Source organism: Vitis riparia, chromosome 7 (assembly GCF_004353265.1).
Source record: "Vitis riparia cultivar Riparia Gloire de Montpellier isolate 1030 chromosome 7, EGFV_Vit.rip_1.0, whole genome shotgun sequence".
Lineage (NCBI taxonomy): Eukaryota > Viridiplantae > Streptophyta > Magnoliopsida > Vitales > Vitaceae > Vitis > Vitis riparia.
The window spans coordinates 18,952,915-19,025,003 of record NC_048437.1 but is presented as its reverse complement, the minus strand read 5'-3'; the positions used below and the strand labels follow the sequence as shown (position 1 = coordinate 19,025,003).

General features: G+C 33.8%; 1 protein-coding gene and 1 long non-coding RNA gene across 3 annotated transcripts; both read left to right on the top strand.

The window, feature by feature from the left end:
* The first annotated feature begins 34,245 nt into the window (after nt 1–34,245).
* LOC117917991 lies at nt 34,246–34,600 on the top strand. The gene is made up of 3 exons (XR_004651818.1): nt 34,246–34,320; nt 34,416–34,491; nt 34,575–34,600. It is a non-coding gene; the product is annotated as an uncharacterized LOC117917991 (long non-coding RNA).
* A 10,535-nt stretch (nt 34,601–45,135) lies between these two features.
* On the top strand, nt 45,136–59,747 carry LOC117917768 (protein SULFUR DEFICIENCY-INDUCED 1-like). 2 transcript variants are annotated; one of them, XM_034834154.1, is made up of 4 exons: nt 45,136–45,307; nt 57,798–57,965; nt 58,058–58,213; nt 59,158–59,747. In XM_034834154.1, the coding sequence occupies exons 1-4, from the start codon at nt 45,194–45,196 to the stop codon at nt 59,566–59,568; spliced, it is 849 nt and encodes a 282-aa protein (XP_034690045.1). In that variant the 5' UTR covers nt 45,136–45,193; the 3' UTR covers nt 59,569–59,747. The 2 variants fall into 2 exon arrangements, with proteins under 2 accessions (XP_034690045.1, XP_034690044.1); XM_034834153.1 differs by having other exon boundaries at nt 57,753–57,965; nt 59,158–59,745.
* Nucleotides 59,748–72,089: the final 12,342 nt, after the last annotated feature.

The following is a 72,089-nucleotide window of genomic DNA, read 5'->3' as shown; positions in this document are numbered from 1 at the left end:
GTTTGAGGTGGAACATGAGAATTTGCAAACTGAAAAGTTTAAAGAGACTTCATCAAAGACAGTTTGAGAAGAAATTGTACATGAAAGACAAGATGAACCAACTCAAGGGTTGGAATCCTATAGTTTGGTAAGAGACAGGTAGAAAAGACAAGTCAAACCTTCCAAGAGATATGTCCAAGCTGAGATGACAACATTTGCATTGAGTATAGCTAAAGAAATAGTGGATATGGAGCCAAAAACATACCAAGAAGCTATCAATAGCAATGAGGCTGATCAGTGGGTAAAAGCTATACAAGAGGAGATAGATTCCTTAAGGAAAAATGAGACTTGGGAATTGGTCACTAAACCAAGGACAAAAAAGTAGTAGGCTCTAAGTGGGTTTTCAAAAGAAAGCAAGAGACACTAGGGAATGAGGCTCCAAGGTACAAGGCAAGGCTGGTGGCTAAGGGGTTTTCACAAAAGGAGGGTGTTGATTAAAATGAGATATTCTCTCATGTAGTCAAACACAGTTCAATCTGATTGTTGTTGGCATTTGTAGCTCATGAAGACTTGGAGTTGGATCAACTGGATGTAAAGATAGCATTCTTGCATGGAGAACTTGATGAGCTGATTTATATGCAACCACCCGAAGGCTTTGGGGAAGGAATCAAGGATGGTCAGGTATGTTTACTTAAGAAATCCCTTTATGGCCTAAAGCAATCACCTAGGCTATGGTATAAGAGATTTGATAAGTACATGCTAGATATTGGTTTCAATCAGAGCAACCATGATGGATGTGTATATTTTAAGCTAACTAAAGACAACATGGTATATCTTTTACTATATGCGGATGACATGCTAGTGGCATGTAAGGAGAAAAGACACTTGGAGCAGGTTAAAGAGATGCTTAAGGCTGAATTTGAAAAGAAAGATCTTGGTTCAGCCAAGAGGATTTTGGGAATGGAGATAGAAAGAGACAGGAGCAAGAGGGTACTTAGGCTTTCTCAAAAGTCATACATCTCAAAGGTACTAAGCAGATTTGAGATGAATAATGTAAAGACAATGAGTACTCCTCTAGGACAACATTTTAGACTTTCCATAACACAAGCACCTGAGACTCATGAAGAGAAAAGGTTTATGGAAAGGATACCTTATGCTAGCATGGTGGGTAGTGTGATGTACACTATGGTGTGTTCTCGGCCTGATCTTGCATATGCAGTTAGCATGATAAGAAGATATATGAGCTGGCCTGGAAAGCCACATTGGTAAGCAGTAAATTGGCTTTTTCAATACTTAGCTGGTACTAGAAGCTTGGGGTTGGTTTATGGAGGTAATAGTCAGTTGGGAACTCAGTTACAAGGGTTTGTAGATGCTAATTATGCTGGGAACATTGACAACAGAAAGTCTCTTACTGGATATGTATTCACAGTGTTTGGAGGAGCAGTGAGCTGGAAGGCCAACCTTCAGTCAGTGGTAACTCTCTCAGCCACTGAAGCTGAATACATGGCAATGATAGAGGTTGTGAAGGAGGCAATTTGGCTGAAGGGTATTATAGAAGAATTGGCTATGTACAAAGGTAAAGTTGTTGTATATTGTGATAACCAAAGTGCAATCCATTTAGCCAAGAATCAGTCATTCCACGAAAGGTCCAAACATATTGATGTAAGACTGCACTTTGTGAGAGATATCATTGCTGTAGGAGAGATTGGAGTTGGAAAAGTTCCTACTAAAGACAATCCATCCGACATGTTGACTAAGTCTCTAAATGTGACTAAGTTCAAATACTGTTTGAATTTGATCAACATGGGAGACTGTTGAAGACTTCCTATTAGGGAAGGTATTGAGACCTGAAGGTAGTTCAGACACTTGTCAACTTAATAGGTTGTCAAGGTGAAGGTTTGTAAAGTTTACCAACTATCAAGTGACAAGTGGCAAGGCTGTTGACTAAGCTCAACTAGCAAACAATAAAGCTGGCTGACCTGAGTAGAAAATAACGGTTGAAAGTATTATTAGTTAGTTAGAGGTTTGTGACTGATATAAAAGGTGTAGTCTCAGGAAAACAGAACAAGGGCATTCAGTTGTATAGAACAGAGAGCAAGAAATCAAGAGAGCTTTGCAAATCCATAACCATAGGTCTGTTTAGGTTATCTTGTATAGAAAGAAATAGAGGTGAGGAGGATTCTTGGGGAAAAACTGTAATTTCTTTGTTTTTTATTCTTGTGTAATCTCTGGTTGACACAATTGAATAAAGGCTTCAGGAAATCAGTGTGGATATAGATCAAGTTGATCGGACCACGATAATTCTCTTGTGTTCTTGATCTTGGTTGATTGCGTACCATTTGTTTGATTTTATTCCTACAAGAAGTTCTTGCAAACTGGTTGTTTTTTCTTTTAGTTTCTACTCTAACAGTCCCTAGTTCAAGGTTGGTTCTTATTCAACACTGATAATGAAGGAACAGAAGGAAATTAAAAGCTGAGCTTCAGTTTCTAACATCGGGTTCACACGACGGTCATGTATCTTGTTCTGGGTTGGTTGTTAAGAAAAATCACAACCAAAGCCATTTTCAGTTAGTGCCAAAAGTAGATTCCAAAGTCCTAAGGATTGAGCCAGTTTTCAAAGATAGACATATATGGAATATGATTTGTGTACAACGGAAAATAAGTTAGTGAGAAGATGATAAATGATATTTGGTATGGGTATTGCTAGCTTTGGAAGTTGTTTGTTGGATAAGCATAGAATTACCTTATATTTTGTCCTAAAGGATGAACACGCAGTCCAGATACAGTTTGCAATGGAGAGAGTTCTTACTATTTTTGTAGTCATTGAAACCCAGAAACTACTATAACCAAATGATGTATATGATTTTGTTCACTATGCCCGCTTCAGGATCCATTGAGATGCAAATGGTGGGGGACCTTAATTTACTAAAACCCAATAAGACCTTTAGAATTGGAGGGTATTTTGTATGGTCTACTCTACTTGCTTATCATAAGGATGAAAAAAAGATCAGTATGCCTGGAATGTCGTGTTTGATGTGACAAAATCTATGAGCTAGAAGAGATGGCTCTGTTCTTCGTCACTCTTCTGAATACCAGAGGCTTGGAGACCATATTAGCTAATGCTCATTTGGTCAAAGATTTGCAGTCGAAACCTATTTACTTGGCCCAAAGAGCATTGTACCCAGATGTGATTGAGTCTTGCCCACCACTTGGAAGCTGCAGGAGCTTTTCTAGCATGGAGATGGAATTGAAGCTACACCAAATCTTTTAGTAAGGGGTTTCTCATTATGAAAGAAATGATATGGACATTGAAACCTAAAGTTTATTTAAAAGGGCCTCAACTTGAGAAATTTGATATGAGTGGCTTATCCTTCCCATAGAAATTGTGAGAGTCATAACTCAAAATCAAGAACTGCCAGTCGCAAATCATAATCACAACCAAGCTGACAAGTTAAGCCCAAGGCTGGATTGTTTTGGCAGCCAATGAAAAAAGAGCTGACAAGCCATGGGGCTCATGCAGACATGACTCATTTCCTTTCAACTGGTTCCAGAATGATCCAAAACTAAATAAAATGGAAAGAAGCAATAAAGTTTTATGAATTTGTAAGAGTAGATAAATTGAGAAAGGAGCAGGCAAACAATGAAAAAGTTTTAGTGATCTTGAGGAAGCTAGAATTGAAAATTATGATATGGTTGGAAGTAGACATCTCAGAGGAAATTCCCCACCGATCAGTTGACCCAAATGATCCTGAACTCGAAGAAAAAATAATTCAGCACATGGCTACATCCCTAGTAAATGCACCACCTGATCAGAAGAGGGCATTACTGTTTCAATTGATGAAACTGAATTCAGGAGAGAGAAGCTCCTTGTTGCTGCTACCACTTTTGTGTCTACCTCCGGCATTGATATCTGCCACTTTTCCTTACCATGTCTCATGATCTGGACAACCCTTTACAAACTCAAATGGAAAATGCAACGAGCAAAGGAACCAATCACTATTACTCTAAAAAATAAGAGAATGGAAAGAGAACCTTATACAAGAAGATTTGTCTTGTTCAAATTAAAACTGGCAATATATTGGACATGGAGTTAGCCAAGAGTGACAAGGCACATACAATGAAGAAGAGATTGCAGCTTGCCCTCGATATCCTAACTGGGGAAAGCTCATTAACACATTAAGGATCTGCACTTGTTTTGGTTGCTTAACTTAGTGATCAATTTTATGATGATATTGTGAAGAACCTAACTCAAATAGGGAGGCTCTTATTGAGCTGATAACAACAGCTAAGTTCTATTTAATCCATTGTAATCTTTTGGCATGTAGCAGCTCAAGAGGTTCTATTCAGCTATTTGATTTGCGACAATAAGCAGTATGTGATCACAAAGCAAGGATATTACAATATGGAGAGTCCAATGGGCTTAAATTTGTTTGAAAAAAATTCTCATCTATCTTAGCCTTTAAGCTAGCATCTAATGAAAAGCATTGGAATTTTCACCATATTCTACGACGAATGCATGCATGGTAGTATGCTTGAGATCATTGTAGGCCTTTATCCGAGAAGATACTGATGAAGGCAACAACTCTGAAGGGAGGGAATTCTGCAAGCTCCTGAAAATGAGAAAAGCTGATTTTTATGATGATAAAGCAGCAGAGGAGTCTAGTATGGAATCATCATTTGAGGGGGAATCCTAGGTTGAGTCTTGACAAGCTTCTTAATTGTAGGAATGAAGCGTGATTGTTGGGAGAACATGGGTGCGATATTCAGCAGTGAGGGTGAATGAGTAACTTGAGAAGGAGATGTATGAAGAGAATTGAAATATTATAGGATCACATGTTAACATTTAAGCATGCATTTAATAGCAAAAATTCAACCGGTTACCTTGGTTCATGCCATGGGAAGCCATTTCTTCTCCCTCTGATATCCAATAAGCTGCTTTCTAGGTGCGTGATGGTTCGAGAATGAGGGATCAATGAGCTCTTCCCTTGCCTCCCAAAATCCAGTCCAAAGTGTAAGTGTGTGTGTGTGTGTTTGCCGGGAGTGCTCTCCAAGAGAAGAAAAGAGGATGCTCTCAAAAAATGCACACACATCTCTCTCTCTCTCTCTCTCTCTCTCTATATATAAATAAATTCATATATATATATATATATATTACACATTACACACTTTATTTGGACGACTTGACTTAATGGGCCAGTCAAGTGAATTAGGGTGAGCCCATAAAAAATCAAGCAACAATATGTGTCCAGTCTCATTATGGACCACAATGCAAAAAATAAATTAACACTGATTTATGATATTATCAAATTGATTATGTAAGTCCACACATAAAAATTCCAACAATTCTCCCACTTGGACTACATAATCAAACATCACAACATATACATAATCATAAATCAATGTCCCATAGAATCTCATAAAAAACAAATAATCAAAAGCAATCATATATGCTTCATTGCTTGATTCATAGGGAAATGTACAATAATAGCAATCCTTCCAACAATAACATAGTATTACAATACTAAAAAGGGGCTCCCACTAACTTAATATAACCTAGGCTTCCAACAACCCCATTTTAGATACATGTTCCTGAAACGCAGTTATGGGTAAGCCTTTTGTTAATGGATCCGCCAACATACTTTTTGTGGACATGTGTTCAATATCAATAAGAGACTCTGCAACTTTCTCCTTAACAAAATAGAACTTTACATCAATATGTTTGGAGCGAGAAATACTCCTAGTGTTCTTGGAGAAAGCAACAGCTGCGGAATTATCACAAAATAATTTCAGCGGTCTAGAAATGGAGTCAACAACTCCCAAAGCTGAAATAAAATTCCGCATCCACATAGCATGACAACAAGCCTCATAACATGCCACATACTCTACCTCCATAGTTGAGGATGCTGTAAGTGTCTGCTTGACACTTTTCCAAGATACAATTCCTCCTACCATCATAAAAATATAGCCCGTAGTGGATTTCTTATCATCTATGCAGCCAGCAAAATCAGCATCACAAAACCCAACTACATCAAGTAAGCTGGTGCGCTGATATGTCAACATTAAGTCCTTAGTTCCTTGCAAATACCTAAGGACCTTCTTAGCTGCTTTCCAATGTTGACTCCCAGGACTGCTTAAGTACCTTCCCAACATGCCCACAACAAAAGTAATATCAGGGCGTGTACATACTTGAGCATACATAAGGGTGCCAACCACATATGAATAAGGAATGGTCCTCATTTCCTCTCTCTCATCATCATTTTGAGGACATTGAACCTTTGAAAACTTATCACCCTTCACAATTGGCGCTTTAGTAGATTTACAGTTGTGCATATTGAACCTCTTCAATATCTTTTCAATATAGGCTCTTTGAGACAATTTAAGCACTCCATTAGCCCTATCACGAAGAATATTTATGCCTAAAACATAAGAAGCCTCACTAAGATCCTTCATGTCAAAATGGGTTGACAACATGTGCTTTGACTCAATCAACAAGTCAGGATCATTTGATGCAAGTAGTATATCATCAACATATAAAACAAGAAATATGTAACTACTCCCACTGACCCTCAAATATATGCATCTGTCAACTATACTCTCTTTAAAGCCATTTTGGGTGATAATCCTATCAAACTTCAGATACCACTGCCTCGAAGCCTGTTTAAGACCATAAATGGACTTATTGAGCTTGCAAACTAAATCTTCCTTTCCAACTTCTACAAAACCAGTAGGTTGCTCCATATACACCTCCTCATCCAAATCACCATTCAAGAAAGCTGTCTTGACATCCATATGATGTAGCTCCAAATCAAAATGAGCTACTATGGCCATAATCACTCTAAAAGAGTCCTTGGTCGACACAGGTGAGAAGGTTTCTTTGAAGTTAATTCCTTCTCTTTGACTATAACCTTTAACCACAAGTCTAGCTTTATATCTCTCTATTTTCCCGCTAGAATCATGTTTGGTCTTAAAGACCCACTTACACCCAACTTGTTTACAACCATGTGGCAATTCAACCAAGTCCCAAACACCATTCATATACATAGAATTCATTTCATCATCCATGGCTTCTTTCCAAGAAATGAATTGAGGACAATGAATTGCTTCTTGGTAAGTGACTGGATCAAAAGCATCATAACCATCATACTCATGCTCCTGCAAATAAACCATATAATCATCTGAAATAGCCAGCCTACGAACCCTCTGTGATCTTCTCAAAGGAACCTCATTAACAATAGTATCTTCTACAAGAAGGCTAGATTCCACTTGATCACCATGCTCTCCTTGATTAGTGGCTGGCTGTTGGACAATAGGAACATCCACATTTGGAACATGAGATGTAGGAAAAGGAATCACAACATGTTCTTCTCCAAAAGGTATCTCACGAGGCACAAAATTTAGATCAACATTAACTTCATCCTTAAAATATACAACCCTGTTTGACTTACTGATCCTGGTGGTATGAGATGGACAATAAAATCTGGAACCCCTCGATCCAATGCAATAGCCAACAAAGGAACCACTAATGGTTTTAGGATCAAGTTTCTTTGACTGTGGGTTATAGGGCCTAACCTCAGCCTTACATCCCCAAACATGGAAATGGTGAAGGCTGGGTTTCTTTCCTGACCATAGCTCATAAGGTGTCTTAGGCACAGACTTACTAGGCACTTGATTCAAAATATATGTCGTAGTCCTTAAGGCTTCACCCCATAGAAATTCTGGTAAAGAGGAATTGGACAACATGCACCTCACCATATCTAACAATGTGGGATTCCTCCTTTCTGCAACCCCATTTTGTTGAGGAGTGCCTGGCATTGTATATCTCGCATCAATGCCGTATTCCAACAGAAACTTAGCAAATGGTCTAGGATTCCTTCCAGTCTCATCATATCTCCCATAATACTCACCACTTCTATTAGACTTCATAGCTTTAATGGGCTTTCCTAACTGCAACTCCACCTTAGCCTTAAAGGCTTGAAACATATTCAAGGAGTAAGATTTCTCATGGATTAGTTCAACATAACCAAATCTAGAGAAATCATCAATAAAAGTGATGAAATATTTATAACCCCTTAAAGCAGTTGGTGTCAAAGGACCACATATATCTGTGTGGATCAAGTCTAAAGTACTTCCACACCTATCAATCTTCTCCTTTCTGGTCTTTGCTGTCATCTTCCCCTTTAAGCAAACAACACAAGTTTTGAAGTCTGAGAAATCAAGATTAGAAAGCACAATTCTCACTCTTTGCAGCATTAGAAGAAACAGATGCATTGGAGGTTCCTTGATTTGAATTTTCTTTCCTCTTGAATTGCTTAAAGCCTCCAAAATTCTTGTGTGGAGGTTTTTTCTTCATATTACTGACTTGATCAGTTACAAGAGCAAGGGAGTGAGTCTCATTTTTCTTCAGTGAGACTTCATGTTGCACTACAATGGACATCAACTCCTCCAGAGTCCATTCTTCCTTCAAGGCATTGTAAGTCAACTTCATTGCATCAAAGGAAACAGGAAGAGACTCAAGTATCAACCATTTCAGAAAATTTTCACCCAACTCCACTTTCATCTCATTTGCCTTGTTGAAGTAGTGCCTTAGCTTGATGATATGATCTTTAACCCCACTGACTCCATCATATACGGTAGTTGTGAGAAGCTTCAAATGAGTTGCCATTTCTACCTTATCAACCTTGGTATAATTGGTCTTCACATATTCCAAGAAGTCTTTGGCCCTTTCCGTCTTTGGCACGCATTCTTTGATAAATTTATCCATAGTGAATTTCATCACCATCAAACAACTCCTGTTGGAGTGCTCCCATCTTTCATAAAATGATCTTTCATCTGCAGAGCTCACATCAGTGGGCTTACTTGGCTCATCAACCCTCAAAGCCAAGTCCAGATTTTGCAGAGTCATGCACGTTAAAGAACTCAAACCATTCTTCAAAATTATTTCCAGTTAGAGGTTTGATGGCAGACAATTGCAGAGAAATACCAAGATTGCTGGTAGCTAGAAAATAGCAAAATTCAACAATATGCATGTTATTACAATATCATACATTTGCTAGTTTCCATAATTTCTCAATTTAGCAATAGCTTGGAATTTTGAAAATTCCACAGCGGTAAGGACAACTAATTAAATATTACAACCAAGATGTATGATTACTACTCAAAAAGTGCTATTTGATAGCCTCTAATTAATCCTTTTAAACACTTTTGAGTAGTAGTTATTGCCTTTTAGCCCAATTAGCATGTTAAGGCCCCTTTCAATCAATTCTAATCAAAATGTGTAAGTTTTGGTGTTATTGTTAGAATTTTGATCACCAAAGCATTAGGAGATTGAGGAGAGTTATATGGAATCCTTGGCAAGCAATGGGAAGCTTAGAGGAATGAAGAATCGAAGCCTTGAAGCACTTTTGCCATAAGCAAAGTCTGGAATGCAAAGGGGAAGCAAAGAGAAATCAGCCATGGAGCATTCTTGATGACAGTCACTGCAGCTACTTTTGGAGCACTTCCTGATGTCCAATTCATGCATACAATATGTCATTTGAAAGCTTAGGAAGTCAACAATCCAATGCCTCAAACCGTATGCAATTTGGATTTGAAATGAGGAAGTTACAGCCTTTGGAAGACAACTGCTCCAAGCTGAAGGAAGACTTCACAAAAGTGCTGCGAAATTAGCCCTTTGTTGCAAGATATTTCGCAACACTTTTGCACAGTGCTATGGAACTCCCCTGAAGCTTCACGCCGCGATGGAAGCCAAACACCACAAGATGGAAGTCCACTTTGCAAAGGTGTTGAATCAGCAGGATGCTATGAAGAAATTTCGCAGCTCTTCTTGTGCACCTGCGAAATTTCGCAGACCTCACTTTTCTCCTGCGAAGTGGTCCTGAGTGCTTCCCGATATTTGTAACCGACACTTGGAGATATTTTTCATTAGATTTTTGTTGCCTAAATGCCCAAATTCTCCTTGTAAGTCACCAATGATAGGATTCCTTAGTTTTTAAGTTATGAATTTGGCTAAAATATCAATGTAATAGTTGATTATGTGATTTTGGTATAAAAGGGAGCCCGAGGAGCCTGTTCTGAGGTGTGAGGGTGATGAACCTTTTGTAAAGTTTCAAAGAAAGAAATACACAGAGCTTTAGCTCTTTTCTACCTTACCTTTTCTCTTTGATTGTATTTTTACTTATTTTACTAAGTTATGCACTCTCTGAGGAGCTTTCCCCAGAGAATGAGTAACTAAACTTTTTAGTTCCTTGGAGTTAAGGTTGCCGGGAAAGGTTCCAAGTGCATCAATCAGAAGCTTTGTGGTTTCAGCTATGAATGAAGAGTAAGTGTGTCCCGTGAATGGTTTCTAATGTTTTTAGTTAACTTAAAACGTCTTGGAGTCACCTGGGCCAACACTTGGTAAGGCAAGTGATCTCTAACCATGGAGATGCACTAGTTTACCCCTTGCGAGCCTTTGGTAGGTGACTTGAAGGTAGGATTTTCTAGAATAGCCAACACTTGGTAAGCTTTTGGACTCTTAGGAGACATCCATTAGTTACCTCTTGCGAGCTTTTGACGGGTAATCCAAGGTTAAAGATCACCTTGAATGGTAAAGGCTAAGTGAGAGGCTCAAACCATTGCAAGTTGCATCAGTGAGAGAATTAAAGCTGAAATCCAATTGAGGGACGCATTTATGCTGCACCTGTTAGAGAATTGACTTTATGTTAATTCTCTAATGTGAGGAATTGAACCAAGTGACCGGAGCTATGCTTTTGCATGAGGAACCTCCCCTGTATACCTGAATCTCCAAGGAATGCTTTTCTTCTTAAGTTATTTTCATCACTCGTTGTGTTGTTAATCTAAGTCCATACCTTTTTCAACCAAAGTTTGTGTTTATTTCTTAAGCTAATCTTGAAATGAAACAACACCAATTCACTTTGAATTGGTATCATTTTCAACTTGAGTATCCTTCCCAGTGGAACGATCCTAGAGCCACTATGCTATAGTAGCTTTGTATTTGCTACCCTAGTTCATGGTGTTATAGGTTAAAAATTTTGTTGATTAATCCCTCAATCAAGGAGCACCACCTGGACACGAATCAGCTGAGACACCAATTAGGCATGAATCAATGTACTAATTTTATTACCGAAATGGCAAAGAAAATTAGTACGGTTCATAATATACAATTAATTTCCTTCACCAATCTAAGCATCCTACCAAGTATTATTATCATCGATAGGACAATTACAATACCCATATGGATCTTAGTAATCACAATAATAAAGCAACTAAATGTGGGAGTTAAATTATCTCAACAAAGACAATTTGACACATATAGGGTCACGATAGGCAACCACATATATGTTCACTATTGTCATGATAAACTGAAATATTTAATTTGCACAATTTGACACACTTGGAATTGCGATAGGCAATCACACAAGTGTTATTTATTGCCACAATAAATTTAAATAGTTAACAAAATTGACCTTGGACAACATTATTGGTATAAAATAAAAAATTATACCATAAACAATAATTATAATAATCGTCCCAATAAAGTCAATTTTAACAAATGCATAATAATTCTAATATATGCATAATCAATCCAAGAATACCAAGGCAAAAAAAAAAAAAATCGTTTTTTTTATGACGTCATGATGACGTTAGCATGGTACTGTTCATCTTCTCCTCCAGCTGAACACGGCCTGGTTCTGGAGAAAGAAAAAAAAAAAAATTATGCCGAAAATCTTGCCCATTTTTAGACTAAAACACTTAGATTTCCATCCTCAAACATCAATCCTTCAATCCAAACCAAAAAAATGCACAAAAAACGCATAATAGCAAGAACCAAACAAACCCTAATTTTCGAAATATCATCAAATGAGCTCCAAAAATCACAAAAATTGATGGGTTTTGCTCAAAACAATATTCTCTACAAGTCTCCAACCTCAATCGGGCTTGAAAACCAAGAATTAACACAAAACGAAAAAAAAACCCAAAAAAAAAAATGTCTTCCATAACCAGAAAACGAGAAATAAAAAATTAACCCAAAATTGCAGCTCAAATGTCAACCATGATGAGCTCTGGTACCAATTGAAGAGAATTGAAATATTATAGGATCACATGTTAACATTTAAACATGCATTTAATAGCAAAAATTCAACCGGTTACCTTAGTTCATGTCATGGGAAGCCATTTCTTCTCCCTCTGATATCCAATAAGCTGCTTTCCGGGTGCGTGATGGTTCGAGAATGAGGAATCAATGAGCTCTTCCCTTGCCTCCCAAAATCCAGTCCAAAGTGTAAGTGTCTGTGTGTGTTTGCCGGGAATGCTCTCCAAGAGAAGAAAAGAGGATGCTCTCCAAAAATGCACACACATCTCTCTCTCTCTCTCTCTCTCTCTCTCTATATATATATATATATATATATATATATAAATTCATATATATATATATTACACATTACACATTTTATTTGGATGACTTGACTTAATGGGCTAGTCAAGTGAATTAGGGTGAGCCTATAAAAAATCAAGCAACAATATGTGTCCAGTCCTATTATGGACCACAATGCAAAAATAAATTAACACTGATTTATGATATTATCAAATTGATTATGTAAGTCCACACATAAAAATTCCAACAATGTAATCATATAGACATTCAGTTGATGCTTTTAGTTGACTATTATAATCTTATAACCTGGAAAACCGATGCTTGCAAGGGAGGTAAGATTCCAGCTTCTTTCTGGTGGCTTCAATGATAAAGTAGCTAATGTATCAACGTCATAAGCTGAACTTCAATTTGATCAAGTTTCGACAGAACTATCTGTGGAAGGCCTTGTAAAAAATAGTGTTGATTTGAACAAGGTTTAGTCACTATGTACTTCAGGTAAATCTGCTACCCATCGGGCAGGTGATAATAAGGACACTTAGGAAAGTTGGGATACAATGGGTAAACTGGTTACTGAAATCAGAGACAACATAATACTCTATTTTTGTTTTCAGGAAAACTTTACTTACTCTGGTGAAATTGAATGCTCGTGGATATGATGCCATCCACATCACAAGAATTGAGAAAAGTTTTGAATGTGACAGTTTCATTCCCATCTTTGGCACTTCTACATTTCATCCATGTAGAAGAGGTGGGGATCCTATAGAGAGGGATGACGATCACGGGAACCCAGAAGGTGATGTGGTGAATTTACCAGAGATAGCTCTTGTGAAAGTGAGTTCCCATTGGTGGATATACATACCTCATTATGGAGGTCACCTCCAACGAAGTTTGTTCTAATTTTGAGGCAACAATATCAGCAACTTCGTCATTCCCTATATCGAACTCACCAACCTGTTTGATATCATATACACTATACCCTCTCCAAGCTACCTGTTTCCATAATGGATCTATGGGTCTTTGCCCTCTCGAAGTTATTGGCCTCGACTGTCTTTCCATTTGAAGCTATGACAGTTTTTCCAGGCCTTAAGCTTGTTCTACTTATCATATTCTCATAAGCTACGACAATGCAATGAACTTCCACTCCAGAAGGTTTAATTTGAACAATGGCTTTTGCTGCACCTAATACTGTAGCTGAACCCCCATATCAAACTTCATGAGTTCAATATGATAGCGAGTCCAATCTATTTAGTTTGAGCCACTTACCACGGCTCAAGGTGCTGAAATGTCCTTAAATCAAGCACTTCAAGCTTAGTGTTCTCAACCTTTCTCCCCTAGTGGAATGCTAGATGAAATCACCATAGTTGGAAGAAAACAGAACGCTCTAAATTTAAATATCGAAGTATTTACAGGGGGTTCACCCAATTGGATTACAAATATCCCATTCGTATATAAGAGAGGTTTTCTTTGGACATCCATCTGGAGATTCTGATTCTATTTGCCTTGTCCAGATCCAAATAGAAGAGTAGGGACAGTCATACCCAGAAAATCCTGATATTCACTTTGAACAAGTTGTTGATGTCCAACTTGAATCACATGGAACTAATAAAATGCAGGAAGAGAATTTTGTGGAATATTAAAAAACCTCTCAACATTTGTTCATATGCTGTTGGGTGTCGACCATCATTTCAGGGTGGGGACTTCATTGTTCTCAATGGACTTGGCTACTCCAAAACAATGAAAGGAACTAGTTCAGTCTAGCCATGGGATAATGCTTACTGTGCTCTGGGAAAAGATAAAAAACCTATGGGCTTTGCTTTAGGTAATGCTGGTGCAGTTGCAAACGATAAGGTCTTCATGATGGTTTTTTTTTTCCTGCTCATTCAATCTGTGAATTCTCCAAGGATCCCTGGTCAGATCAGTCCGAAATTAGTACTAATCAGGGGAACAGTCAAGAAACCCCACTTAGGGAGGAACATTAAAGCATTTGGGATTCAAGGAAACTCAGCCAACCACCAAAGCAATGGACTTAGGATATATGATGAAGATCATGGTTATCTAATCTGAATATGGTTCAGACTCATCATATGGAAGAGCCCAAGGTATGGAAAGGGCAAATGAATATCAAACACAACTCATAGACCAATATGAGGCAGAGAAAGAAAACACAAGGAGAACGGGAAGTGAAATTTAGAGAGAATAATGACAACACCAACACCATCAGTAATGTAGTCTCAACCACACTCATAGACCCCTCTCCATGTTGGCCACTTTGCTGCACACTTCTCCTTTATTTGTTTCTTTGATTGGGAATTTATTGCTTTACACTTCAAGCTTAGTGTTCTCAATCTTTCTCCCCCAATGGAATGCCAGATGAAATCACCATAATTGGAAGAAAGCAGGACACTCTAACTTTAAATATCGAATTATTTCCAGGGGGTTCGCCCAATTGGATTACAAATATCCCATTCGTATATAAGAGAGTTTTTCTTTGGTAATCCATATGGGTATTCTAATTCTGTTTGCCTTGCCCAGATCCAAATAGAAGAGCAGAGACTGTCATACCCAGAAAATCCTGATATTCACTTTGAGCAAGTTGTCAATGTCTAGCTTGAATCGCAGGAAACTAATAAAATGCAGGAATGGAATTTTGTGGAATATTAAAAAACCTCTCAACGTTTGTTCATATGCTACTGGGTGCTGACCATCATTTCAGGTTGGGGATTTCATTGTTTTCAATGGACTTGGCTACTCCAAAACAATGAAAGAAACTAGTTTAGTCTAGCCATGGGATAATGCTTACTATGCTTTGGGAAAAGATCAACAGCCTGTGGGCTTTGCTTTAGATAATGCTGGTGTAGTTGCAAACGACAAGGTCTTATGATGATTTTTTTTTTTCTGCTCCTTCAATATGTGAATTATCCAAGGATCCCTGGTCAGATCAGTCCAAAAATCAGTACTAATCAAGGGAGCAGTAAAAAAACTGCACTTAGGGAGGAACATTGAAGCATTTGAGATTCAAGGAAACTCAGCCAACCAGCAAACCAATGGACTTAGGATATATGATGAAGATCATGGTTATCTAATTTGAAGATGGTTCAGACTCATCATATGGAAGAGCCTAGGGTATGGAAAGGACAAATGAATATCAAGCACAACTCACAGACCAATATGGGGCAGGGAAAGAAAACACAAGGAGAGTGGGAAGAGAAATTCATAGAGAATAACGACAGCACCAACACCATTAGTAATGCAATCTCAGTCACACTCATAGGTCTCTCTCCATTTTGGCCACTTTGTTGCACACTTCCTCCTTTGTTTGTTTCTTTGATTGGGAATTTATTGCTTTAAATCGAATTGTCGAATCATTTTTCAACTAAACAATTCCAGCTTCTAAAAACCCATCTTTAGATCTCTTCTAGATACTAAAATCCAAATTTTAATAAATTTGCTATCATTTTCCTTCTGGTATGTATTTTCACTATTTTCCCTTGATTTTCAACTAATTTTCTTGATTTTCTCGATTTTCAAAAAAACATGAACAGACTTCATGATTCCAAACAATGGAATTCACTGAACCAATTCATGCAAAAACAATTAGGGCTTTGGTGGGGGCCCAACATCCATGATATTCTCTTCAATATTTTTTTGTTTGATATTTGATTGATTGTACTTCCTCTTTGTGGTACGTGAGATTATTTTGCACCTATTATTAAGCAATTTTGTTTTCCATAGAGGAGTATTAGCTTGCTATCCAAGTATGCTCCTCCACACCTACCCTTGAGAATTCTATGGACACGTATGCTATTAATAACTATATCCATACTTGATGTGATTATTGGGTGCTTAGGTGTATCTCTTGGATAAAACACATGTTGTGTGCTATATTTCTATACTAACTTTTATGTTTCATGATAGCGCTTGAGAAGTCGTTCAGGTATGCACTTTGACTCTCTTTTATGATCATGATTTGACTTTCTGGCTTGACATGTTAATTCTGAAATCACCTTAGCCCACCTAGGTATCTATAATTAATCAATTAATTATCCTATTTCCCTCAACTTAGTTAGTAGAGACCTTTATAGGGCTTAGAGGGGTGCTACCTTTTAGAGGTACCTTCCTAATAGGTAACCTGATCCGTGGACCTAGACTCGGGTTTTTCAAAGACACACTTTTCCAAAAACTATAGAATCACTTCTTTAGGGTTTTATTTCTTGTTTTATTTTTCCTTTAAAATAAAAATTAAATAAATGGCAACTCTGACTTTTCCCAAATTAATTTTTCACTAATAAAAACGAGTCTCGCCCATTGAGTGGGAACGCACGTGAAAAGTGCAGGTCCACAGTAACATTGATGTCAAAGATCTTGGTTACACACTTAACTTAGACATGAAGTGATAGAATCACCTACAGTGGTCCCACTTGCATGGGCTAAGGGCTAAACATAAAGTTATGTTGATCAATGCCTTAGGATAACCTTAGGAGTTTTAAGGTAGGTTGATTAATTAAAGAGGGTATTTACCTAGTAATAAGAGTTGTGACCTGGTTAAAGTAGGCTTGATACTTATGATACTAGGATACCTTGCAAGGATATATATAGTTTGACAGCACTATATTTTTGCTAAAGTAATTACCAACTTGCCTTGAATGCTCAGTTCCTTTTTATTAATGCATGAAATTATTATATTTGTTACAAATATCATGTCTTTAACCTGTCACCTATTATTTTTTGTTTAAATTGGACCTAATTATATACTGAAAATAATCTAGATATAGTATTAATTGCATAGAAGTTGATTTTGGTAGAGTTTGTTATTTTCTTTTAATAATCCTATCACAAAGCAAGAGAAACATATCAAATGTGACATAAGATGGATCAAAAGACTAAGTCTCTCATACTTGGATCTTTAGATAATGTGTTGCAAAAGCAACACATGTCTATTGTCATAGTCTATAATATTTTCTTTAAAGTTGCAAGGGTCATTTCATGATAAGGGCAAGTCAACTAGACAAGTTTCCCTTAAGATTATTATGAACACCAGGATTCAAGTTATTGTAGAAATCTTACTAGATTCTTTTGGGATGGGTAAGAAGATTCTCAAAGAATAAAAGTGTGTACACATAGAAGTCAAGGTTCTTCAGGCTTTTCTACCAAGAAGAAGAACAACAACACCAAATAAGGAAAATTCAAGAAAAGAAATGAGAGAACAAACTCATGAGCATTGATTCCTTTGTGACCTTTTAGGACACTAGAAAAGGAATGCTCAGAGTGCCTAAGGATAGGCAAGTACACATCATATTCTCATTGTTAAATAAACAGTGGTGGATTTCACCAATTGTGGTGGATAGATTCCAGCCCCACTATTTGTAGTTCTTTATAGGGTTTTCAACAAATGAGAAGGTCACATGATGAGATTGTACTTACCTTAACTTCAGTTACAAGATTAGTTGTGCAAGTTAGTGGAAGGTATTACCTTTTTTATGTGAGACTCCATTATCATTTTGCCAAGTAATGAGAATAGTCAAATCTCGTTAAAAGAAAGAACCTAGCACTAATCAAACATTTGGATTCTAAAGCCTATTTCATATTAATCTATATAGGATCCAAACACTAATTAATTTTGGACTTTCTTAATTTGGAAGATCTTTCAGTCTATAAATCTTATATAGATGGTAAAATGACCAAGAGACCCCTTTATTTTTAAAGGACTTGGAACCAAAGGTTGTTGGAGTTAGTGCATACTCATGTATATGAATGTTTTTGTGTTTATATATGGAAAATATGGGTATTTGATCATTTTATTGATAAATACTCTAGTTTTGGATATATAGATAGGAAATTTGATGCATTTGACAAATTCATTGAATTTAAGGCAGAATCATATTACCTATTGGGTAAACATATCAAGACACTTCGATTAGATCGAGGTAACGTGTCTAGTAGGTTTGATCCTTTCCATATGGAGTATGAGATGATATCCTAGATGTGTGCATGAAGGACTCCATTGCAAAATGGAGTAATGAAAAATAATATATTGAACTTTGAAAGACATAGTGAGATCGATAATTGGTTTCTCATTACTTCCCATATTCTTTGGGGATATATTTAAAAAGTACCTCTTTTTCTAAAGATGTGTATCACTTTATAAGATGTCCAAGAGGATTTAGGGATTATTACTTTATAGTTAGGATTATCAAAAGGTGTTTATTGTAACAAATACCAAATTTTTGATGAAGACTATATGATATGTAATAAGGCAAACAATGATATAGATTGGAGAATATTAGAAGATAGTCTCACTATACACAAGATACTATGGATCCAGTACTAACCATTCCCATTTCTAGTACACTGATGCCTTGTCGTAGTGGGAGGGTTGTTAAAGAATCATACCAATTCATGTATTTGGGAAAGTCTTTTCAGGCCATTCTACAGGAACATGAGATTGATCCCATAGATTACGATAAAACAATGAGCGATGTGGATGCACATCTTTAGCAAAAAGCTATGGAGACAAAGTTGGAATCCTTGTGATTCTAATGTAGTCTGGGTTCCTGTAGAAGCACTTGAAGGGATAAAATCCATAGGTGTAAGTTAGTATACAAGAGGAATAAAAGAGTAGATGGAAAAAATTGAGATTTGTGTGGCTAGGTTGTAGTTAAAGGTTATAGTTCGAAACATTGTTTCAAATATAGGAAACCTTTTCACCAGTAGCCATATTAAGATCCATCAGAGTACTCCTACCTATTGTGGTGTATCTTATTTATGAGATATTGTAATAAAATGTCAAGATAGTGTTCTTAAATGACTATCTTGATATTAACATCTATATGATGCAACTGGATATTTTCATAGCAAAGGGCCTTGTGTGTACAATAAAGTGTAGGGAAGCATGGTGGTCTTTATGATCTTGTATACTGATGACATTCTACTCATTGGTAATGATGTAAGGCTATTATCATTAGTCAAGATCGGTTTGTCTACTCAATTTTAGATGAAGGATCTGGGAGAAGCGTAGTGTATTTTTAGGATTAAGGTCTTTAGGGACTATAAGAATAAGAAACTAGCGCTATCTCAAGCTACCTACATAGATACGCTTTTAGTCAAGTATGTGATGCAGGATTCCAAGAAAGGTTTATTACCTTTTAGGCATGGAATTCTTTTTTCTCAAGATTAGTGTCCTAAAACACCTGAGGAGAAAGAACGTATGCAGTCAGTACCCTATGCCTCTATAGTGGGTAGTCTTATGTATGCGATTCTATGTACTAGGCCAGATATTTGCTTTAAAGTGGGTAAGGTGAGTAGATATCAGTTTAATCTAGGTCCAAAACATTGGACAACTGTCAAACATATACTCAAGTATCTTAGGAGAATGAGGGATTATGTGTTTGTGCTCCAAAGTGTTGAGATTGTGTAGAGGGTGACATGATGGTTGACAAGATACCTTCCATGGAGAATTGGTGGATCTCTTCACGAAGACATTGATAGGGAGTGTTTTTGTTGGTCATAGGAATAACATGGGTTTCAGATGAGTATCTATCATGCTTTATAGGCATGATGCTTTGAGGGCTTGTAGGAGAATGTTAAGACAAAGCCCTTAAAAGTATGACATGATGTAATAAATTTGAAATTCATTATTTATTTAATGATGTTCCAATTTCACTTTTCTCTATCTTTATTCCATGTATTATACTTTATGAGCATTCTTGCTGGCATCTTTTGCATTGTACGTGATTTAGGTACATTAGGAGTTGCATAAAAAATCTAAGTCATGGGTTCTTTGCAAATAGATGACTTGTTCACAACCGGTTCATGGGTTTAGGCAACCCATTAGAGGTTGTAGTGCACTACCTCTTAATTGGAGGGATGGTTGGTCTTAGCTATCAAGACGGGCTTCCTATGGTGAGTGCACTAGTGTGTATGGTTACACATTGGGCAAGACCTATGGTGAGTCATGATTTAAGGCTATCAAGTAGTTATGACCTCATCAAACTGCTTCATTGTGTTGTCTCTCAACCTTGAGAGAATATTGAGTTTGTGCTAAAGTTAGCAATGACTTTGACCTACGGGTGAGATCGTAAGCTGATCATATATTCCCTATGAATTGGGTCATTGTTGATAGAAGCCAATAGTAATAGGTATTCTCAATAAAGGCACCATGATATCTCTTGGGATTGAGGCAATGTGTCCCCTTGGGTGATCCTAAGGAGGTGTGTTCATGGAAACTATAGCCATAGTAATTCCTTAAGTGGAACTTGATATAGGCTCTTTGAGAGCTAAGAAATGTTAATTAAACACACAATAGGAGGATCTGTAACTCAAGGATAGTATAGGTAGTCTTGAAAAGCTGATAACTTTCACCTTATTAGATTACGAACACCAATTCATGGGGAGACTAAACACAATGGATAGCAGGTCACGGACCCGAACACTTGGTGTCTCATTGTTATTTACTTAGGATACTAGAGTTCAGTTGATTATCTGTAGTGAGATGTTGAATCAACTTTAGAATTGGATTATAAGGGAGCCAATATTCTTATGAGTCTCATTGGTCCTCACTCTAAGCTCATATATCTTATTGGCATGGGTTATGAGGGTCGGATTGCTTTTGTGCATATGGGCGTTTTGGTAATTACGTAAGGTTGCATAGGAGTAAGTGAACAAGGTATTTGGATTGGGTTAATTGATTAATTAGTAAACCCTATTGGGTTAATTGATTAATTAGTAAACCCTATTGGGTTAATTAATGAATTAGAACCCATTTTGGGCTAGATTAAGTGACCCAAGCCCATGTGGGCTCAAGTCACTTAAGCCCACTTAGGGTAACCCCATAAATACCTTGTAGGAGTAAGGGTTTCCATAACTTTTGTTTTTCACCATCTAGAAAGATTGAGAACTATAACCTCCACCATCTTTTCCTCCACATTGGAAATGTGCTAAGATCAAGGTTCGAGTCATCGGGCGGAAGACTTCGGGTTTACGAGACTTTTGCTATGTTGATCTTCATCTTCATTATGTAGATTTGATTTGGGAACATCCGAATCTTAGTATGGTTTTCGTTAGCACTTTCTGAATCCTTTTAAAGTATAAATATGCTATTTTTCTATTGTGCATAGAAAAAAAAAACTAGGGTAGTTATGGATGTTCCTAACCTGATCCGAACTTGGGAAATGAAGAGATTCGTTTTTTTTTTCCCATCACAACACCTATAGGAATTAATTAGGGAACAACTAGATCTTAGGTATGACACTAATATATAGATTTTTGATATTTTTAATGGTTTTGAATGTTGTATGCTTTCCCTGTAATAGATCTAGAAAAGCCTAGGATAGGATTTATACACCTTAATAATCTATGGTCTAGGAATAGAGTAATCTAGGATTTTCAACAATTCTCTTTCTATCGGGATGAAGGCTAAGACTCTATCTTTTTGGAAGATGGAATGGCTAAAGTGTCTAACCCTAAACCCTTAAGGGGTTTATACATAGATATGCTTGTGGCTGAAGTGACTTAAGCCCATTTTGGGCTTGGGTCACTTAATTTAGTTCGTTGGGTCTTAATTAATTAATTAACTGTATTAGACTTTGTTAGCCCAAGGGTTCTCCTAATCGAGTTTTGATGATAACAAACCATGGTTAAGTGACTAATTGATTTGAATGGTAAAGAATCTCAGGTATAAATTTAGAAATTCATCAAAGGACCAAATGGATACAAGATCGAGACTTTTGGAAGACTTTTGATGATAGGAAATGAATGTAAGATGAACGCATGGGTGCACTTAGGATTTTCATACCATTTCATGCATCTTTGAAAACTCGGTTTATCCTTTAAATTTTCGATTTCATTAAAACCCAAGTTTTATCAAATGTACCTTAGGAAAAATATTTTAAAATTGGCATATTAATTCACTTAAAGACCTTGCCTAAGTGTTAGAAAAGAAAGGAATTGAAAAAGATAGGTTTTCGGGGCCAAAAGGCTGAATTGATCGAGGCTATGGCCAATCGGCTCAACAGGTTGGGGAACCAATCGACCGGTTACCCTTGTCCAGTCGAGGTCCGATCGAGGAGTGTCAAAACACTTTCCCTCACCCAGTAGCTTCTTCTTGTCGGTTGAGGTTCACCCTTTCCCGGTCATGGTCCGATCGACCTCCGATCGAGGCAACAGTAACCTGCCAAAGCATTAAATGCTCTAACGGCTAGTGAACCGGTCGACCCCTAGCTCGAACAGTCAAGGCTCCCTTTTGCTGTTTTTGGCTCTCGAGCTTAGAAACCTATAAATAGAGAGCTCCACTTCATTTATGACATAGAGAACACTTGTAATCAATTGTCTACCTACCTGTTCTTGGCTTAAGAGCTCTCATTTATTTCTTAGTGCATTAAATCATCACTTGCATATCCTTTAGTGCACCCTTGTGAGTCATCCTAGCTTTGTTTTGTATTTGAGCTATCTTTGAGCTAGGTTGAGGGATTCATTCTTGTAAAAACTGAGTGTTCAAGCCTTCAAGAGGTTTGAATCTTGAAAAGATAGTGCAAGAGCCCATTGGAGCCGAAATCTAAGTGTAAGAAGATTGGAAGCTTAGTTGAAGCTTCAAGTTATTGGAATCCTCACTCGGTTAGGAGATTGAGGAGAGTAGATGTAGGCAAGAAAGTGTCGAACCACTATAAAACCTGAGTTTGAATTCTCTAACTCTATCTTTTTATTTTTTAATTATATTGTGCTTGAACTTATTGTGTTGAAAAAGAATTTTAAAAACCCAATTCATCCATTCTTTTGGGTGTTTTTCTTAATCAAGCATAACCTTTATTTTCTCAATTGGTATCAGAGCTAGACCTCTTGGTTAAGACTTAATTGTCTAAGAGGAAATGGCTATTCCATCAAGCTCATCTCAAATTGAAAATTTTACAAAACATAGAGCTCCATTTTTTTACGGGAATCGACTATCCTTATTGGAAAACTAGAATGACTTGGTATTTACAATCAATTGATTTAGACGTATGGGACATCTTGGTTCCAAAACCTAAACAAGAATGGAATGAGCTTGATAGAAGAAATTTTCAATTAAATTATAAGGCTATTTTTACTTTGCAATGTGCTATGGATAGAAATAAATATAATAGAATATGTCAATGCAAATTGGCTAAAGAAATTTGAAGATTACTTGAGATAACTCATGAAGGAACAAATCAAGTGAAAGAGTCAAAAATTAATTTACTTGTTCATAACTATGAATTGTTTTCAATGAAAGAAAATGAGACTATTTTTGAGATGATCACTAGGTTCACCGACATTGTCTATGGTCTTGAAGCTTTGGGAAAAACCTACAAGGAATTTGAGAAGGTGATGAAGATATTGAGGTCACTCCCATCAAAGTGGCATACTAAGGTCACTGCAATTCAAGAAGCAAAAGACTTGACTAAGCTACCTATGGAAGAGCTCATAGGGTCATTGATGACATATGAGATTAACTTGGCAAAGAAGCTATAAGAGGGTGAAGACAAAAAAAAGAAGAGCATAACTCTTAAAGCTACAACCAATGAAGAAGAAGATGTTGAAGAAGAAAAACCAAGTGAGGAAGATGATGATTTAGCCCTCATCATAAGAAAGCTTAACAAATACATGAGGAGTGAAAGGTTTAAAGGAAGAAAGTTCACCTCTAGAAGAGACCTTTCCAAAAAGGAATCCTCATCTCATGGTGACAAGGGGAAATGAGAAGAGAAAAGAGATTTGGTGTGTTTCAAATGCAAAAAATCGGGACACATTAAATATGATTGTCCTCTCTACAAAAGTGAAGCCAATAGAAGAATAAAAAAGGCAATGATGGCCACTTGGAGTGAAGTGAAGAATCCTCCGAAGAAGAAAAGGAGAAAGAAGTGGCAAATATGTGCTTCATGGCAATAGATGATATGCATGATGTTTTTGAAGAATTATATGAGGATTTTGAAAAACTTAGTTTGAAAAATAATTCTCTTAAAAAGAAAATTCAAGAACTTGAAGAAGTAAAAGAAAATTTTCAATTGTTGAAATCTCTAAAACTCATCTTGAAAAGGAAAATGAGATTTTGAGGAGTGAAGATGAGATTTTAAAAAAGAAAAATGAATGGTTGACCTCATCTCTTTCAATTTTTTCTTGTGGACAAAAATATTTTGAAATGATCTTAGCTAACCAAAAATGTGTTTTTGACAAAGGGCTAGGATTCAAATCCTAAAAAAATTAAAAGTATTTTAAAAACTATTTTGTAAAAGAATCCTCAAGTGCAAGTCCTTCTACTATTTGCAACTTTTGTGGAAGAGGAGGGCACATTAGTAGCACATGTCCCTTGAGAAATGGTTCTCAAAAGAATTCAAATGCTAAAGTTAAAAAAGTTTGGATTGAGAAATCCAAGGTCACTAACCCTCAAGGATCCAAAAAGATATGGGTACCTAAATCAACTTGAATTTTATTTAGTAGGGTTCAAATAAGGATAAGTGGTTATTGGATAGTGGATGCTTAAGACACATGACCGGGGATGAATCCAAGTTTGCTTTCCTTACAAAGAGAAATGGAGGATACGTTACCTTTGGAGACAATGCAAAAGGAAGGATCATTGGTCAAGGCAACATTGGTAATGACACATCCTCTCTTATTGAAAGTGTTTTATTAGTGGATAGTTCAAAACACAATCTTTTAAGCATTAGTCAACTTTGTGACAAAGGTTTTAAAGTGATTTTTGAAGCATCTCATTGCATCATCAAAGATATTCAAAATGATAAAACCATCTTCATGGGCCATAGATGTGATAATGTTTATGCCATAAATATTTCAAAATATGATGGCCATGATAGATGATTTTCAAGCATGCATGATCAAAGTTGGTTGTGACATGCTAACATAGACCTTATTTCCCAACTCAACAAAGATGAACTTGTTAGAGGCCTTTCCAAAATAAATTTTCAAAAAGACAAAGTTTGTGAAGCTTGTCAAATGGGAAAGCAAATAAAAAACTCTTTTAATTTTTTTTTTTTTCATTTCAACAACTAGGCCTCTTGAGTTGTTGCATATGGATTTATTTGGTTCCTCTAAGACTCCAAGCCTTGAAGGAAAATCTTATGCATATGTTATTATGAATGACTTCTGTAGATACACTTGGGTCTTGTTTTTAAGTCAAAAGAATGAAGCCTTTTATGAGTTTTCAAAGTTTTGTAACAAGGTTCAAAATGAAAAAGGTTTTACAATTACTTGTATAAGAAGTGATCATGGGAGAGAATTTGAAAATATTGATTTTGAAGACTATTGCAATGAGCATGGTATTAACCACAATTTTCCAGCTCCTAGAACTCCTTAACAAAATGGGGTAGTTGAAAGGAAAAATAGAACTCTTCAAGAAATGGCTAGAACCATACAAATGAAAATAATTTACCAAAATATTTTTGGGCTGAAGCAGTTAACACTTCTTGTTATGTTTTAAATAGAATATTATTGAGGCCCATTCTTAAGAAAACTCCCTATAAGCTTTGGAAAAACAAGAAACCCAACATTAGCTATTTCAAAGTCTTTGCGTGCAAATGCTTTATATTAAACACCAAAGACAATCTTGGAAAATTTGATGCAAAATCGGATGTTGAAATTTTTCTTGGTTACTCAACTTCAAGTAAAGCCTTTAGAGTTTTTAACAAAAGAACCATGGTTGTAGAAGAGTCCATCCATATTATTTTTGATGAATCTAACAATTCTCTCTAAGAAAGAAAGAGTTTTGATGATGATTTAGGTTTGGAGACCTCCATGGGAAAATTACCAATTTAAGATAGAAGGCAACAAGAAGAAATTGGAGAGGATCCCAAGAAAGAAGAATCACCATTGGCACTACCCCCTCCTCAACAAGTGCAAGGTGAATCAAGCCAAGACCTGCCTAAAGATTGGAAGTTTGTCATCAACCACCTACAAGATCAAATTATAGGTAATCCATCTAGTGGGGTAAGAACTAGATCATCTCTAAGAAATATTTGCAATAATTTGCTTTTATCTCTCAAATTGAACCTAAAAATATAAATGATGCTCTAGTTGATGAAAATTGGATGATTGCTATGCAAGAAGAGTTAAATCAATTTGAAAGAAATGAAGTATGAATTAGTGCCAAGACCTTCAAATCAAAGTGTTATTGGAACTAGATGGGTCTTTAGAAATAAAATGAATGAAAATGGCATAATTCTTAGAAATAAAGCAAGATTGGTAGCCCAAGGTTTTAATCAAGAAGAAGGGATAGATTATGAAGAAACCTTTGCTCCTGTAGCTAGATTGGAAGCCATTAGGATGCTACTTGCCTTTGCTTATTTTAAAGACTTTGTTTTATATCAAATGGATGTGAAAAGTGCTTTCTTAAATGACTTTATAAATGAAGAAGTATATGTTGAACAACCACCCAGTTTTCAAAGTGTTAACTTTCCTAATCATGTTTTTAAACTTAAAAAGACACTTTATGGTTTGAAAGAAGCACCTAGAGCATGGAATGAAAGATTGAGTAAATTTCTTTTGAAAAAGGGTTTTAAAATGGGAAAAATTAACACAACTCTTTTCTTAAAGACCAAAGAAAATGACATGCTCTTAGTGCAAATATATGTTGATGATATCATTTTTGGAGCTACTAATGTCTCTCTTTGTGAATAATTTTCTAAATGCATGCATAGTGAGTTCGAAATGAGCATGATGGAAGAACTCAACTTCTTCCTTGGACTTCAAATCAAGCAACTAAAGGAAGGAACCTTCATCAATCAAGTAAAGTATATAAGAGATCTTCTCAAAAGGTTCAACATGGAAGAAGCCAAAACAATGAAGAATCCAATGAGCTCATCCATCAAGCTTGATAAGGATGAGAAAGGTAAATCCATTGACTCAACTATGTATAGAGGCATGATAGGTTCCTTGCTATATTTGACTGCTAGTAGACCCGACATCATGTATAGTGTATGCTTGTGTGCTAGATTTCAATCATGTCCTAAAGAATCTCACATAAGTGTCGTAATACGAATTCTTAGATATTTGAAAGGGACAATGGACATAGGCCTATGGTATCCTAAGGGTGATAACTTTGAATTAATTGGATTCTCGGATGTCGACTTTGCCGGTTGTAAAGTTGAAAGACAAAGCACTAGTGGCACTTGTCATTTCCTAGGACACTCACTTGTTTCATGGCATAGTAAGAAGCAAAATACGGTAGCTTTATCAATGGCGGAAGCCGAATACATAGCAACCGGTTTGTGTTGTGCACAAATTCTATGGATGAAACAAACACTTAGTGATTTTAATTTGTCTTTTGAGCATGTTCCTATTAAATGTGATAACACTAGTGCCATAAACATTTCAAAAAATCCCGTGCAACACTCTAAGACTAAGCATATAGAGATTAGACACCATTTTCTTAGAGACCATGCACAAAAGGGTGACATTACACTTGAATTTATAAGCACAAAAGATCAACTTGTCGATATTTTTACAAAACCTCTAAGTGAAGAATAATTTGTTGATATTAGAAGACAATTAGGGGTGATTTCTTTATGATCAAATGATTGCTTGATGAATTCTTGTTGAATATACCTTATGATTGCATGAATTTCATGTCATATGCATCATATAGAAATACACTTGGGAAAATGGTCAAATTTTGACCAAAAATCAAAATTCCCTTGGCATTGGACATAAAAAATTGGGGATTTCAACTGAAAAGAGCAGGAGTAGGATCACAAGACGAGAAAATGCACAAAAATCAAAGCGTTGACCGCATTGACCATTGACCAGGCGGTCGACCGGATAGTGAACCGGTTGACCGGTTCGTCAGGGTGTCATTTTAAAAACCCCTCCCACACCTCATTTTTTCACCTGCTTCATCTATTTCTTTAAGGGTTGTACCGTTTCAGCTACCCAAAAATGATTTTTGATGCCATTGCAGCATTTTGAGGGGTTTAGATTGATTTTTGAAGGCTAAGGTTTTGGATTTAGGACCTAGGGATTTGGATTTGGCACGGGTTCTTCTCTGTCTGTGCGCCTCAGCCAACTTTAGCTTCATTTCCGCGCGCTTAGGGCTTTTGATTGGGTTCGTTTTCTCTTTCTACCAGCCTCGTCTCCTTCTTTTCTGTTATTTTGATGACCCTTAGGAGGGAGACGACAATCTCTAGGGCTCAGGGCAAGCTCCCTGCTGAGCCATCTCAGCCTGATCAGAAAGAGGCTTGCCGAAAGGTAAGGTACGACATGACCCTCTTCAGTTCAGTAGAGGACTATCAAAGATACAAACAGAAGTTCACTCAAAGGAAAGTAATTATAGGGAGAAGTATCAATTTCTTCCAACTTCAGTATTTCGGGTTTGAGGGACTTTTTAGACGGATGGGATGGCTGCCAGTAGTGACGATTTCCTAGCCGATTTTCCCAACTTTGGTGTGTGCATTATATTCATAGTGTCCTATGGACTTGGTGGACCGATCACTTCCACCGTTAGAGGTGTTGAGATCAGGCTGAGCTTGGAGAACATTTGCCGCATTTTCAACATCCCTTCAGTTGGACTCAAGGTGTATGAGTCTAAGGCTTGGCCCATCGTGCTGAGTTTTGAGCCTAGAGAGGTTATTCAGAGGATGTGCAGCCTTGTAGAAGCCCAGAGGATGGGTAAACCATTGGCACATAGCCTGACAGTGATCAGCCGAGTCCTTCATCACATGATCTGCTCCATCCTATTGCCATGAGGCAGACACCGAGATGAGGTCTCTTACCTTGAGGCATTCCTCATAGACTCGATTTTGACGGGGAGACGGATTCACGTGGGGTATCTGATGATGATGCACATGATATCGTGCTGCGAGAGCAATACTCGAGTACTCCCCTACGACCGCTTCCTTACTAGAGTATTTAAGGATGCTGGGGTTGATTTGAGCAGAGAGACAGACTTCAAGGCCCCTACTATTTATGGCACTTATGATGAGTAGTCCTTGGGGCGGATGAAGTTTCAAAAGGCCCTCGATGGCTCCTATATTAGGAGAGCTGAGCGACCACTAGCATAGGCTTGAGGATAGGGACAGATGCATCCCGGAGTAGAGGAGAAGGCTGAGATCTGAAAGATGGAGGGTGGGTTAGACCCTCAGAGAGACTTTGAGCAGAGAGGGCCCGAGCTTGAAATTTCTCCTCCACCCTAGTCATAGGGTATTTAGTTTGAGGCCACATTCTCTGAGCCTATGATGTCCGAGCTAACTTACATAGTGGGACCATCCTCTCAGCCATCATTCACCGAGCTTCCTCACATAGAGATACCATCTCAGGCAACTCACGCTCTTGATTATGCGTCTTGGATGGATTTATCTGCTCAGATCAGTTCACTTGACACTCGTATGGAGGAGCTCGCAGTAGTCAATGATACTCGATTCTATTCTATGGAGGATCACATGGATTAGTATCAGACTGGCTTCATTTCTCAGTTTGAGCATTTGCAGCCAAGAAGGAAAAAATCGGGGAAATATCGCCAATATATCGCGTGTCGGCGGGGGGCGAAACGACAAATGGAGAAGATAAGTCGGCAGGGCGATTTTTCGCCAAAAATCGCCAAAAAATCGGCGATATATCGCTGATATATCGGCGACATAGGATAAATCGGCGATTTTATCAATAAATCGCCTGAGAATCCCGTGTGTTGCCGATTTATCGGCGATATATCGCTGATTTTTTGGCCATTTTTGGTGAAAAATCGCCCCTCTCTCTCTAGCGTGATCTGACGGCCCAGATCACGCCCGTGTTGATCCAATGCCCAGATTTGAATCCCAACGTTAACAAAGAGATCCAACGGCCAAATTGCTTCCAAATTGTGATTCAACGACCAAAATTAATTTTAAACAGTAACTTAAGGTTCCAACGGCTATTTTGGCCCAAATTTCATCTATAAATAGCCAATTTTGCATCAATTTCATCCATTTTTACTTTGATTCTTCATTTGCTCTCTTGTTACTCCAATTTTTTCCAAGATTGGTCAATTATTCAATCATTTTAAGGTATGTTTGTTTGAAATTATAATTAATTTTGTTTGCGATAATTAATTCATGTATTTTTAATTAATTAGTATGTTTACATTCAATTGTAATTATTTTGTATATTTTTATTGAATTAATTTAAGTTATGATATATTTATTTTAGATGATTATTTGTGATTTAAATTCGCATTTAGAATTACATTAAACTAATTAACTTAGCTAAATTATTTAATTAATTTAATTAACATTGTAAATTATGTAATTAATTTAATTAACATGAACTACTATATATGGAATATTAAATATGCTCAATTTTTTATATTATCGCGATTTATTTTCATATTCAATTATGATTAATTTCAATATTTAGTAAATTTGTCATAAAATTACATTTAGATTTTAAAAATTAACTTAGGTAATTTATTTAATTATTTAAATTAACATGAACTACTGTATATGGAATATTAAATATGCTCAATTTTTTATATTATCGCGATTTATTTTCATATTCAATTATGATTAATTTCAATATTTAGTAAATTTGTCATAAAATTACATTTAGATTTTAAAAATTAACTTAGGTAATTTATTTAATTAGTTAAATTAACATGAACTACTATATATAGAATATTAAATATGCTCAATTTTTTATATTATCGCGATTTATTTTCATATTCAATTATGATTAATTTCAATATTTAGTAAATTTGTCATAAAATTACATTTAGATTTTAAAAATTAACTTAGGTAATTTATTTAATTAGTTCAATTAACATGAACTACTGTATATGGAATATTAAATATGCTCAATTTTTTATATTATCGCGATTTATTTTCATATTCAATTATGATTAATTTCAATATTTAGTAAATTTGTCATAAAATTACATTTAGATTTTAAAAATTAACTTAGGTAATTTATTTAATTAGTTCAATTAACATGAACTACTGTATATGGAATATTAAATATGCTCAATTTTTTATATTATCGCGATTTATTTTCATATTCAATTATGATTAATTTCAATATTTAGTCAATTTGTCATAAAATTACATTTAGATTTTAAAAATTAACTTAGCTAATTTATTTAATTAGTTAAATTAACATGAACTACTATATATGGAATATTAAATATGCTCAATTTTTTATATTATCGCGATTTATTTTCATATTCAATTATGATTAATTTCAATATTTAGTCAATTTGTCATAAAATTACATTTAGATTTTAAAAATTAACTTAGCTAAATTATTTAATTAGTTAAATTAACATGAATTACTATATATGGAATATTAAATATGCTCAATTTTTTATATTATCGCGATTTATTTTCATATTCAATTATGATTAATTTCAATATTTAGTAAATTTGTCATAAAATTACATTTAGATTTTAAAAATTAACTTAGGTAATTTATTTAATTAGTTAAATTAACATGAACTACTATATATGGAATATTAAATATGCTCAATTTTTTATATTATCGCGATTTATTTTCATATTCAATTATGATTAATTTCAATATTTAGTAAATTTGTCATAAAATTACATTTAGATTTTAAAAATTAACTTAGGTAATTTATTTAATTAATTAAATTAACATGAACTACTATATATGGAATATTAAATATGCTCAATTTTTTATATTATCGCGATTTATTTTCATATTCAATTATGATTAATTTCAATATTTAGTAAAATTGTCATAAAATTACATTTAGATTTTAAAAATTGACTTAGGTAATTTATTTAATTAGTTAAATTAACATGAACTACTATATATGGAATATTAAATATGCTCAATTTTTTATATTATCGTGATTTATTTTCATATTCAATTATGATTAATTTCAATATTTAGTAAATTTGTCATAAAATTACATTTAGATTTTAAAAATTAACTTAGCTAATTTATTTAATTAGTTAAATTAACATGAACTACTATATATGGAATATTAAATATGCTCAATTTTTTATATTATCGTGATTTATTTTCATATTCAATTATGATTAATTTCAATATTTAGTCAATTTGTCATAAAATTACATTTAGATTTTAAAAATTAACTTAGGTAATTTATTTAATTAGTTTAATTAACATAGATTTAAATTTAAGTGTATTTTTCTTGCAATAGATTCAAGTCTCATTTAATGCATAAGGACCCGCATAACAACACCAAAAAGTGTCCAAGAGTGCCGCCCGAAGTGAAAGAAGAGATACGATTGTTGGTGCATGACAAACAAAAAGCAAAAGCAAAGAAAAATGCTGATATTGAAGAAATTTGTAGTCAATTACGTGGCACAATGGGGACGCATCATACACATTTGGTAAATGAAGATGATGATGATGAAGATGCTGAGGATGAAGATGTGTATATGTATCCGACAGAAATGCACCCAGATGAGCGAGATGCATATCGATCTGCAGTTCGTGCCTCGAAAGCATCTAATTGGGAACGTGAACAACATGAGAATATTGTAGGAAGCAAACACAAATCGGGAGAGTCTTCTACTGGTATACCGTCGATGATGCGAAAATCACAGTGTATGCGACATTCGCATCATTCACCTCCTATTGCCCCTTTGCTTTACAAGTCTTCTGCAGCAAAACAAAAAAATATCAAAGATATATTCAAGGGTGGTGCAATTAAAGAAACGATGGGACGCTTAATCAGCAAATTCTTCATTTATGAGAGTGTCGCACCCGCAAAAGCAAAGTCTCATCACTTCAAGAATATGATTATTGGTGCACAACAAGTAGGTAATTACTAATTTATCAAATGTTATATTGTGTTATACTTTTAGTAAGTATAGCATTTTGTGACATGTTTTACATATGAAGTGCAGGAATGGGAATCGAACCTCCATCTCCATATGAAATAAAGAACAAATACTTGGAAATGGAGTACAAAGAAATGGAAGCTTATGTGAACCAACAAAGGGAAAAATGGAAGACATATGGGTGCACAATAATGTTAGATGGATGGACAGGGCCCACAAAATTAAGTATTATTAATTTCATGGTTTATTCTAAAGGGACCACAGTGTTCCTAAAGTCAGTCGATGCATCGAACCATATCAAAGACCATAAGTATATATATGAGCTTTTGAAGACTATTATCAAAGAAGTCGGTAAGGAAAATGTGGTCCAAATTGTCACAGATAATGGGTCGACATTCATGAAAGCAGGGAAACAATTGATGAAGAAGTATAACTTATATTGGACTCTGTGTGCGGCACACTGCATCGACTTAATCTTTGAAGACATCGGTAAAAGACCCAATGTTATCGAGGTGATAAACAATGCTCGCAAGATAACTAACTTCATTTACACTCATGGTTGGTTACTAGCACAAATGAGAAAGTATTGTGGTGGAGACATTGTTCGACCAGGAGCTACAAGGTTTGCTACCAATTATATTGCTCTTGACAGTCTTCTAAAAAAAGGGTTGATTTGAAAAAATTGTTTATGAGTGATGAATGGGCACAACACAAACTCAGTCGAACAAAACTTGGACGAGAATTGGAGCAATTATTGTTTGACCATACGTATTGGGACAGATTGACAAATATAGTTTCATTATATGAGCCATTATACGTGGTGCTTCGACTTGTGGATTCTGAAGTTGTTCCCACAATGCCATTTGTGTACGAGCTTATGCACGTGATGAAAGAGAACCTTATTCGTCAAGGAGCTGGAGATTGGATGTTCAAAATAATACAAGATCGTTGGCAGAAAACACTAAAACATCCACTTCATGCAGCAGGTACTTAAATACTATATATCTTTATAAGTTTTTACTTTGCATTTAAGTTTTTTTTTTTTTTTAAAAAATACTAACTCTACTAAATTTTATTATAGCATACTTCTTGAATCCAAGATTTCAATATAGGCATGGAGTTGGTAGTGATCCGGAACTACTTCAAGCTGTCCATGATGTTTTTGCAAAATTATATCCAACTACTGAATCGCTTGGTCAATTTGGAAATGAGGTGAATAAAAAATTGTTATTTTTGTCAATAAAACAATAATTTCATTCATCAATTTATTTGAACGTTTACTAACAAATTAAATGTTGAATACATAGCTTGTACTTTTTCGAGATGCAAAAAGAGGATTCGGTGATCGAGCGGCAATTGCATCAAGGTCAACCATGGTGCCCGGTGAGTCTTTATAGGAAAAAATTGATTATTATTATTGTAAATTCACCACATAAGTATTTATATGATTTTCAAATTCGTTGTAGCTGAATGGTGGTTTATGTATGGGAATCAAACACCTACATGAGAAAGTTAGCCATCAAAGTTCTCTCACAAACTGCGTCATCTTCTGCATGTGAGAGAAATTGGAGCATGTTTGCTCTCATCCACACAAAGCAACGAAATCGTTTGGCTTACCCTCGATTGGAGCAATTAGTGTTTTGTTACTATAATATGAGGCTAAAGTTACGTGATATGGAGGCAGAAAATGATCGAGTTGCTGAAGAAGTTTACCTTGATCTTCTTGACATTTCAGCCGAGGTGGGTGAAGAAGAAGATAATTAGTTGTTCCAGTGGGTTAGGCCTATACACTTGGATGACGAAGTTGGAAATCCTGATCCACTAATTGCCGCTCATGCTCGAGAATTTGGAGTTAATGTTGAACGTGTGTTGTCCGAAGAAGTTCACTCTAAAAGTTTTGGCAAAGATACTGATGATTCACTTCATGCGACATTGCATTCCCACCAAGAGATTGACTCCACAAGTGTTGGCCACAGTAGTAGACCTAGTGCTGCAGGTACTTTTGCTTCTGGTTACGATGGTTCAAGAGGTGGAACTGATGATGGAGGTGATAATGGGGGAGGAGATATTGATGAACGTCGACATAGTCAATATCCAATAAGCCAATTTACTTGTGAAAATGATTTCACACACTGCACACAGGATGAAGACCATGGCTCTAGAAGAGCTGGTCCAGGCATAGGAGCTATTGGGAGGCCTTATAGAGGAAGAGAACGAATGATGGAACCATATAACGAGGAGTTACTTTCAGGGAGTTTTGAATCTATGAGTATAGGGACTCAATTTAGTGACTCCTCGAATGAGGCTAACGTCTACCCTCCTCATGTGATGAGTTATGGTCAACCTTCAAGTTCAACAGATGAAGAGTATGGTATGTCGCATTATTCCCCTTCTAGAAAAATTCCATATCAGATGGAAGAAGGATTTGGCGTTAACACATGGGTGAACTTTGAGTATCCTATCCATGTAGAGGCAATAGGTAGGACTCAAGAGATATATGCATGGCATGTTAGAATTTATAACCAATATTATCGAGGCTCATTGACTTGGTACCAATATTGTCTCCAACAGCAAGTCGGGGTTCCTTCATCTATCAATCCCATTGAACCACATCGATCCTCATTTTGGTACTAAAGGGACATTGCAATGTAATGTGTACAAATTATTGTTATTTAATGAAATGAAGTATTTGATGTGACTCTATAATGAGAACAATTACGAAATTAACATTTTTTATAGATCGATATGATATAATTACATCTAATATCGCAAATTATATCATATATATATATCAAAATTTTCAATAAAACAACTTTAAAATGTCTATTATACTTCTAATTATATTATTATGAGGTTTTTCTTGCATTTCCATGAGTTTTTAACAATTTTAAGCCTACCAATAATATCCGTCGATATATCTCCGATATATCCAAAAATATCTCCGATATATCCGATATATCCGTAAAATCGAATTACCGATATATCCGTGATTACCGATATTTTCATCCTTGTTTGCAGCAGAGATTTGAGCGTATAGAGGAGCGTATGGATCAGCAGCAGGCTACATTTGAGCATTTCCAGTAGAGGATTGAACGCATTAAGAGTAGCCAGGAGAGTCAATATGAGGAGATGATGGCTTACCTCCGCTCTGTGTTTCCACCTCCTCAGCCTTGATTTCATCGAGACCCCCTTCGTTTCTTTTTTATGTTGCCAAAGGGGGAGAGATATTTAGGATCTAGGAGACCTATACATGCATATCATTATCATATCATCTGTTTGGATTAGCTTTGTTTTGTGTACATTTGACTTTACTATATATGATATGCTATTTTTCATGATTTACATTGTTTCCCATTGAAAATTCTCATGTCCTGATTATCTCGGTTTTAAATTTATAAATTTCGGATTGATTGATCCATGATTGGTTTGAGGGGGAGATTTCTTTTTCTCCTAGATAACCGAGGTTTGTCATCATCAAAAGTGGGGAGATTGTTAGCCTAAGGGTTCTCTTAATCGGGTTTTGATGATAACAAACCATGGTTAAGTGACTAATTGATTTGAATGGTAAAGAATCTCAGGTATAAATTTGGAAATTCATCAAAGGACTAAATGGATACAAGATCGAGACTTTTGGAAGACTTTTGATCATAGGAAACAAATGTAAGATGAATGCATGGGTGCACTTAGGATTTTCATATCGTTTCATGCATCTATGAAAACTCAGTTTATCCTTTAAATTTTTTATTTCATTAAAACCCAAGTTTTATCAATTGTACCTTAGGTAAAACATTTTAAAATTGGCATATTAATTCACCTACAGACCTTGCCTAAGTGTTAGAAAAGAAAGGAATTGAAAAAGATAGGTTTTCGGGGTCAAAAGGCTGAACCGGTAGAGACTCTGGCCAATCAACTCAACCGGTTGGTGAGCCGATTGATCAGTTGCCCTTCTTCGGTCAAGGTTCGATCGAGGAGTGTCAAAACACTCTCTCTCATCTAGTAGCTTCCTCTTCCGGTTGAGGTTCACTCCTTTCTAGTCGAGGTCCGGTTGGCCTCCCATCGAGGCAACGGTAACCTGCTAAAGCATTAAATGCTCTAACGGCTACTGAACCGGTCAACCCCTAGCTCGACCAGTCAAGGCTCCCTTTTGCTGTTTTTGGCTCCTGAGCTTAGAAACCAATAAATAGAGAGCTCTACTTCATTTATGACATAGAGAACACTTGCAATCAATTGTCTACCTAACTGTTCTTGGCCTAAAAGCTCTCATTTCTTTCTTAGTGCATTAAATCATCACTTGCATATCCTTTAGTGCACCCTTGTGAGTCATCCTAGCTTTGTTTTGTATTTAAGCTATCTTTGAGCTAGGTTGAGGGATTCATTCTTGTAAAAATTGAGTGTTAAAGCCTTCAAGAGGTTTGGATCTTGAAAAGATTGTGCAAGAGCCCATTGGAGTCGGAATCCAAGTGTAAGAAGATTGGAAGCTTGGTTGAAGCTTCAAGTTAGTGGAACCCTCACTCGGTTAGGAGATTGAGGAGAATGGACGTAGGCAAGGAAGTGTCGAACCACTATAAAACACAAGTTTGAATTCTCTAACTCTATCTCTTTATTTATTTTTATTATATTGTGCTTGAACTTGTTGTGTTGAAAAAGAATTTAAAAAACCCAATTCACCACCCCCCCTTCCCATTTTTTGGGTGTTTTTCTTAATTAAGCATAACCTTTATTTTCTCATACTCCAATTAATTAATTAACCTTATTATAGTCTAATTAATTAATCAGCTTAACCTAGAAAGACCATTCATGAATAAAGAACCCAAATATACCTAAAATAATGTGTGATTGAGAAATATGAGCTTGAGTGAGGGTAATTGGAACCTATAAGAAAGTATTGGTTCATTCAAAATCTAATTTTAAATTTGACTCAACATTCCACTAAAGAAAGTCAACTGCACTCCGGTATCTTATATCATTACATTAAAATAAGAATTGATTAAATCTAATTTAATCAATTCTTTCGGTTCATGGCATACTATCCACTATTTGTAGATTCCCTATGAAGTGATGTTTGTAATCTAATGAGATAGATGCTATCACCCTTTTAAGAAAAGAAATCCAAACTTGATGATAAGGCAGTCCCACATGTCTTTGTTGGTTATGGTGGGAAGAAGAGTTTAAATTGAGGTTGTGTGTTCTAATAATAAAGAAATTTATGAGAAGTAGAGATGTGATCTTCCAAGAGGATCAAACTTTGGAAGATTTTGATAAAATTAAGTGGTTCAAAGGTACAAAAGTGATGACCTTATTGAGTTGGTACCAATACCTTCCTTATTAACCAAGAAAATAAGGAAGAAGAGGTTGATGAGTCAACTAGAGATATTAGTGAAAATGAAATACCTACATGGGAGCTAGTTGAGGAGGGGGAGCAATCACCTTATCAAGAGGATTTGGTACCCCAAGTTAAGAGTTCTATCATAGAGCACTATTCATCTACCATATATTGGTCCATACAATATGTATTGGTTACAGATGAGAGGAAGTCGATGAGTATTGAAGAAGCCAAATCTCATGAAGATAATAGCTACATAAGATGAGATGGATTCCTTGTAGAATAATAAAACCTATGGGTTGATAAAACTTCTTATAGGAAGAAAAGCATTGCAAAACAATTGAGTGTTGAAGTTGAAAAGGCATAATAATGGAAAGCTAGTGAAATATAAAGCTCAATTAGTTGTCAAGGACTTTGGGTGGAAGAAAAGATGTCTTCCATCAAAGTTGTTTTAGGGTTAGTAGCTAGCTTGGACCTTGAGTTTGAGTAAATGGATGTAAAGACAACTTCTCTTCATGACAATTTAGAGGAAGAGATCTACATGGAATAACTAGAAGGATTTTCATTGAAAAAGAAAGAGCTAGCACTTGGTTTCAAAATTGAAAAAAAAAAAAAAAGCCTTTATGGGATGAAACAAACACCAAGATAGTGGTATCAGAAGTTTGATTGATTCATGATGAGTCATGGTTTAGGAGGGCATTAGCATATCCATGTGTTTATTTCAGGCAGTATTCTTATGATTATTTTATGATGTTGTTACATGTGGGTGATGTTCTCATCATTAGACAAGATGCTGAATTCATCTGCAAGTTGAAGAGAGATTCATCCAATGCCTTTAATACAAAGGACTTAGGGCCGGATAAGTAGATTTTCGGTATGGAAATAAAGCTTGACATAGAGTTTAAAAAGTTGTAATTGTCTAAAAAATGTTACACTGAGAAGTTGCTTGAGAGGTTTAACATAAAAGGAGCTAAATCAGTTAACTAATCCTCTCAGTGGTCACTTTAAGCTTAGCAAGAAGTCTTATCTTAATTCAAATGACGAGAGGAAGAAAATGGAGAGTATTTCCTATTTTTAAGTTATAAGGAGCTTGATGTATGCAATGGAATGCACAAGGCCAAATATTGCTAATACAGTTGAGGTTGTGGGTAGGTGTTTATCCAACCCAAGGAAGGAGCATTGGAAGGTAGTGAAATGGATCTTCAAGTACTTGAGAGGTAATTTCTTGAAAGGGTTTATAGATGCATATGATTGATGACATTGATAGCAGAAGGTCTATAGCTAGTTATTTGATGATTTTTACAAGGAAAGTTGTGTCATGGCAGTCTAAGTTGCAGAAGTGTGTTATCCTATCCACAATAAAGGCTGAGTATATAAATTGTTGTTAAGACAATGAAGGAGTTGTGTGGTTGCAAGGCTTTCTCCAAGAGCTGGGTTTTAAGTAGGATGAGTATGGTGTATTGTGATAGTCAAAGTGCTATCGATCTCAGCAGAAGCACCATGTGTCAGTCTCATACTAAGCACATTGATGTGAGATACATTGGTTGAAAGAAGTGGTTGAAGATTAAGTCATTCAGCTGAACAAAATTCATATTGAAAAGAATGCCTTTGTTCTCAAGTAGAAACTAGAGTTGCGTGTTAGCATGGGGAGAATGAACTCCATGAGATGAAGTTGTAGATTCGCTTCCCTAATGTGCTAGAGAGGAGTATTGTTGGGTTGACCAACATGGGTTCCAAACTCTAAAGAAACATTATTTAAGCCTACAACTTGGGGTGTCCTTCATGTTGGAATTTTTATGTGTGGACTTACATAATCAATTTGATAATATCATAATCAGTGTTAATTTATTTTTTGCATTGTGGTCCATAATGGGACTGGACACATATTGTTGCTTGATTTTTTTATGGGCTCACCTTAATTCACTTAACTGGCCCATTAAGTCAAGTCGTCCAAATAAAGTGTGTAATGTGTAATATATATATGAATTTATATATATATATATATATATATATATATATATATATATATATATATATATATATATATATATATAGAGAGAGAGAGAGAGAGATGTGTGTGCATTTTGGAGATCATCCTCTTTCTTCTCTTGGAGAGCACTCCCGGAAAACACACACACACTTGCACTTTGGACTGAATTTTGGGAGGCAAGGGAAGAGCTCATTGATCCCTGATTCTCGGACCATCACGCATCCGAAAAGCAGCTTATTGGATATCAGAGGAAGAAGAAATGGCTTCACATGGCATAAACCAAGGTAACCGGTTGAATTTTTGCTATTAAATGCATGCTTAAATGTTAACATGTGAAGGGGTAGAAAGCAGTTTGTGAAAAACATAAAAAAAAGAAAAGAAAAGTAAGGTAGAAAAGGAGGAGAAAAAGAAAGAGAAAGGAAGGGAGAAATCCAAGGGGGTTATTTTCTATCCATTTTAATTGGCTAAAAGGAGTTGATCAAAGCTTGAAGGTGGACTTTGTGGGTGGTCCCTTCAAGATCAACTATGGTAAAATCCCTTGTCGGTAAAATTTCTCCACTCTATTCTCTTTCTTTGCATTTATGAGGTAAGGGTTTTTCCATTTCAAGGAGTTATGCCTTTCCACTAGTCTCTTATGTTATTTAAACCAGTGAAAACTTTTGTATTCCCAGTTAGCTCTAGGAATGGAAGAAAGCTTCATAATGGCTTTTTACCTCCTATAGAAGGGTTTTTCCACTCTAAAAATTTTAGTGTTCCTTGTGTTGATTGATTTTACCTACTCATATACCCATATTGTTATATTAGGATATTACCTCTTGTTGATATTATTGGCTTCTTGGTTTCTTTCTTGGTTCTCTTGGTTTAGGCCATTCTTACTTTGGGTTGCTGTCATCCCTACATAATGTTGATCGTGGTTGGTTTAATGGATCCCTCCTCAATGGTCAAGTTAACACTTTGATTGTTAAAAAAAGAAAAAGAAAAGAAGAGGAAGAAAAAAAAAAGAGACGATATTATTACTCACTTGCTTTCAATGGTTCCCCATTTTGCATAAGGACAAACAAAAGGTAATAGTAAAAATACCTGCTCGAACAGAAACGGAGGGGCCCTGTGATTTTGCCTTAACCATCCACTAAGATGTGAGTTAAATAAGAGAAAATATGGATAAGATCCCGCCCTTGATGATGCACGGAGGAACCATCCACAGTTTATGAAACGTTGAGACGAGTGGTGAAGAGTAGTTGGTCCCCCACATGCCATGCAAACAACTAGGCAACATGCCCCACCCTTTATAGTCATTAATTCCCCTCAGTTACACCCTCAATGCCCCTAGTCTACATTTATATTTGGCTCTATTCTCTGTCACTTTTCCAATAGTGGGTGCTCACAAACTCCCCTTCCAATGTTTGATTCTTATTTTCATTCCAAATTGATCCATTTAAATTTCAGTTTTCAAGTTAAAATAAACATGCTTTTCTGAAAGAAGATTTTGCACATAGGCAAAGGCAACAATATTTATTATTAATTATAATAGCTCCATTCGAGTTGAATTCGCCCCCTTTTTTAGACTAGATTCAACCACACATCCTCCCACTGTTACTTCTATCATATCGTCAATTCTTATTTTAATGAATTTTTACATTGTAGATTAGTTTCATTTTTATTTTTTGAATAAATAAATAAATTAATAAAATAAATCATTATTCCCCACCTCTATGCTTTGTGTTGAGAACTTTTTGTGCTATACTTTGCCACAGATTTGTGTTGGGTATACGACAATATAGCCCCTTGAAATATGATATGGCTTAAGATCAGGATCTTGTCCAAAGATGGGTGTTGACTTATGCCTCTTGATGGATATATATTTTAGGATGAGTGTAATATTAAACCATATAAACAAATTTAGTTTTATATTGATGGTTATTAATTGATTAGCATATTAATAGTGGGTTCTGAAGGCTATATTGTGTGATATCCAAAAAAAGTTTATGATGTTATATATATTTATGAGTTCCTTTCAACTAAGTAGATGAGTTTTAAAATCATGAAGGTCCTTTAGACTCAACATGATTAACGTGGATGTTTATTTGACCCCATAAGTGGCACTTGTCTTATTGACTGTACAATCTCATGAGACACATGTGAGTAATTGTGATATCCCTTATTGGATGAGGGAAAAAGTTTCTAGTCATGAGGACCCCTTAGATCTAGAGAGTAGACAATATCTAAATGGTTAAAGAAAAAAGATAAAATTTGAAAGGAACTTAAAAAATGAAAATGTAATGAAAGTTTAGATAATTTTTTAAATCATATTATTAAAAATAGAAAGTAATAATAATTTTGATATAAAAAGTAGAAGTATAAAAATTTCAAGCTTACTTTATGTCCTTACGGATTATTTTAAAATTTTTTAAAATTTGAGATAATATTTTTTTTTTTAATAGAAGTCTTTGAAAGTTTTTTCATTTTTTATAAAAGTTTTTGCTATTTTATAGTTTTAAAAATAGTAAAGAGGAAAGGTATGCTAACTAACATTAAATTATATAATTTTTATCATACAATATATGGTTTGAGAAATTTTTTAAAAATTATTTAATTGAAATTTTTTATTTTTATCCTGTTTCCATTTATTTATTTTTGTTTGTCATTGTCTTTTTAACACTGTGGATGCTGCGTGGTGAATAATTTACTATTATTATTATTATTATTATTATTATTATTATTATTGTTATTATTATTATTACAAAAATTGAAATAAAGTTAGATGCATTTTTGTTTGTATAAAAACAAGAATGAAAATATCATTAATCACATATATATCAATCTTTGGATGTTAAGAATATATTGAAGGATATCAGTGAATATTTTAATAAAAAAAATTAATGAGATGAAAAATGATCAAAACTCATGAAAATATTGAAAAAAAAATCAAAGAAATGATATAAGAAATAATAATAAACATTTGGAGTTCGTTTGTTGAAAAAAATTAATAAATTACCATAAGGAAAATGATAATATTTAAATAAATATTTTTTATTTAAAAATATTGATAATTTTATTTATGAATTTATATTTGTTTTATATTTAATCAATATACAAAATAGATAACAAAATAATTAAAATTAATTATATCTATTAAAACAAAATAAGTTTTGGTTCAATGGTATAGACTATTTAATACAAATCCAAGAACTTGGTTTCAATCCTTTCTTTGTATGTTTTAAATGTAACTAATATCAGAATCTCATATCGTAAGTTTAAAAGAAAACAAAGCTCTATAACCTTGAATCATCATAGTTAACAAGTGTGGCTTGAGTTTAATCTAACTTGTGACCCGTTGGATAAAACTAAAAAATTTAACGTGTATAGGTTGATTGGGCTTGTTTTTACTCTATCCATTGCACAAATTTAGCCAATATTTCTTGAAAAATCGTTAATATTTCTCTGATTTTTTCAAAAAATCATTAATATTTCTCCAATGTTCTATAATGGTATGCCACTCAAATGAAACATTGTCGATTTTATTGGCCATACCAATATATTTTGATGTATCAACATTTTTTATTAATTTTCTTCGATTTTTCCAATGATAGAGCTTTTTATGGAGATTTTCACTTCGGACATAACCAATATTTGATATTTTGACAAAATATTGACAATATTTCCCAACATTTCAAACTGTTGGATTTTTCTCAAAGAAAATATTATTACAATATTGTTTACATTACCTCTTCACATAATACATACTATTACATTGTCTTGTAACAACATTTAATTTTAAGTAAATAGATTCTTGAAATTTATTAAAAATAGATTGCATTGCCTGCTATTCAATTCAAAAACAAAATCTACAAATAAAAATATTAAAAATAAAATATAATGAAAATTTTAAAAAGTTGTACACTATATTTATTATTTAAAAAGAAAGATTATTCATTTTTATTTATTTATTTTAACTTTTCTTCCCTTTTTATTTGTTTTCACTTTTTGGATATCTATAACTTTTGGTGCAATTTTCATATCCAAATTTTAATACATGATTTATTTTATTTCATGACAAATTATGCTTGACAATTGTATTTTGTTTTTTAGTATATAACACATTTGATAAATTTTTTACGAAAAATAATTTCTAAAATTTGATTGTTTTCAAAATAAATTTTAGATATTTTAAATTATTTTTTATATAAAATTTTAAATAAATTATGGAAGATATAAAAATGCTTTAAAATTTTTTATATCATAAAAATATCATAGTAGAATAAATAAGACCCAAATGGTTAAGACTGATTTTGGTTTATTATGAAAAGTGGCTAGTGAATCATATGGAAAAACTCCTAAAAATTTGATAAAAAAATCGCTACGCATGTGAAATGAATATTTTACATTTGAAAATATTTTCTAAAGTAGAAAAATTAATATATGGAATAGTTTTTTTTTTTTTTTTTATGAATTATAAAAATGAAAAATAGATGATTAAATTCTTGCTTATTGACAACAATTGGGTGGGCCTGGACGGGTAGATGGCAAGTGTCTTGTAGATTGGAAAAGAATTGTGTTCAATGAGATGGTGCCACGCATGTCTCTCACTGTACTAACAAAAATCCAAATGAATGACTGGGGACACACATGCTGTCCCGATTCATTGATTCTCCCTATCACATTTATATACATTGACCTCTTCTCTCACACGTCTTCCTCCTTATGTACAGCGAGTTTTGAGCTGGGAGGCAAACAATTAGCTCTCATTTTTCTTCCCAAGAAAGTGAGAGAAAATGCAAGAAAGCTCAAGAAGGAAGAGCTCAAGAAGACGAGACAAGGATCCTTTTTGTGTGATTCATAAGGTTCCTTCCGGGGATACTCCTTATGTTCGAGCCAAGCATGCTCAGGTCTGTTTGCATTTTTCTCTATCCTCCCTTTCGGTTTGGTTTGGGGTATTTTATATATATATATATATATATATATTTCTGTTTTTTTTTTCTTTTTTCTATGAATGCCTATTTTTATTTATTTTTTGTTGTAGATGGATGCATTTTATCTATGATATCTGTAAACTGTAGAGAAAGTAAATTAGAAAAATATCTGCAAAAAATAAATCTTTTTATTCTAAAAAGATTATTTTTTTTGAATGCATGTTATACAATTTCATAAAAGAGCAATAAATTTGAATAATTCTATTGAGGTACAACTATGAAGGAAACTTAATTATGATAGAATTTGTGATTTTTATTTTAGCTCAATGAATAATTTTAGGGGTGAATAATTAAGGGAATTAAATAAGAGAAATTCAAGGGAGTAGTTATATGAGTTCTTTTTATTTAAATAACTTTAAGTTTGAATGTATTTTTATCGAAGAAATATTTTGTCAAGTTGTTTCTTGCGAGGTTTCCTCATAGAAGTGAGATTGTTCTTGTCTTAGTGTCAATCTCTTCTCTATTTTTATCAATTGGTATTAGAGTTTAATTGTGATGCTTTTGATATCGTTGAGGGAACGAAATCTCATGGTGCCAAAGGAATGGAGGAGAGAGTATTCGACTCTTAAAGGGAAAGTTTAGAAAAACAAGCAAAGGCACTACAAGGACTCAAGGAGTTGATTACTAAAATAAACATAAAGTATGATCATCTTGCTTTGAAGATGATGGGCACTACCAATGAAATATGATAATCACCTTAGAATGATCAAAACCTAGCACAATCAAGTAATACAATGACCTTTATCATATTAAAAAAGATTAGTTTTCTAAAGTTTGATGACGGGGATCCAAAAAGATAGATATGTAGATGTAAACATTTTTTCAATTTTGACCAAATACTTGACATACAAAATGTGCAGGTAAAAGCAATCCATATAGAAGAGAAATTTATTCGTTGGTATCAATGGTTTACAAAAATGTATGTAGAACCATAACGGGAAAGTTTCCATAGGTTGTTTATGCTCCAATTTAGTTCGATTACATATGAAGATGCCTTAGGGGAAATGACCTATATAATGTTTGTCAAGTTGTATCATAATAGGTTTGAAGAATTAGCTAATTGAACTCAAGACTTGTCCGAATCTTTCTTGGTTAGTTGTTTTGTTAGCGGCTTAGAGGATGAAGTTGAAGTTGGAGTAAGAATGTTTCACCTAAATTCAATGACTCAAGAGATTGGCTTGAAACAACGGTAAGAGGAACCTTAGAGGATTTGATGCAAGTTAAAGACTATAAGCCAAGTGACACTTAGAACAAGTAGAGGTAAGTCGTATCCACCAAGTACCACCTCTATGCTTATTAAAAGGTTGACAAAATTGACACTCTATCTTTGTTGCATAAATACTAAAGCCTGAGGATGGTAGTAATCATTGTTAAGAAAATTCACAGATAGGAACACTATGACTTCTAGTATGAGTTGTCATCGACTAACACTAATGTGTTTGAGCTATTTATGTTAAAAAGATTAATTGTTTGTTGAAACTAAATAAAAACCTAATTTAAAATAAATAAAAATAAGAGTATGAAAGAAGATTTTCTAAAATATTTAATGAATTAAACAAAACAAAAGGAAGATATTCAAAGAGTTTAGCCATCTAATGTTAATTTCATAAAATGAGAGAACAATTTATGATGTAGGGTTTAAGGTCTCCAATTGACTCTTAAGCCTAATTCACATCCAAAACTAGAATTTTGACTTTTGAAAACAAATTTGTAGATTTACTTGTTAGAGTAATTCACAATAGGTTAAATCAAGTTAACTAGTGATCAAAGTATTCCCAAGCATCTCCAGGCAGTAACCATCTACTATGCTTATTCTAAGTTGAACTACATAGAGGATCTCTTTCAAGTGATTTAATCATATATAAAACATAAACAAACTAATCAAAGTTGCCCTTGATACTCCTTTTTTGAGTTCTTCACCTTCACCCTACCTTCGCTAGATCACATTGAATCAAACAAATATAATGAGGGATTTATCTTCACAACTTATGTTTGGTTGGTAAGAAAATAAACCAAAAACAACATGAAAAATAGAAATTTATTTAAGAACTAAAGAAAAACAATGTATATGGATGTCTTTCCTCTCTTTCCTTATCTATATGGAATATATTAGCAAAAACGCACACAACATCAACATCAGAGTAATACAACTTAAGCCACCTTTGACATCATATTGGAACTGATATGGAATGCTCTCAATATCAAAATTCCACTAGGAAAGAATGATTTTTAGGTGGTATCGGATGCCTATCTGAGTGAAGATACATAATTTATAACAAGACATGAAGCTATTGCTAGAAAACTATATCAAAATTTCATTATCAAAATTGGTATCAATTCATCCGATCTAAAAATTGACCATAGACCTTCCAATACTTGGTACAAAGCCTTGTCAAACCTCACCTTTCAAAACAACAACATGTTTAAGGTACTATTGGTTCCAATATCAGTTTCTCACTTCTATTATTAAAATTTCCAATAAAACTAATTACCCTTCTTTATTTCATTTTCACCAATCCTCTTACACCTTCCACATCCTTTTTCATTAATTCTTTAAGAATTAAAAGCCAAGAATGAGAGTCCATGGTGTAAAATTGAGATCTTCACCATGATATTAAAATATCCAATAAACCAAGCATTTAATGTCAGTTGTTTTAATAAAAGTCTTTAAGTTATTTTCAAAATTCTCCAATGCTGGAATGCAAACTGATAGAGCATTATGACATAAGAATATTCTTATACAAAATTGTTAGACAAATTAAGTTTCTCTAACCTATGGTAATCACCCTAGAGGGGGGATGAATAGGGTGATGATCTATTTTTTCAAATCAAACTATGTGAATGCAAGAGACAATTATATACAAATATATAATAAAACAATATAAAAGAAATTGCATATAAATTAAAAGAATATGGAAGAGAGAATGCAAACACAAGATTTTTATAGTGGTTCAACGTAACTCGACCTACGTCTACTCTCCTCTAACTTCAATCCCAAGCTTGAGATTCAACTATTTCAAGGCTTCCAAACCAAGCCTTCAAGCAATACAATTGGATTATGGTTCCTATCCACCCACTTGAACTTTTGGCTCCAAACACCCTTTATAATCCTCAAGAGATATCCCACTTCTGAACAACCTCTCAAGTGATACCCCACATTTGAGAATCACTAAATGATACCTCACACTTAGATTATTCCTCTCAAAGATATACAAATAATTTCACAAAATCTTAGTACAAAACTTTAGGCTCAAATGATATAAGAAAACTAAGATTGAATGGTGCACTAATGATATGCAAGTTTTAAAACAATGGTGCACTCAAAATACTCTCCCAAGACTCAAATATATCTAAGAAAGATTTAGGAATGTTAAACTCATGAAACAATGAAGATTGAAGCCTTTTTATAGAAGAAAATGATCAAATTTGTCGTTGGGGGTTCGACCGGTTGACTAGCTATTAGCATTTAATGCTTGGCAGGTGACCGTTGGACCTCGACCACCCTTGATTGAACCTTGATCGATTGAGGTGGGGGTCGACCAATTGAGGCTCAACCTTGGCCGGTTGAACAACCATTCTAGAAGAGAGAGAAGGTTCTTTGCACTCTTCGACTAGTTGAGCTGAGGGTCGACCGGTTCCTTATCCGGTTCAACTGGTTGAGCCGTTTTTAGCTCAAAAACCAACTTTTTCAACTCAAAACCTTTTAAACAAGTTTAAAAAACATTTGACACAAGGTTTTAGTTCAAAACATGAAATCATCCAATTTTAAAATATTTAAATCAAAATATCCCTTGGATGATTTTGGTGTATAAATAAAAAATGTAATGCATGAAAATCCTAGTGCACCAACAACCTTACAAGGAGATTTTATGAAGGTTGGGTCTTGAAAAACACTTCTCTTTGAAGTCTTCTTCTTCTTTATGATTTCTCTTTAACTTGATTTGTCTTTGTGATTGCCACTTTGGAAATCGTTTTGCCTAATCACACTTGAAATAAAATCATTAGCTCTAAACCTTGTTTTTTTATCATCAAAATCGAGATTAACCAAACCTTGGTTTCATAAAAATGTTTCGAAACCACTCCACTATCAACACTTGTATTAGACATAGTATCAGATTGAAGATTTCAAACTCACATTTATTTTCCTAAGCCTTATACTAAAACAATATATCAAAAATGGTGTCAAAATTGGATACCAAAAGTGATAACAAGTATTTCTATTTTTTTCCTTCTTGTTTTCATATCCAAACCATGATTTTCCAATTGTTTTTTCATTTTTCCACTTCTTCATCCCTTGCATTGCAACATCAAGTCTACCTTACTCTTGACTATTGCTTTTACCAATCTCGTGAAATCTTTGCTTCTTTGGAACTTGCTTAATTCTTTTTCATTCTCTTTTTGTTGTATTCTTTATTAGATTAATTCATTAGTTTTAAAATTGGAGATACTTGATATTCAAGCTAAGAAGGACCAATTAACACTCAAAATGCCTTTTAAACTTGTACTTTAAGTTTTAAAATATCTCAACTTTAGTATTAATCAACAATCTAAATTGAATCAAAAAGGAAAAAAGAATCTATGATACTATTGTGTTATAAACCAGGTCATAGATTCATGAAAAGACAATTGTTCATGATAGTTGAAGATGAAAAGGATAAGTTGAATGAAGGTGGCAATCAATTAGATGAAGAAGAAAACAAAGAAGAAGTTGAGATTTAGTGGACAACTTAAGTGGATAGAGGAATCCATACTGATGCGACTTATGGTAGCTTAGCTTTAAAGGCATATCAACAAAATTTATACCTTAAATACTATTACTAAAGTAGCCAAGCTACTATAGCATAGTGGTTCTAGGATCGTTCACTGGGAAAGGTTTTCGCAAACACTAGTGATATTCAAATTAGGAAAATAGGTGATTTTCTTATGGATGTTAGCTTTAAAAGAAGATGTAAATGTTTTAGAAAGATTTAAACTAATTTAAGCTAACATTAAAGACTAAAATGAAAGGGTGTAAAAACAAGTTTCTCAAAGATAGGATAGCTATGCTCTGACTCTTATGCAAATTGGAAATCTCAGGATAGGCTCCTCGTGTTGGGTTGCAACTATGGTGATGCTTGCTTCCCGAACCGGTATGGATTTAGCAAATCAAGTTTTAATCCTTTAAAATGGCAAAACAGATGGTAGTGAATTTCATCAATGGTTATTCACCTTAGACTTCATTTGAATGGCTTGTAAGAGATAACTAATAGTTTAAAGCTAAAAGCTTACCAAATATTGGCAACTCAAAGTCATTCCAGGTGATAAACTTACCTTTCAATGGCCATTGAAATTGGTTCTAACGGATTAATGCAAAACTTGGAATTGAAAACCTCACCTTCCAATAGCTCGTAGGAGATAACTAATGGATAGAAATCCAAAAGCTTATCAAGTATTGGCCGTTGGAAGTTGTCTAAAGGAAATAAAAACCAAACTTTGCATTAATGAACCATTAATGAAAAACGACTACCTTACCTTCCAGGTGCGAGAAATTTCCATGGGATTGCATCCAAGCCATCACATAACATCCATACTTTGAGAAACTTAAAAGTTTTAGCCAATCATCCTCTGAGGAAAAGTCCTCAAAGGCTGTTTGGCTACTAAGAAAATAGAAATGGGGAAGAACCGGAGAAAAGAGAAAAACAGAGCTTTATATATTTCTAAGTTAATGTATAGAGGATCGATCCGCCAAATTATTCTCTTTCTAGAGGCGTTGTGCACCTCTATATATAGCAAAATTACAAGATAAAGCCTTATGTCGGCTGAATACAAGGTTACAAAAGGAATTTACATGAGAAAATATCAAGATAAAAATATCTGGGAAGTCGGTGGTGCATGCGTTGAGAAACAGAGGAAATTTGGCAAGGTAAAAGGTTACTTGCGAAATTTTGGTAAGGTAAAAGGTTACCTTGCGAAATTTTCGCAAGGTGAATTACTCATGATGCGAAGTGCCATATTTTCACATCATGAGTAAATTCACCTTGCCAAATTTGGCAAGGTGCATTTCACCTTGCGAAAATTGCATTTTGGCAAGGTACTTTGCCTTGCCTTGCGAAACGACTATCCCTTTGTTTGTGCTCGTGTTTTCACTTGAAATTCAAGACTGTAAACTTCCAAAATCCTTGCTTTAACTTGTCCAAGTAGCTCCTCCATCATTTGGCATGCTTGAATTGATTCATAAGCTGATAAAAACATGTAAACTTGCCACAAAATGGTTAAAACCAATTACTAAGGACCTTAATGAATTAATTGGGTTAAATGAATATGATTACTACTCAAAGGTGCTTAAAACCATTATAATTAAGTCTACAAAATAGTACTTTTTGGTAGTAATCACACCCCCCAACCGACTCATTGCTAGTCCCTTAGCAATGGAGGAGATAAAAACTAAGTAAACTATAATAATATACATAAAAGGGATCATGCAAATCACTCCAAAAAAATGATATGAGTGGCATGATGGACATCCATGGATCAATAAAGATGTGAAACTCAACCTATAATAAGAGTTGTCAAAGCATTCACTTGATCATAGAGTACAAAGAATGGATATTATGCAAGTTTAAGCATCAAAAGAATTTCCACTCTCAAAAGATCCAAATCAAATTCTTCCACTAAAAGCTAAGTGTTAATGTGATTAGCTTCTGAGTATAGTATAGATAACTATCATCTTCCCCCAACCTAAGTCTTTCTTTAAGCTTAGCAAAATTAACCATCTCTTGATAGGCTAGGAACGCACCTCTTATTCACAATTCTTTTCACTTACTAAACTTAACCAATTCACCCATGTAATAAGCAGAGGATCGGTGACTCCCAACCAATAAAGGCTTAGGGCACCAGACTTTAAAGGCTTTTGTCACCCCTTTGGACCATGCTCAGGTTTCAAGGCAAGCAAAGAAGTTTATTATATATATATATATATTTTCTATTTTTTCAAAGACTCATTGGTCTTTATGAGGTGTCCCAACACTATTAAAGAGAGGTTAAAGGTGTCAAATTATGATTTCTCAAGCTTAGAGGGTGAGATAGTTTCACATCTTATAACCGGAATCTAATGTATGTGTGTGCGAATAGCTTAAGGTGGAAGAGATAAGTTTGCATGTAATGGGAGTTTCAACAATTCATCAACTTTTAGAAGAGCATAATACAAACTCTAAGACTCATGTAATCAAGTTGAAACTCAACTTCTCTCATTTAATTTTGAGAGTTAATCCTTAATATCCATGGAGTTTAAAGCAAAAATTTTAAAAATTTAAACAAAAAGTAGCTAATTTAACTAAGTATGATAAAAATTTAAACTAATACTTACTTTCTCATCTCTCCCCCCAAGCAAGATGAACATTGTCCTCAATGTTTGAATCGAAAATAAGGAGGAAGGAAGTGGTACCTCATGTGATGTGGACTTGGAGTTGAGAAGGTTAAACCACCTGTTTCAAAATTCAAAAATTGAATGAGAGAGGAATTTATACTAAATATTTACAAAAATGATGAGTGGGCCCCATTTTGAGCAGCTGAGGACAAGGCTCAAAGGGTCCATGCCATGATGGTATACTCATATAAGTTGTAATGATATTTGAATGTAGCTTGCAGGGGTGTTAAAATTGGAGATTTCTGGCTAAAACAAGGGAAAACAAAGGAAGAGTGAACAGTGAGTGCCAAAATTGGCACAGTCACTGTTCACCTCCTTTGAAGCCTGACTGTGTGTTTTCCAAGTTTTGGGAAAAAATTCAAAAATGGTTTTTTTTTTTTAAAAGGTATGGTTAGGCTCTAAACATGATTCCTAAGGTGTTTGGGTAGTTTTTAAATGATGAAAAACAAAATTAAATGATGGAAAATGAAAATCAAAGTGGACGGCCATGCATGGAATGGTTTTGAAATTCGATTTTTAAAAAGTTTTGGATGGATGGGATTTCTAAAATTGGGTTCCTAAGGCTTAGAATGGATGAAGGGAAGGTTTCTAATGGGAGAAAACTAGAAAATTGGTGAAGGGTGGAGAATTAAGAATGGTGGTGTGCGGCTATGGAGGTTGTGGAAGAAGGTGAATAGTATTTTTGGCTTAGAATGGTGTTTGTTTTTGGAAGAAATTGGGTTTGGATTTGAAACAAAAGGTTTGGAAATGCATTCATGAATTTTTAAACTTGGAAAAACATGGAATTCAAGAAAAAGGCCTTCCCGAGAGCTTTGTTTTTAGAAATTAGCTTGAAAATCATTTCGCACCAAGATAAACAAGGTGCGAAAGTTTTCGCACTGGTAATTGAGGTGCAAAGATAGCATCCCGGGAGGCTTGGCTTTCCAAAATGTATAGAAATTCCTTTTCGCACCATGCATTGTCACTGTGCGAAAAATTTGCACTGAGTGTGTTCATGGTGTGAAATTCCACTGAGAGCTTTGCTTATGCATTTTGGCTCCCCTGTTTCCTCTGTTTCACCTCCATTTCGATTTTTACAAGCATCGTACCTGCATGAACACTTCAAAACTCATCTTAAAAACATATTAAAACTAAATTAAAGCTAAGAATTCAAACTAAAACATGCATAAATTTAAAGAAAGCATAGAATTTAAATGAAGCTGATATCATGTACCCCAAAAAGAAGATGAACTATTTAGCTCATCCTCACTCACACACCCACGTCATGCTAAATTCCCCCTGGATCCCAAACAAAATTGGCATCCTTCACATTTGGTCCAAGGGAATTCTTTTCTCTTCTCTTCCCTGCAGAAGTGGATGCTTTAAAGGGTTCAGGTAACCCTTTATCATCTTGAACCTTATGATTTTCAATGGAAGGTTGGTCCATAGAGTTGTCATAGCAATCCCCCACTAAAGTGTCAATCTTCAACACTTTCCTTGATCTTTTTGCATTGGTTCCTTGAAGGATATGGTTGGGTTGAGGAGGAAGCTTCCTTTTCCCCCTTGCTATGTTGAGATTGGTGAGCTTCTCAATAGAGTCTTGAACTTTTTCTATCCTTAGTGATAGATCATTATAAACCTCCTCCATTCTTACATTTATTGAACTCTCCAAATTATCAATCTTTTCATTAAGATGAGAGTTGATCTTTTGTTGCTCACCTACAAAGTCCTCCATGACTTTGCTTATCTTCAAAATGGCTTGCTCCAATGAAGATGTACTCATTGATGGTTGAAGTTGAGGTTGGGTTGTAAGGTTGGGATGGTTATTCCAACTTGAGGTGTAGGAGCTTTGGTAACCGCACATGTCTCTCAAAGTTGGAATGGTAGGGCACTCCCCTACCATATGCTCATATGAATCATCTCCATTCAAAGCATACTTACTACCCCATTGGCTTTGTTGAACTTGCCTTTTCCCTAATTCAATTCGATCCATCATGGATAGGTATGTGAATTTGTCATTCGGTTGATGTTGAGAGCTTTGATCTTCATGTGGAATTTCCATTTCTAAAAGAAATGATATTCAACTAAGGCTCTTTTCTTCAACTTGTACCAGGGTTCCCTCTTGGTCTCGAATCCAACAAGGAATGCACAAATTGAAATTAAAACAAAAATAAAAGAAAAGAGAATAAAAAATTTAACTAAATAAAAACTAAACTAAAAAAAAATAAAAATAAATAAATTATAAGAAAACTCACCAAACTTGTGATGAAGATCACAAGTTACCCTTAATGGTTGCTTCACTGTGCTTGTGGCACCTTCCCCGGCAACAGCGCCATTTGATGCGACTTATGGTAGCTTAGCTTTAAAGGCGTATCAACCAAATTTATACCTTAAATACTATTACTAAAGTAGCAAAGCTACTATAGCATAGTGGTTCTAGGATCGTTCACTAGGAAAGGTTTTCGCAAACACTAGTGATATTCAAATTAGGAAAATAGGTGATTTTCTTATGGATGTTAGCTTTAAAAGAAGATTTAAATGTTTTAGAAAGATTTAAACTAATTTAAGCTAACATTAAAGACTAAAATGAAAGGGTGTAAAAACAAGTTTCTCAAAGATAGGATAACTATGCTCTGGCTCTTATGAAAATTGGAAATCTCAGGATAGGCTCCTCGTGTTGGGTTGCAACTATGGTGATGCTTGCTTCCCGAACCGGTATGGATTTAGCAAATCAAGTTTTAATCCTTTAAAATGGCAAAAGAGATGGTAGTGAATTTCATCAATGGTTATTCACCTTAGACTTCATTTGAATGGCTCGTAAGAGATAACTAATAGTCTAAAGCTAAAAGCTTACCAAATATTGGCAACTCAAAGTCATTCCAGGTGATAAACTCACCTTTCAATGGCCATTGAAATTGGTTCTAACGGATTAATGCAAAACTTGGAATTGAAAACCTCACCTTCCAATAACTCGTAGGAGATAACTAATGGATAGAAATCCAAAAGCTTATCAAGTATTGGCTGTTGGAAGTTGTCTAAAGGAAATAAAAACCAAACTTTGCATTAATGAACCATTAATGAAAAACGACTACCTTACCTTCCAGGTGCAAGAAATTTCCATGGGATTGCATCCAAGCCATCACATAACATCCATACTTTGAGAAACTTAAAAGTTTTAGCCAATCATCCTCTGAGGAAAAGTCCTCAGAGGTTGTTTGGCTACTAAGAAAATAGAAATGGGGAAGAACCGGAGAAAAGAGAAAAATAGAGCTTTATATATTTCTAAGTTAATGTACAGAGGATCGATCCCCCAAATTCTTCTCTTTTTGGAGGCGTTGTGCACCTCTATATATAGCAAAATTACAAGATAAAGCCTTATGTCGGCTGAATACAAGGTTACAAAAGGAATTTACACGAGAAAATAGCAAGCTAAAAATATCTGGGAAGTCGGTGGTGCGTGCGTGGAGAAACGGAGGAAATTTGGCAAGGTAAAAGGTTACTTGCGAAATTTTGGCAAGGTAAAAGGTTACCTTGCGAAATTTTCGCAAGGTGAATTACTCATGATGCGAAGTGCCAAATTTTCACATCATGAGTAAATTCACCTTGCCAAATTTGGCAAGGTGCATTTTCTCCTTGCGAAAATTGCATTTTGGCAAGGTACTTTGCCTTGCCTTGCGAAATGGCTATCCCTTTGTTTGTGCTAGTGTTTCCACTTGAAATTCAAGCCTGTAAACTTCCAAAATCCTTGCTTTAACTTGTCCAAGTAGCTCCTCCATCATTTGGCATGCTTGAATTGATTCATAAGCTGATAAAAACATGTAAACTTGCCACAAAATGGTTAAAACCAATTACTAAGGACCTTAATGAATTAATTGGGTTAAATGAATATGATTACTACCCAAAGGTGCTTAAAACCATTATAATTAGGTCTACAAAATAGCACTTTTTGGTAGTAATCACATACCAAATTTTGACAACGAATTTATTATTAAGTACAATGCATTGGGTGTTGGAGTCAAAGAAGTGCTTTCCTAAGAAGGTCGATCTATCGCATTCATAAGTAAAACTTTTTTTTTTAAAAAAAACTCATGGTTTATCTAATTATGAAAAAGAAATGCTTGCTATTATTTATGTTGTTGAAATGTGCCATCTATACTTGTTTGAGAGGTATTTGAAGATTAAAATTGATCACTTCAATTTTAAATATTTTTAAGAACAATGACTCATCATCTTTAATCAATAAAAATGGTTGATGAAACTATTAGGTTGTGATTATGATCTATTATAGTGGTAAGAAAAATAAGATAGTTTTTGCTCTATCTCGCATATCGTAAGAGAAAAGTAGTTTATTGGCTTTTACAATAATAATAATTGACCAGTTTCCAAAATTAGAAAAAGTAAGGACAAGGTCATTAACATTCAAGATCTAATTTCTTCTCTATAAGTAGATTAAGAATTGAAGGCAAGCTAAGCATATATTTATGAGTTGCTATGTTACTAAGTCTATTTAGTATAAGGAATTCACTAGATATTAAAAAACAATTTTTTTCACGACTTCCATGATAGCCCAATAGGTAGCCATTTGGGGTGTACACCATATTATGAAGCAGATAGCTAATCTTATTATTATTTTGTTTGGAAGGGCATGAAATGAGATATCTATAAGTACATCTAAGAATGTGATGTGTGCTAATATAACAAAATAACAACAATAGAAATACTTGGTTTATTACAACCACTTTCCATTCCATATTGACTTGATATGTATTATTAGTACATTACCTAAAGACTTTATTCTAATGTACATGCAAAATGACCATGATATCTTTAAATGTTCTTATATGCACCTCTATCCATTAATTATTAAGCCCCCAACTAGTTGAGGTTTTGCATGAAAGCTTCATACTCAATGTGTAAATATTAATCATGAAATTAATGAGTAATGTTTGGTTTTTATGACTTTGCATGAAAGCTCAGCTAGTTGAGAAAGATCTTGAAACATCCATAGTATTATTTTGGAAGGCAATAAATGCAGGAGATAGAGTAGATAGTGCCCTTAAGGACATGGCCGTGGTGATGAAACAACTAAATAGAACAGAGGAGGCCATTGAAGCCATCAAGTCTTTTAGAGGCCTTTGCTCCAAACAAGCACAAGAACCACTAGATAATGTCCTCATTGACCTATACAAGGTATATTACCTATATATTTTTTAAAACCAAGTTATGCATAGAAATTTTCTCATATATTAATAATGGAAGTAAATATTGAATGATACATGTAGAAATGTGGGAGAATGGATCAACAGATTGATTTGTTAAAGCAAAAGCTGAGGTTGATATACCAAGGAGAGGCCTTTAATGGAAAACCCACAAAGACTGCTCGCTCCCATGGTAAGAAGTTCCAAGTTTCTATCAAACAAGAAACTTCTAGAATACTAGTAAGTTCCCTTAACCAATGTTAAGACTTTGGTCCAAATTAGCTTCATACACATCATTAATCTTATTGTTTAAACTTTAGGGCTAGAGGGTATTTGGTAAGACTTAATATTTATTATTTAATGACTTAAGTTGACTTTTAGTTAAATTATTTTTAAGTTGTTGATTTAAAACTTATTACTTGATTTTTACAATAAATATTAAGGTTTTTTTTTTGGTAAAATAACTTAATTTTTTATATTATTAAATTAACATATTTATTTTTATTAGTTTAACTAATATTTACTCTTATTAATTTTTTTTATTGATATTTACTTTCATTAATATTAAGCAATAAATTAATTTATTTGTCAATTATGTATATTAAAAGTATTATAAACACATAAAAAACAACAAAATATTTACTAAAGAAAATATGGAGTCATTGATATAAGAGAGACTCTCATTATATATGAGAAAACAAGGCAAAAGAGATTTGGGATTCAAAATAAATTAATTATTTTGACTTAATACTTATAAGTGTTTATTCACTTTAAATTATGACATTAAGTTATTGCATACTCAATCCACCAAATGACTCAAATTAAGTTGTGAAGTTTTATTAAGTTTTCAAATTGATTTATCAAATATAATTTAACTTAAAATCATCTTTAAGTTATTAACCATTAAGTCTTAACAAACACCACCTTAATTAATAGCTTAATAAATTGTTGAAGTCTCATTTGTTTTTGTTTTTTTTTTCTTCAAGAAGATCATAAATTCAAATCCCACTACTTGTGTGCTCCCCTTATTGAGCCAAATATTTCTTGTCATGAGGCGAGCATTGTTGACCTATTAGTTGACAACTTCATTTATTGAAATCAAAGGATGCACCATAATTGCATAACATAATATTAACCATTAACTAAATATCTTATACTTGAAAGCATTTTGGCTTATATCATAGGGCAATTTGGGTTGGGCCTACATGCAAAAATCTAAGTTCATGGCAGCCGAGGTGGTGTACAAGAAAGCCCAAATGATTGATCCAGACGCAAACAAGGCTTGCAACTTGGCCCATTGCCTTATTAAGCAGGCTCGAAATGTCGAGGCCCATTTGGTTCTCAATGAAGTATTGCAAGGTAAACTTCCAGGCTCTGAAGATTGCCAAACCCAAAATCGAGCCCAAGAACTAATGTTAGAGTTGGAGCCCAAGTGGTTGCCACCACCAGAGAAAGTGACGATTACGGGGTTTGATCTTGAAGATGATTTTATCAATGAGCTTGAGAAGTTATTGAATGAATGGTCTCCACTTAGAACAAAGAGGCTTCCAATCTTTGAAGAGATATCTTCATATAGAAACCAATTACCAAGCTAAGGTTTCATTATTTTTGCTTTTGGACCTAGTTGGGCTATGAAGTGTATATGGAGATGATAATGGTATTTAGTGTAAATAATGGATCTAAAGATGTAAAATTTTATGAGTAAAGGTCATTTTTCTAAGGTAAACCTTATGTTTGGTGTATCCATAATTTTTTAGGATTGGTTTGAATTGTGGAAAAATATTAAGGAAAAATTATTAGGAAATTATAAAACTTTTGTTTGTTTTGTAATAAAAAAGACAAAAAATAAAATAAAATAAAATAAAATTGTATGTTTAGATTACTCTTTCTCTTATGAAAAATGATAGAATGAAAGGGATGTGGTAAAAAATTACCACCAAGTTTAAACTTATTATTATTTTTTCATTGTTTTGTAAAATTTTATCTTTTATTTTGCTTTAGAAATATGAAAAAAAATATCATTGAGTTTAAACCTATTATTTTTTAAGCTATTCTTTGCTTCTTTTTTTTTCTCTTATTTTAATTTCCTTTTGTTTTTCCTCAATCTTTTTAATAATCCAAATGAAAATTTAACAATTTTTTTTTTTTAAAAAGACTTAGCTATAAAAAATATATTTTAAATTCTAGAACATTTTTTACACCTAGATTTAGGTTCTATTTGGATAAACTCATGAAAAACTAAAAACTCTTTTTAAGCTCAATAAAAGCTTTATGCTTGTTTAACCAATTTTATGAAAAAAGTTTATAGGTTAAAGAAGAGCTTAATATAGAAGCCAAGAAAATGTTGCTTCTTGTTGAAGTTTTATTTTAGCTTTTGTAAGAAATTCTGTGACGTTTAATAAAACTTTATAATAACAATATTGTCCTTTATAAATTGTGACTTTGACTTCAGGTTCAACTTCTAGTTGAAGCCAAAAAAAGAAAGTTATCCCAAATGAGGCCTTACAAGGATATATTTGGTCAATCATCCAAATTGATAAATAGTATAAAATCATTAGAAGTCAACCTCTATGAATTCTATTCATCAAGAATAATATGAATATTATTTCCTTAATCAAATTATTTTTCCATGTAAATACCCAATGTGCCTTGTATACACCACTGGTAGCTGTAATATAAATGACAACAATATTGGTGCCATCAAAATATCCATTACTACTCTTTTATGATATGAAAGCAAACAAGCTTTAATGAGCGTCATCTTTTGTCTCACTTTGTCTACCATGACAATAAAGTTGTTGAAAGTGCTCAAAACCCATCTATTGTGATAATTTCTTTGTCTTTTAATAGTCATTCCAATCTCATTTATGTCAATATTACTCCCCAACTCTTTTTGAAAATAGCCTTATCTAATTACCCTTCTCAGAGTGCATAATTTTATACCTTACTCTTTGGCTATGATCTCTTAGGACTACAAGAAAAAAGACTTTTAACGATGAAACATTTTGTCACTAAAAGTTTTTGAATTTCGTTTGCATAAACATTTCTTAATGAAAAATATTTTGTTTCATGTTTGTCACACTAAACCTTTCGCTAAAAGTATCCAAATGAAAATCGTATTTCCTCACTATAAGTTGTCCTTGATGAAATAAATATTTCATCATTAAAGGTTTTTCCCAATGAAATATTTCATCGACAAAAGTAAGAATTTTTGTCACTAAAAAAAAAAAAACAAAATGTTTCCCAAAAGTCATCAATACTAAATGGTAGCAAATTCATTTAGTTGCCAAATATTTTTTGTAACACAAAAATTATGTCTTTCTATACTTATCAATGCCAACAAAAGTTTTATTTTGTTGCCCTAAGTTTTCCTTGAAATAAAATTTTCATTAGTAAAGGATTGTCCTAACAAAATATTTCATCTATAAAAGTAATAATCTTTATCATTAATGTGACAAATTCATTTTGGTATCAATAATTAATGGTGGTCTCCAACACATATACCAATGAATTAGAAATTTGTCGTAGATGATATGAAAACTTTCAACAACAAAAATATTTCACCAGGAAATATCTTTAGTGATAAAATGTTTTAGTCAAAAAATGTATTTATAATTTTCTTTTTCATATTATAATTATACATTTTCTGGTATTTAAAACATAAATTATAATGAAAAATTAAATTCTAAAATATGCTTACAAAAATCAAAATTTATATTACATAACTTCATTAGTAATATATGTAACCATGTCATATGATCATAATAGTGTTATATCTACCATCCAATCAATCATAATATATAAATCATTACAAGAAATAAGACTTTTAGTCATGGTCACCAACAGTCACCAAATCTTATAACTCTGTGACCAAAGCTAATTGTCATGGTCACAATAGCAGGCACAAGCAAAGGTATTGGTCATGGTTTTATAAGTGGTTGTGACCATATGGTTCCATTTTTTGTGATGGGTGCCAAAAAATTGTGACAAAAAGTGAGGAACACTTTTAATGTTATCCAACTAATTTGGTCACAATCATGTAATCGATTGTGACTAAATATAAACTTATGGTCACGATCAAGTAAATGACTGTGTCTAAATGTATACATATGGTCATGACAATGTAGGTGATTGTGAATAAATGTATACTTACGGTCATGACCACGTAGGTGACCATGACCATAAGTATATTACATAACTTCATTAGTAATATATGTAACCATGTCATATGATCATAATAGTGTTATATCTACCATCCAATCAATCATAATATATAAATCATTACATGAAATAAGACTTTTAGTCATGGTCACCAACAGTCACCAAATCTTATAACTCTGTGACCAAAGCTAATTGTCATGGTCACAATAGCAGGCACAAGCAAAGGTATTGGTCATGGTTTTATAAGTGGTTGTGACCATATGGTTCCATTTTTTGTGATGGGTGCCAAAAAATTGTGACAAAAAGTGAGGAACACTTTTAATGTTATCCAACTAATTTGGTCACAATCATGTAATCGATTGTGACTAAATATAAACTTATGGTCACGATCAAGTAAATGACTGTGTCTAAATGTATACATATGGTCATGACAATGTAGGTGATTGTGAATAAATGTATACTTATGGTCATGGTATTATGCCCTGATCGTGACTAAATGTATATTTATGGCCACAAATTTTAATGATTGTGACTAAAATTTGTTTAGATTCACATTTTCCCAAACTTATGGTCATGACCACGTAGGTGACAAAGACTAAATGTGTACTTATGGTCACGAATTTGAATGACTGTGACAAAATTTGTTATATTGAAACAAATGGTCTTTTATAGATTCTCATTTCCCAAACTTGATATAAACTTGAACAAACTCATTTTATATCTAAAACAATTTCAAAACTCAAATTTTAAATGTAATACAATATATTATAATTAATTATCCCAAACTAGTTAGAAACTTATATATCAAAATATGTCATCAAATAACAAAAACATAATATGAAAAAAAATAGCAAAAGAGAGTCAAATTCAGTTTCACATCCTAACATAATGTGACAAGTCAACCAACCAAATAACACATAATAATAATAATAAAAAAATCTATCATTTGCATAATCTTGAAAATTCTACTGCTTTGGTTGAAATTATTGCATCATTTGTTCTTATAGTTGTGCTTGTATTTGTTTTTGCATTTCCATCATTTTTCCTTCAAACTTTTCTTTCACTTTTTCTCTTGTTCTCTTTTGAATTTCTACCAACTGTTTTTCAAATGTTTCTTTCACATGTGAGAGTTCTTCAATTGCATTTGTAAACTTTTGTTTTGCAGCTACTAGCAACTCTTGAGCATTTTCAAGTTGAATTGCAAGAGTATTAGTTGATCGCCTTCTACTAGTAGAACCAAAGATTGAGGTAGGAGTAGGACCAAATCCATATCCTCAAACATGTCCATGCCTCTTTGGACTCATCACTTGATTATATATCTCATCTACATATGTAGATGCTACAGATGTAGATACTACAAATGATGTAGAAGCAACAGAAGAAAATATCTCCTCAAAATGGGAAGGTAATTGTTGAAATTGATCTTGAAATTATATAAAGCAAAAATAATTGTTAGACTTTTAAAATAAATTTAGTATGTGGCTATGATTGAAATACAAGTATACAAAATTTATTTACTTTATTACCATAATTTCCTTAGAATGATCATCAAAAGGCATCTCATCCTTCTTTGTATGTGTCAAAACAAACATCTCAATTCTATTAGGCTTAATCTGATCCTCTCTCTTTTGTGCTTATTCTTACAAGTAAAACAATTTAGTTAATTTTTATGAACTATCCATGTATAAAAAAAAATCTTATTAATAATAAATTTTCAACCTGTTCATATTGAATTTGGGCATAATATTTTGATCTTGATGTATGTTTTATCACTTGTTTTGCCCTATTTGTCTTGTTTTTTTTTTCCTGATATGTCCTACATCAAATAAAAAATAGCTTCACTTATATAACTACTAGAAAATCAAAGTTACTATTAATGAAGTATTAGGTTAGTATAACTAATAAATATTATCTTATGTCAAGATGTGTATCACGACATACATTATTAAGAAAATATCATTATGTTTACCTTTGCCTCAAATGTGCCCCAAAAGTGGATGAGCCACATCCACTCATCGTCTAATAAGTGTGGCTGTTGCTGGCGTAATCTTTCCTTATTTGTATCATAAGAGGTATAATATTTGGCCTTTATTATATTCCTATAACTTCTAAAAAAATTTACACAACAACTAAGAATATAGCTCCTGCATGCTTCATCTACTTCATATTTGTCCTGTATTTTAGTAAAATGTCATGTATAAATGAAACTTATCATTTTTAAACAATAACATTAGAATTTAAATGAATAGGAATTGACATATACATTGACTAAAGCCCAAACTTTTCCTTCACAATGTCACTAACATGATTCCAATCTTGAACTTCAATGGGTACATTATGTTGAGATCATATCAATGTCCCCATATAGCTTGAAAGTCTTTCCCCATTTCCATCTTAAATGACTTGTCCTTTGTTATTGAATCTTGTAGATTTCTTTTCCCTTGGTTTCATGCCAAGTAAATCTAAGTTACGTGCCATGTGTCCTCTTTTTGCTAGAGGAGGAACCTGTTAAAAGTAATAATAAGATTATAAGAAATAAAATTTATTTATCTTATATAAAGTTAAACATTAAATTTTTATCATTCTAGAACTAAATATATGTAAGCATATTTATCATATGTAAAGTTAAACAAAATTTTCTTAATTATATTAGTCGTGGAAAGATCTGAAGAATGAGAAGGACTAGAACTACTTGGAGTAGTAGTCATAAGTGGTTGCATGTCTGAGAGTTGCTGTAGATTCTCCAACTCATCTTTTGGAGCTACTATCTGCACTCTTCCTCTTTGATATGACATTTCCTACATAATAAAATAAATTATAAAATATAACATAGAATAAGTTACATAAATAGTGTGGAATAAATTACAACTTATATACCAAATAATATATATTCATGTTCTTACCAATATTATTAGTTACACATCATCTATGTCATCATCATCAATAAATTCATTATCTCTTTCAACAATGCTCCCTTGTCATGATAGTAGAACATTTGTGTGGATAGTTTCTCCCACTACAAGAAAAAAGGTCTTCATTGACAGTTTTTCATCGTCAAGATAAGGTATATCTGTTAAGGTAGATCAGTATTCACATATGTCGTCTATGCCAGTGTCAAGAAATGATAAAAGCTAGCTTGACATATGCATATGTTAAGTAGACCTATTTCTATCAATGTAGGAATCTTATTAATATGACATATGTTAAAACGTTTCTTCCACTTTAGTCAAGGTTAGGTTAAACATATGTGATGGTTAACTCATTGTTTTGTCAAGATTATATTCAATATATGTTAAGCTTAAGTATGATATATGTCAACGTTGTTTTATATGCTTTTAAATTTAATTTACACATATGTCAAGGATGTTTTTTGTTATTTTTTTTTCAAAGTTGAAATTTAATATGTTAAGGTTCTTTTATTCTTATGTCAAGGAATACAATTTCTTTTATGTCAAGATTTCTTTATTCATATAAAGGAAATTGTTTTATTTCATATCAAGGTTGCATATGGAACATGTCAACATGTTGCCCAAATAATCTGCATCAAAATTGAACCTGTTGTGTGTGTGTCTATATATATATATATATATATATATATATATATATATATATATATTATATATATATATATATATATATATATATATATATGTATATATATAAAGTACATGAATGTATAAAATATACTTTAAAAAAAATATGAACATGTAGGCAAATATATTGACAAAAAAAAAAAAAAACCTTAATATCCTTGCATAATCTTATATTATCTCACATACATCCAAAAAAAGGCATATATGTACCCAAAAATCCAATAGTTATACATGATAAATATAATGCAGCCATGATTTTGTGCCTTCAAAAGTGCTGTAATTGCTGCAAATGCCACCAAATCTTCTGCAAGTAAGAAAAAAAAATCAGTATATGTTTATATTTGAAAGATTAATAAAAGGATATAAACATGTATCCAAATATATTCCCAAACAACCTAACAACTATATAAAATCTTGTTATCTTGTCAAATATATATATGAAAAAAGAATAGATATTTACCCAAAAATAACCAAATATCAAGTAGTTGTACATGATAACAAAAATTTATGCATGATCTTCTCCTCTAAAAACTGCAGCACTGCAAATGTCACCTAACCTTTGGCAAGAAAGAAAAAAGTAACATTATTTTATATTTATTTTTAAAGTTTATTAAAAATTCAATGAAAAAAAATCTACATCCAATGTATATTAAACATGTCACCTAATCTTTTGCAAGTATGAAAAAAAAACAACATTATTTTATATTTGTGTTTGAAAGTTCATTAAAAAGATATAAATATGTATCCTAAATATATCAAAATGTATCCACAAACAACCCAGCAAGTAAACATGATCTTATACTATTATCAAATAGTCCAAAACATAGTTCTGAACCAAGATTAGAACACTAGATGTATCCACTCATGACTACTATCTACCACTCATTTTCATCCAATTCCACTCATAGTGAGAAACTCGATTCAATTAGTCCAAAACTGCATGCAGCAGTGACTAAACATGGGTTTGAATCCAATCTTCCTGTCATGAATTCTATACTAGACATGTATTGCAGGTGTAGTTGTTTCTCTGAAGCAAATAGATATTTCTATGAAATGAATCAAAAGGATTTGATCACATGGAACACCTTGATCGCGGGATATGAAAGATCCAATCCAACTGAGACATGTAAATAGTCCTTTATCTGATGCCACCAATATCTGATTCTTTGTTTAAATATACTTAAAGTATTCTCAAAACTGTGTTTGCTTGCTATTTTCACAGCAAGAAACTTGTTGACTGGCTTGCCAGAGAATATTGGAAGGCTTTCACGTCTCATTCGTCTTGACTTTCATCAGAACAGTAAGTGAATCTAGTCTCTGCAAGGTTTTTCCAGTACGTATGTAAAGTTTTAGAGGAATTAATAGTGGTTTTTAAGTATACTCTTTTATCTGAACTATTTTCTCTCAACTCTTCTAATGAAACATGTGCATCTGAGTTATGCAAGAATTTCATCAATACCGGCATCAATAAAGGGTTGTTGTTCCCTTGCAGAGTTTTATATGGGGTCATATTCTCATTCCTTGTTGCAAAAAATTTAGATATTTGGGAGTGTCTGGTGTACGTAGATTTTCTTTCATTTTAAATATTTTTAGATTTGATATTCATCTAGTTGTTGTGGCTTCAAGTTTCAAGAAAAATGTGTTGTCTTTGCTACCAGCAGAGATTGGGGCACTTTCTCTTTTAGGGACATTAGATCTTCACTCAAACCAGGTGGGTAGACATTCTATATTCAGTTTAAGTATAAAATTTATCTGACCAATGTCAAATTCTTCTGAGACTTCGGATATACCCTCTTTGAGTGATTTATCCTACATGTTATTTCTTCTTATCTTAGTTAGCTTCACATTTACTAGCATTATGGCTGCCTGCGTGACATTAGCATTTTTGAATTGTGGACAACAGATTCATGGGAGGATTATTCGAAGAGGCCTTGATGGGAATTTGGCCTTGTCTAATGCCCTTATAGACATGTATTCCAAATGTGGAAATATTGCTGATTCGTACCAAGTTTTTGGGGGTATGTCTCGTAGAGATTTGGTCTCTTGGACTACCATGATGATTGGGTATGAGACTCATGGGTATGGAGAAGAGGTTGTTGAATTGTTTGACAAGATGGTCAGGTCAGATATTAAGTTTGACTGAGTCTTGTTTATGGGCATTCTTAGTGCTTGCAGTCATGCTGGACTTGTAGATGAAGGCTTGAGATATTTTAAATTAATGGTGGGTGATTATAACATTAGTCCAGACCGGGAGATTTATGGGTGTGAAGTGGATTTGCTAGGACGTGCTGGGAAAGTTGAGGAAGCTTATGAACTCATAGAGAGCATGCCATTCAAGCCTGATGAGTGCGTTTGGGGGCCATTTCTTGGAGCTTGTAAAGCACACAGGTTTCCCAATTCCAGAAAATTAGCTGCTCACAGGATATTGGATCTGAGGCCTAATATGGCAGGGACTTATGTGATGCTATCAAATATATATGCAGCTGATGGTAAGTGGGGGAGTTTGTAAGACTGAGAAAGTTGATGAAAAGAATGGGAAATAAGAAGGAGACTGGTAGGAGCTGGGTCGAGGTAGGAAATCATGTCTATAGTTTTGTTGTTGGGGATGAGGTGGGCCCCAAAATAGAGGGGATATATCAAGTTCTGGAAAATTTGATTGGGCATATGAAGGAATCAAGGTATGTTCCTGATTTAGATTGCTTGATATATGACTTAGAAGATGGCACTTGAGAAGCAGTTGAAGTCCAAAAGGTGAGAAAACCATATACAAATGGGGGATTGAAGAGAGTCATTTGATTTTTATGAACAACCTCGAAGTGGGTACTAGCAAGAAAGTTTCGAGGTGAATTGACCTTTCCATCTTTGAAAGAGATCCTATTTTATTATAACAGAGAAGAAGAATGATCTGTAGTAATAACATGATGGTGTGCAACAAATAAGACATCTTATCAAATCAGCAAAGACCATTGTTTGTATATACAAAATTCATAATGTACTTATCTTATGACCTTAATTTGTACTACAACACATTAATAACCAAAGAGAAATGCATTGAAAGATTATTCTTCAACTTACTTGGTTGTGAGTGCTCTTTGTTGTTTGGGACAACTTCTAGGATTGCAGCTTTAGATTTTGATAACATGTTTACAACCTCAAATCCATGGATGTGAAATGAAAGACAAGATGTGTTATTTAAAATGCATACCATGTAGGACTAAGACATTCAACTCCTAAACCAAATTCAAGTTGATACGATCTTTGAAAATTTTGAAATCTCAAATTTAATCACTAGCAAGGAGCTAACCTTAACTTGTTATGGCATTGGCAAACCAAAAACTAATTGATGAGAGGAGCTTTCCTTCCATGGTGAACACCATTTCAATGGAGAGGAAGAGTGGCACTTTCCTTTATGTTGGATAACATTTCTATGAACCTGCAAGATTAACAAAAGGCAAGGTTAAACTCATTTTGTAGTATTACTAAGACAGCCAAGTAAAATATGCTTTAGATAGATTATGTATCATTTTTTATTCATAAAATCTACATCCAATGTATATTAAACATGTCACCTAATCTTTTGCAAGTATGAAAAAAAACAACATTATTTTATATTTGTGTTTGAAAGTTCATTAAAAAGATATAAATATGTATCCTAAATATATCAAAATGTATCCACAAACAACCTAACAAGTATACATGATCTTATATTACTATTATAATATATATATATATATATATAAGATATTTACTAAAAAAAAACCAAAAATTAAATAATTATGCATGATACCAAGAATTTATACATGATTTTATACTCTAAAAATTGCAAGTGCTACAAATGCCACCCAACCTCTTGTAAGAAAAAAGAAAAAAAAAACAACATTACTTTAAGTCTATATTTGAAATTTTACTAAAATGATATTAACATGTACCAAAATTTATGCGAAAAGAATCCAACAAACATACATAATAAAAAAAAAAACATGAATTAGTACTTTCATCAAATGTATCTTTTAAAAGATATAGGTATGTACCCAAAAGTATCCAAAACTTCAGCATCTATGCATGACAATAAGATCTTACATATGATCTTGTCATCTCAAAATTGCAACAACTGCAAATGTCACCCGAAACCTTGCAAAGAGAAAAGATGCAACATTAATTGAAATTTATTGTAGGTAAGTCTTCAAAAAGTTTAGGAGAAAAAAAATCAAGTAAATTTTCATTCAAGAAAGCAACTTAAATGTAGGTAAGTCTTCAAAAAGTTTAGGAGAAAAAAAAATGTAACCTCAACAACCATCCACTTGAGCTCTTTTTTAGATCCTTTCTTCTTTTGAGATACAAAAATTCGAAACCCCCTACAAAAAATAAGATTACATTAGTGTTCATTTTGAGATATGAAAACTAAAATTATGGTAGGCTTACATGTTCACAATATCTTTTATATCTTGGTATGGCTGTTGCAATTGCGAGTCTAAATAGTAGACTATTTGTGATTTGAGGTCAATTACAGCAAAACCCAATGAAACCTACAATATATTAACATATAATTTAGATAAATAGCATTTATAAGGCTAAGAAATTAAAAACAATTATGATTAACAACTTACCTTGGGTTATATGGAAGAAAAACCAAGTCTGCCAATTTGGAGTCAATTAGGCGATCAGCAATGAACCTTGCTCTTTTTTCAATTTGTGGGGCTATTGTTCCACCTTGGACACCATTCCTGGATGAATAAATATAATTTTCTCCTGTAGTGTCTCATCCAGATGTTCATGCAACCGCCTAATGAAATATCACCCAATTTAGAATTACTTAACAAAAAAAAAAAAAAAAAACAGCTTCTACTTATTTATATCATGAATGTAACATAAAGATTTACAACAAAATCTCACCAAATATAGAAACATATGCAATTCATAGTCAACTCTTTTGCAGAAATTACATCATTCATTTCACTTGTCAAGAGGAAAGTTTGAAATTTCATCCCAAAAACATTGATTGGAAAGTCAACTTTGGGTGCCGGTTTACCCTCCAACATTGCTGAAACTGTTTTAGAAAACAGTTGTACATCTCTAGGATTCTCATATTTGATTTTCTTTGGGGATGCTTGTATCTTCTTCATTTTATTCTTCCTCTTGCCAACATCCTAAACACATAAATAGATGCATGACATTAAAATGAAAAATAAAGAAACCAAGAGTGTAGGAAAATATAACTCAACTTTGAAAGTTTGGGTATAACGTTATTCACCTCATCATCATCATTTATCACAAATGCAATAGGCCACAAAACCTCATATCCAACACCCTCCCTTATTGTCCTAATGTTTTCAGAAAGTGGGAATGGAAGAAGTGCATTAGGTTGAAGAGGGTAAAGGATGACCACTAATATATCAGCACCATCAATGGAAATCTGTGAATCTCGTAAATAAGTTCCATATGCAACAATGTTATCTTCAGTTTCAAGAGCTAATTTGCATTTATAAACCTGTAAAAACATATTTTGTAATCCTTAGTCTTTCATTATAGTTATTTTATATATTGTTTTTATAAATTTAACTTAGAAAAAGGCATATATACCTGAGTTAGTGGAGAAGCTTTTCGAGTCCCTTGTGCTGATAGGTTCTCCACATGAGCACTATCATGAGTCTTCCTCCTATTTCTTCATGTTGCAACAATTGTTTCCTTATGTTTGTGCTGCTCACTTCAGAGCGGGGTGTGAGGGGTTCTTTTTTTCCAGCTTTCAAAGCAATGATCTCCTCTTCCAAGCTCTTGACTTTCTCCATTAACATCCTTTGACATTCCTCCTCTTCAAGAGTTTTTGTGGGTTTTGGTGTGTTGAAGAATTGTTTGGGCTTTTTTTTCCACCTTTTCCTCTAACCCGTCCAGGATGCTCTAATGTACCCAATGCTAAAGTGAGGATATCCTTTTGGCCAACACATGTGATCTTCCCTTCCTCAACAGCCTTTGTCAACTCATCCTCCAAAAAAATATAAGATACTTCAAAAGTCATATTAAATAAATAAAAAACAAATGAAATTGACTAAAACTAAGTATAGGTTTGACAACTTACAATCTTTTCCACTACAGGCCTCGTAACTTCATCATATTCACCTTTTTTCAATCTTGCTAGCTTCCACAAGACCCATCTATCAATAGGTTTCCTCGAACCTGTCTTTTGCATCTATCAAAAAACAAAAAAGTGAAGTAATTAAACTTTACAAAAGTAAATGTCCAACAAAATAAAAATACTAATTCAACTTACCAATTCTTCTTGAAGTCCTGCATATCCTTTCCTACTCACTCGATGAATATAAACGTATTTTGCCCTCCTTTCTTTTCCTTTTTTTGATTTAACTTGA

Bases quoted from the DNA above. Each gene is read 5' to 3' on its own strand.
- LOC117917768 (XM_034834153.1), top strand. From the start codon at position 45,194: ATGCAAGAAAGCTCAAGAAGGAAGAGCTCAAGAAGACGAGACAAGGAT. The intron at 57,966-58,057 runs GTATATTACCTA...TGATACATGTAG, and splicing joins TCCTCATTGACCTATACAAG to AAATGTGGGAGAATGGATCA. The intron at 58,214-59,157 runs GTAAGTTCCCTT...CTTATATCATAG, and splicing joins AAGAAACTTCTAGAATACTA to GGCAATTTGGGTTGGGCCTA.